The sequence below is a fragment of the Gossypium hirsutum genome, chromosome A07, assembly GCF_007990345.1.
Source record: "Gossypium hirsutum isolate 1008001.06 chromosome A07, Gossypium_hirsutum_v2.1, whole genome shotgun sequence".
Classification (NCBI taxonomy): Eukaryota; Viridiplantae; Streptophyta; class Magnoliopsida; order Malvales; family Malvaceae; genus Gossypium; species Gossypium hirsutum.
Window position 1 is genome coordinate 1,236,537 of NC_053430.1, and position 71,325 is coordinate 1,307,861.

At 29.7% G+C, this 71,325-nt stretch overlaps 8 protein-coding genes across 10 annotated transcripts; 4 read left to right on the forward strand and 4 right to left on the reverse strand.

Annotated features, from left to right (window-relative positions):
• Positions 1-12,185: 12,185 nt before the first annotated feature.
• On the reverse strand, positions 12,186-15,100 carry LOC121231938 (uncharacterized). Its single transcript, XM_041117084.1, has 7 exons — positions 14,790-15,100; positions 14,577-14,687; positions 13,577-13,645; positions 13,304-13,435; positions 12,915-12,992; positions 12,703-12,825; positions 12,186-12,626 (listed from the first exon to the last, which is right to left on the reverse strand). The coding sequence occupies exons 1-7, from the start codon at positions 15,000-15,002 to the stop codon at positions 12,447-12,449; spliced, it is 906 nt and encodes a 301-aa protein (XP_040973018.1). The 5' UTR covers positions 15,003-15,100; the 3' UTR covers positions 12,186-12,446.
• Positions 15,101-16,775: 1,675 nt separating this feature from the next.
• Positions 16,776-20,050, forward strand: LOC121231939 (uncharacterized). 2 transcript variants are annotated; one of them, XM_041117085.1, is made up of 5 exons: positions 16,776-17,712; positions 17,879-17,931; positions 18,939-19,102; positions 19,173-19,324; positions 19,414-20,050. In XM_041117085.1, exons 1-5 carry the CDS (start codon positions 16,932-16,934, stop codon positions 19,839-19,841), a joined length of 1,578 nt encoding a protein of 525 aa, XP_040973019.1. In that variant the 5' UTR covers positions 16,776-16,931; the 3' UTR covers positions 19,842-20,050. The 2 variants fall into 2 exon arrangements, with proteins under 2 accessions (XP_040973019.1, XP_040973020.1); XM_041117086.1 differs by having other exon boundaries at positions 19,182-19,324.
• Positions 20,051-28,635: 8,585 nt separating this feature from the next.
• LOC121231940 (protein NDL1) lies at positions 28,636-32,881 on the forward strand. Its single transcript, XM_041117087.1, has 11 exons — positions 28,636-28,963; positions 30,245-30,344; positions 30,427-30,524; positions 30,655-30,743; positions 30,896-30,956; positions 31,039-31,125; positions 31,210-31,287; positions 31,394-31,450; positions 31,543-31,598; positions 31,693-31,828; positions 32,309-32,881. Exons 1-11 carry the CDS (start codon positions 28,904-28,906, stop codon positions 32,528-32,530), a joined length of 1,044 nt encoding a protein of 347 aa, XP_040973021.1. The 5' UTR covers positions 28,636-28,903; the 3' UTR covers positions 32,531-32,881.
• A 3,758-nt stretch (positions 32,882-36,639) lies between these two features.
• Positions 36,640-38,604, forward strand: LOC121231941 (1-aminocyclopropane-1-carboxylate oxidase 1). The gene is made up of 3 exons (XM_041117088.1): positions 36,640-36,799; positions 36,954-37,177; positions 37,859-38,604. The coding sequence occupies exons 1-3, from the start codon at positions 36,698-36,700 to the stop codon at positions 38,445-38,447; spliced, it is 915 nt and encodes a 304-aa protein (XP_040973022.1). The 5' UTR covers positions 36,640-36,697; the 3' UTR covers positions 38,448-38,604.
• A 5,373-nt stretch (positions 38,605-43,977) lies between these two features.
• LOC107932274 (tetraspanin-2) lies at positions 43,978-47,151 on the forward strand. The gene is made up of 2 exons (XM_016864244.2): positions 43,978-44,706; positions 46,706-47,151. Exons 1-2 carry the CDS (start codon positions 44,209-44,211, stop codon positions 47,006-47,008), a joined length of 801 nt encoding a protein of 266 aa, XP_016719733.2. The 5' UTR covers positions 43,978-44,208; the 3' UTR covers positions 47,009-47,151.
• A 2,986-nt stretch (positions 47,152-50,137) lies between these two features.
• LOC121231942 (glutamate-rich WD repeat-containing protein 1) lies at positions 50,138-54,062 on the reverse strand. The gene is made up of 12 exons (XM_041117089.1): positions 53,909-54,062; positions 53,634-53,800; positions 52,862-52,940; positions 52,540-52,719; positions 52,345-52,443; positions 52,089-52,254; positions 51,889-51,995; positions 51,662-51,801; positions 51,164-51,236; positions 50,857-50,972; positions 50,560-50,677; positions 50,138-50,482 (listed from the first exon to the last, which is right to left on the reverse strand). The coding sequence occupies exons 1-12, from the start codon at positions 53,954-53,956 to the stop codon at positions 50,351-50,353; spliced, it is 1,425 nt and encodes a 474-aa protein (XP_040973023.1). The 5' UTR covers positions 53,957-54,062; the 3' UTR covers positions 50,138-50,350.
• Positions 54,063-55,530: 1,468 nt separating this feature from the next.
• Positions 55,531-60,502, reverse strand: LOC121231943 (uncharacterized). Of its 2 annotated transcripts, XM_041117090.1 has the most exons (12): positions 60,299-60,502; positions 60,154-60,207; positions 59,998-60,049; positions 59,816-59,889; positions 59,597-59,727; positions 58,856-58,949; positions 58,621-58,712; positions 58,323-58,439; positions 58,121-58,231; positions 56,775-56,894; positions 55,957-56,024; positions 55,531-55,724 (listed from the first exon to the last, which is right to left on the reverse strand). In XM_041117090.1, exons 1-12 carry the CDS (start codon positions 60,321-60,323, stop codon positions 55,721-55,723), a joined length of 942 nt encoding a protein of 313 aa, XP_040973024.1. In that variant the 5' UTR covers positions 60,324-60,502; the 3' UTR covers positions 55,531-55,720. The 2 variants fall into 2 exon arrangements, 1 of the variants encoding a protein (XP_040973024.1); XR_005930183.1 differs by lacking the exons at positions 55,531-55,724; positions 55,957-56,024 and adding an exon at positions 57,140-57,253 and having other exon boundaries at positions 60,299-60,498.
• Positions 60,503-60,791: 289 nt separating this feature from the next.
• LOC121231944 (uncharacterized) lies at positions 60,792-62,327 on the reverse strand. Its single transcript, XM_041117091.1, has 2 exons — positions 61,956-62,327; positions 60,792-61,317 (listed from the first exon to the last, which is right to left on the reverse strand). Exons 1-2 carry the CDS (start codon positions 62,068-62,070, stop codon positions 60,974-60,976), a joined length of 459 nt encoding a protein of 152 aa, XP_040973025.1. The 5' UTR covers positions 62,071-62,327; the 3' UTR covers positions 60,792-60,973.
• Between the last annotated feature and the right edge of the window lie 8,998 nt (positions 62,328-71,325).

Genomic DNA, 71,325 nt, shown 5'->3' on the forward strand with positions numbered 1-71,325 from the left:
GTAATGTAAGCAAAATCAAAGGTCACCTTTTACAGATAGTATATTTATCTTTTGAGTGACAACTGTTAGTTTCTGTCATCTTGTCAAATCTTTCTCTATCTCCAATCTCCATGAGATCCCATTGCCAAATATGGTGGTTGATATAGGAGAAAAGGGGTTGTTATTTTAGCCTTTAATTCTCAATATCCTTTTTGTTGGAATCTAGGTTATCATTGTGATAGCCGTTCGGTTTGGTTGAGTTTTTTAAAATAATTTGTACCGTTTATTATAATTTGATTCGGGTTTTAGTTTTTATATTATTTTTTAAATTGTTTAGATTTTATTTTAATAAAATGAACTTTATTTTATAATTTTTTAATATTTTTTTAAAAAAATTCATAAATATTTTTAAATAATATTTTTTTAAGAATTTTTAAATTATTTTAAATATACAATATTTATTTTTATATCTCAAAAATTAAAATTAATTATATATTAAATGAAAATATAATTTGGTTCAATTTCGGATAGCCACGATTTTTAAATTTATATTCCATAAACCATCCAAATACCTTAGTTCTGATCGTTTTTCGATTTTTTTTTGCTCAGCCTTAAGTATTGGTGGACGTATCATTTTTATTCTATGTGAGATTAGTTTCAAACAGAGACAATTTAAATAAGATTAATATGAGTTTTAAAAATTTTTACTTTTTCTTGTTTTATATCAATTTTAGATTTGGGTAATTTTAAATTTACGCCATTCGAGTTTTTAAGGCCATTAGAAATTTGATTCATTAGGAATTATAATTTCGGAAATTGAATTTGGAGAATTCAAACTGTTGACTTTTTACAATTAAATTTAAAAAAATAACTCACATTAATAAATTTTGGTTTTTAGATAAAAATTCACACACCACTCAAGCCTACAATGTGAATAGAGAATGAACTAAACACTGTTTTAAAATAAGCTTATGTTATATCTATCTTTTATCATACTAAAGTAATTAATATAATGATTTATAAAAAAATAATTTGTGATTGAATTTCTCTATAAAGTCCCCACTTCCCCCAACCTATGACAAATCAAATCCCTGTTTACAAAAACAAAAGAAAACCTAATAATATTATTACATATTACAACACACAATTATATGTTAGAAATAATCTAAGAGTAGTTAAGTTGCAATGACCTGACAAAGATCCCAATTTACTCAAAGATTAAGATTCTGATTTTGCAAACAAAATTGGGACAAAACAGAAGCTCCAAGAAGATCTTATGGGTCCCCCCCCAATCATATTATTAGGTTTTTTTCCCGAGCAACAAAATTTATTATTACACACTAACTCCTTAATGTGTATAATCATTAATCTAATCTTAGGGGTTTAATTTAATTAATTAAAAACAATCATGGGGGCTTTTAGGGTGTTTTAATCATTTAAATGACAATGATACACTAATAATGAATCATTAGATCATGAAACAGTGATTTTGCTAATTAAAGTCAACTAGTTTATTATTCTGACCTTTGGCTTTGTCCTTCCCTAAAGTACATAAAAAAAAATGGATTGGATTGTAATTGCAACCTAATTAACTTTTAAATGACTGTCAACACTGAACCAACCGATTAAATCAAAAGAGGATTAAATCAGTACAAAAGCCAGTTAAATATTGTTTGAAATGAATTTAATTTTGTAACGATTAAACTGACAGTTTAATCGATTGAATCCGAAATTGATTTTATGATTAGTTCAATCATCAATCTAATTCTTATAACATTAGATAACTAAACTAATGGTGTAAACAACAAACAACTTTTGTTAAAATATAAGTTAGATTTACAAAGCATCTCGAGTTCTATCCTAAACAGTTCCTTTTCTTAAAAAAAAACATTACAAGTATATGTAGGTATATGCCTTCATATAAGAGTTAAGATATTTGTCAAGATTATGTTGGTTTTTTTTTGGGGGGGGGGGTGGGGGGGTTTGAAAAAAAAACACGGAGTTTTAACGAACTAACGTTGAGAATAACAATAAACAACAATCCTCATAACAAAAATCAAAGAGAAAAAACATGTCTTTTTTCCTTCTTTGTATATAAGATCATCGACGTGAGGTTCAAGATCATGGTGCCGGAATCCAACATCATGAGATTCGCATTAAATAGATTGTCTATATAATTATATATATACATATATTTGTATATAGATTACAAAATTAGATGAACATATGAAAAGGAGTGGTAGATGGCGACTGTTCTACGACTTCGGGTTCTATGAGAGGGACAAGTATCAAGCCATGGTCTTTACAAGATCATGGGAATTTCAACTTTCTTTTTATATTATAATACTTTATTAACAAGTGATTCGTTAAAACGATAAGATATATTACATTCTTATTGGAAGAATATAAGTTCAAACTTTGGAAATAGGATTGTTGACAAGGATAATCACGAACCTTAAACATGAACTATAAAATGGACATAAAAAATATATTGAAAAAATTGTTTATACAATATTAAAATGAGGATATGATAACAATGTTTGAATCTGTGCCAAAAGAATGTTTGACAAAAATTTTAATTATCGCTTCGAATAAGTTAAGATTGGATAATAATAAAATTAAACATTTTCTTTTGGGTATAATGGAATTAATATGGTCGGTCTTATTTTATTTATCTATATATAATAGTTTAATTGAGTTATTATTACCCATCAATGGGGTCTCAATTTTATTGTAAAATTATGAAAAGCTTATTTCTTTTACAAAATAACAAATATTATTTTGAGTATATATATGTTCTTTTTATATATTGATTAAAAAAATACATATACATGATGGGAATCATGACATTTAAACCTAAAACAATGCAACGTTTTACAAACTCAACCGTACTATTCCGATCAATTTCATGTTCAATTTTTATATAAATTTATTATATAAACTTTTTGACCCATATCGTTGGTACGACATAATCTAATATTATATTATGTTGATAAATTCTATTCAAAATTTTTTTAATAATAAATGGTAAATATAATTAAAAAGTGACATATTAAAAATTAAAATAAAATTTCATCAATTAATAAGTGTTTGGTTGTAATATTAAAACATATTATTAAAAAAAATAATGACAAATATCAAAATAATTAATCTCCATAAAATATAGTCACAGAGTAAAAGCCTGGGCTCCCTTTAATAAATCATCAAATTTATTTCTAACCCCTCTTAAAATATATTACTTTAAATTAATCTTTAATAATTAAATTTAAGTCATTTAAACATTAAATTTGAACTTTTAACCCTTACGATTTTTTTAATTATATCTCAACCATGGATACAAAATTCTTGATTTTGGTTAATGGAACAATTAAATCATATACTTTAGGGCCCTCTTTTTAATGTATTGGGGTCATCTAAACTAGTTTCAACAGTATCAAACAGATAAGATTATAAGTACAAACGTTATCACTAATTAATTTAATATAACAGTAATGTCCGTGTGTTAGGTACTTCCCAATTATATCAAACACTCACATACATGCATATACACATACATAAACATATATGTAGCTAAAAGTATCTACAAAGTCAAGATAATATCAAATTAGTTTTTTTTTACTATTAAATGAATTAATTTTATTCACAGTTTAAGAAATAATATGTAAATTACTTTTTTTTTCATTTATAGTTAAACTTTAAACAAAATATTTCATTTTTATAATCATAAAAGGATTTTAAAATATAATTTTTTACAATTTAACCCTCTTTGATTCTTTTTAATAGTATAGTGACTAAATCAGTACCTATTTAATAATAGATAAACTAATTTGATTCAGTCGCTATAATAAAAGAACCTGACACTAATTACCTAATTTTGTTATACTTAATCTAATAAGCAACAAATATGGAAGCACCCCAAAAGTTGAGATTTCATAAAAATAATTTTACGTGCTATACACGAATACAGTGGGAAATCTAGGGGTTGGCAGGGGCCCCGGCCCCCCTAAAATATAAAATTGCTATTTAGGCCTTTGAGATTTTTTAAATATTTTAAATTAGTAAATGTAAAATTATACTTTGTCCTCCCCTAAAATTATAAAAATTTAATTTAATCCTTTAAAGTTTATAAATATATAAGATATAAAAAATTAAAATTTCATCATGCCCTTCCTAAAAAATTGTTTTGACTTCGCCCTGCACGAACATATTATATCAAAAGAGAATTATCCAAATAAAATACTATTATTTTTTCTTTCGAGGAGAATTTAAACTCAGATGAGTTTTATAAGTAAAAATCCCGAAAGTTAAATACTAATAATAAATTTTTAAGATGAAAACCGAAGTATCTGTGTCAACATCATGCGATTAATAAAGGACACGGTTTTTTGTCACCTCATGTGCTTTGAATTTGGACTAGAAAGTGAAAATGGATATAACCATAACCATGTTCTTCATATATATATATCATATTTGATGTTGTTGTTTCACCAGAAACCCTGGCAGGCAAATATTTGTCCCTCGATCCATTGCTACCGCCGACTTTCAGTTCAAATGTCCGAAATCACTCTCTTCGTACCATTGAAATAAAGCGTGTTATGTTAGGGTTAATTTCCACCCAACATCCTTAAATTATGGCCCAAATTTTAAATTGACCCCATTTCAAAACATTTTGTTGAGACATCTTACATTTTATTTAAACCGGTATATTGTCTTTTTAATATATTAGATCCAAGTTATTCACACGATAGGTATACAGTTTACAATTTGATACACGTGTTTTAAAGATGTTCCACGTTTTATCTGAATTAACATTTAATGCCTAAATTGACAATTAGGATGAAAAAAAAGACTTAATTGATAAATTACTCTGATACTTTAAGGATTCTATCAGAATGTTTTAAAATTTATGTACCGATGTTTTATCCCGATATGTTATTACCATTTTTTTCTTTCACATTTGGCCTTTGAAATTTTAGCCAATATGCAAATGTGGTATTTGTACATGGATATGTATCAATGAACCCCAAAGCCTTAACCCCATTTAATTTACGCACTAACATGGTCACAATGAATAAATAAATACCTCGATTCATCATAAAATTGGACATCATAAAATTTACACACTAATCATATGAGGAGGCATGACATTTATTTATTCGTTGTTGCCAAGTCAACATATAAATTATACGGTGTTAAGGCTTTGGAGTACATAAATACACAACAGCACAATATACATATCAAATTGGACATTCTCTTCATATAAATACCACATTGCACATTAAATAAAAATTTAAGAGTAAAATATGATATTAACCCTTTTCTTTTTGGTAAGGCTATAGGAGCAAAAAAGATCATAAGACCATACAACTGGAGTTATCTCAATGAGGTAAGCCTATGATTATAGATAATAAAGGCTATATATATATATTTGCATCCCTGTTGGCAAGCATGAATCTTCTTGGAAGATATATGGAAATGCCCATGAAAGACATGCCATCCTGCTAAGATCATGTCCATAGATAAAGAATTAATTATATAGAATATTGGGTGGTTCATATAACTAAATTATGCTACTAACTCTAAGAGAGAAAATTTTCAACAAATACTTTTTAATTTATTTTTGGAACCAATGTATTTTTATATATGTCGTTATACGTTTTATACAATTTAAATTTTTTGAAGTTTATAGTCGCCTCTCATAACGATGGGTCTTCAAAGTTTGAATCCAAATTATTTTTCTGAAAATATAATATACTTTACCACTACACTGAATACTTATTAGTATTTACTTTCTCTCTTTGTTTTCTTTATTAAAATGTTATCTTTCTTAAATTTTCATTGGTCTAAATATGGATTTTCATGCTTACTTAATATGCTTTTATATAGAAATTTTAAGGGTGTTTGTAAGAACACGTTAATGTTTTTTGAAACTTGCATATCATTGTCTTATTAATCACTATACGATATATATTTCCATGCATGTTGATTGATATGATCAAAATTATGATAAACTTAGCCCTACAGGGAAGATGTTCTTTGACTTTTGTTTTTTTTAAGAAAAAATTAATTAATTGTGATCAAGCATAAAAATAAATGTGTGATCCACCGACGTCCCACAAAGAATTTTGGGTTTTGACCACTAATAATTATAATCATGATTAAGATCAAAGACTATTCAAAATCATTCTTCATTATTTGTGCTTTGCAATTTTTTTTTCTTTTTATATCATCAATTCCATCTTTTAAAACACACTTATTGTAAAATCTATTTTTTTTAAACTAAGTAGTAAAATTCTATTATTAGCCCTTATACTGTGTGTAAGTTATTGATTTGATCTCTATATATTAATTTGGTCAATTTTAATTCATATATTTTTTGAATTTTAAAATTTCAGTCCAATAACTCTAAAATCTATTAACTAACAGGATTTATCTTTTTGTGAGTATTATATGAAAATGGTAAGCTGACATGCAAGGGCATAGCCAATACGCATTTCTAATGGCTCTTAGTTCAATTTTTGCTGCTCTCAAAAGATAAAAATTCAACTTAAAACTATTCTTAATACAAAATTTTTAGCTCTGTCCCCTCCCAAAAAATTTTTCCCAACCCCCATACATAATTCTTGGCTTCACCTTTATTGACATAACATTACATATGTGATAATATGTTTACTACATAAAAAATTAAAATTAACATAATTTAACTTAATAGATTTGATGGCTATTGAATTATGTCAAGATTAGATTTTTAAATTTCGAAAAGTATAAAGACTAAAAATGATCAAATTAAAGGAACTAAATCCACAACTTTTACATAATACAAAGACTGATAGCAGAATTTTAGCATTTAGAATTGGAGAAGTATTATATTAATACTAAAAAGCTACCTATAGTTGTATGAATACCAAATTAAAACATACTTATTTTGGTATTTTATCATTAATAAATTTAAATGACTACAATCATAATAATTATCATATTAATAATTAGAATATATTTTTCAAACCTCCGTTTCAGTAATTTGGGTTCAATTCCAACCAATTCCATTCCCCACCTCCATTTATTAAAAAAAAAACTTCGTTGGCTTAAAATCACACTTATATGACTATTTCTTCCGTTTGTTAGGGTTAATTAATATAGTGATAAGCTTAAAATATATTAAAATCAACAAATTAGTGTTAAAATAAAATTAGTGTTAAAATAAAAAATTGTCACTATTTGAAAAATCCAACTCCATTTTCATTACAATATATACTAATAAATGGATGTTTAATTTCTTTTAAACAAACAGATAGCAAATAATTAATTGCAACACATGAGCCAAGAATAGCCTTTTCATGAAATCATGAAACAATTTTCTATTACTCACCTCCTCCTCCATGTGCTTTCTCTTCCCACTCTTTTAATTGATCATCTGTTAATTCCATTATTGTTGGAATCAAATCATATATATATACAAAAACAATTCTATTATTTTTGGTGTTCCCTAAATTGTGATCCTTAAATAGCCAACGAGGGTCATAGGGACATAATTTTGCCATTATTGTATAGTTTTTGTGTTGCTGTTGCTTCAAATTGTTGCACATTTCACTTTATTCTTTATTGGTTTATCAAAACTCTTTGGATCGATTGTTTATCTTATGCTTTGAAAACAATGTACAATTGAAACTAATTAATGATCCAGCTAGACCTTTGCCAACCAAGCCATGTAGGCAGCAGCTTCGAAATTGATCGCAATCACAATCATCTATGTTGTGTACATTATAACTTGCATTGGAACTCTTGAATTTGGGATATATATATTGTTGTTTAGAGAGTAGATGATGACCTCGTAACTTGATGAAACATATATACACATGCTTTTGCCAACTTGGGATCTTTATTAGTAAATTTATGGAAACAGCTAGCTAGCTTTAGAAGAAAAGGTATGCAAATTATAACAAGAAGTTGATTGGGTGTGTTGAAGTCAAAAGAAGTAAGAGGTAGAGGATGTTGTTTCACAAGGTGGTGAAGTGTTGAGGGTTGATCTCTCAAGGTTAAGAATGAGTATTTATAGGTGGGGTTGATATTAACCACTTAAAGAGCATAATAGTCTTTTAAATAAGTAATGATGTGATTGACATAAATTTGATAGGACTTCATGTGTGATCCATGCAAAGAATAACTCAACATCTGATCTTTACGAGGTAAGTTAAGAGATTTTCATGTGTTGTGTATGTAATTGTCTACAAAATTAATAGTTAACGAGTTGTTAACCACCAGCGAGGTTTCGGTTATAATAGCCTCCGAGCCAAACATAAGATTAAACGGAGTTTCCCTAGTGCCAATATGAGAAGTTGTTCTTATGGCCTTGAGTATACCAAGGAGTCCTTTTATCCATGCTCCCCTTGGTGTCATCCACTTTATTTTTAAGTGCTACCAAAATATTCTTAGTCATCGTTTTTGTTTGCCTGGTGTCTTGATAGAACTTTGAGCAGGGGATATAGGAAGGGTTATCACAAAAGTCTTCGAATTTCCTTCAGAATTATGTCCCATTGTCAGTAATCAGCAAGCAAGGAAGGTCATATATGCACACGATCATTTTCCTATAACGGTGGCTAAGCCCTCTATTTCCATTCATTTCATGACGTATTAAGTAGCAATCAGAATATATTATTTTAAGCCAATGCAACTGGAAACGAGCTTAATATATTTATACGTCTAATAGAAAAGGCAATCACCTTAAATAAGTTTCAGAATATTTAATTAAACCTATCACTTAAATTAAAAATTAATGGTCCAATCAGTTTAACCAATACCATAAAATTAAAAAAAATTAAACTGATGCAATATCAGTTTAACTGGTTGAATTAGATAATAAACCAATTAAAAAATTAGTTGAACTAGATTTAAGTTAATTTAAATATTTAATTTTACTGTTATAATGTATAAAATGAAATTTTTTTATTTTTAATTTTATAATAATTGAAAGATTTAACTAAAAATTGATAATTTGAGAACATTGCCTACGAATAATTACATGCAAAAGCTGGCTACCACCAATTGGCAAGTCAATAATATATAGAAAAGTTATTGATTGACTTTCAGAATAGCATTTCAAAGAAGTGATTTTAACATGGAATATTAACCAGCTGGGGTGTGCATGGCTTCTGTCATTACCAGACAAACTTAGAAGAAAAAAAAAACATAATTGACTCCCACATATATATATATATAGAATAAGCATGCATAAAATAAGATTACGAGACAAAGTCCAGGAATCCAGCAGCTATGCTTTTGAATTCCTTAACCAAAATTCGTGTCCTTCTTCAACACCATGTAATTCCCTTACCTACTACCCAAATCGATCCCATTCATGTCTACCATATCCAAGCAACATTTTTTATTTTATACACATCTTGATTGGATCAAAAATTTATTAAAATATCAATTTAAAAAAAGATATTAAAGCAATTAATCTAAAAATCTATATGAATCAATTAGACTGATAAACTGATAACCTGATCAATTTAACTACAATCTTACTCGTTTCTTTACAATGTATTCATATATACATGTTTAATATAGTTTTGCTTGATTGGCCTACATTCTAAATGAGAAAAATATATGCTATAAAAACAGAGATTGTAAAAAGTTTAAAACACCCGATAAACATAGAGATCACAAAAAGTTCAAAATACCTTTGAGCCCTAAAACAAAACCCGCTTCTAAGCTACCCAGTGTTTAAATATATGGAATACTTGTCCCATTAACCCAATATTTTACGACACTCTTCCTCGCTCCTTATAAAACCATTACCTAATGATAAATTTAATTTTTAATGTTGATTCATTTTGTCATTTTAGTTCTAATTAATTTTTTGGGGGGGATATTTTAACACTCAACCTTCAAATTTTAGTTAAATTATTTTTTGTTGGACGAAAAAGCTTATTGAACTATTAAAATTTTAATGTCATTAATGTAATAACTAGCATAGGAATCCGTATGTACTTTATAAAAAAATTCATTAAAAATATTTTATTTTTTAAAATTATCTATACTAACAAAAAAGTGCATATAGATTATCATGCAAGGTGCCACATTTGCCGTTAAAATTTTAATAATTCATTCAATTTTGCCATCCAGTAAAATTAATTAAAACTAAAATGATAAAAATATAAGCACATTAAAAACTATATCCATCATTATATCACTAAATTTTGAATCAATATCTAACAACTCCAAAATAATAATCATCATGAGGAAAAGTTCAAAGCCAACAAATTAAAGACAAACTCCATAAATCTTTGACCTTTTGTCTAGAAATCAAAATCCATAATGTCTTTAGTGCCCTAATTTAGTCAAAGCATCAAAATGTTGACAATAAAATAAAAATGCTTCAATGTTTTTGCATATTTTTGTGGTGCCAAAAATAACATTTCTTTTTTAAATCTTTGAGATTTTTCCTTTGATATTATCATGCATATTCATCAATTTGACAGTATTTTAATTTTGAGTAAATTAATTTAATAAATCTCAGCCTGCATATTCCCTTAATTTTTATTGCTAAATCTCTTCAAGATTTCATATCAAAATCTTAAATCACAGTAATTAGATTCTTAACCCTAATTTTATATTCTAGTTTCCTAACAGCTTTGCATATTTAGATTTATCTTTTGATATACTTTTTTAAAAAAAATGGTTTTTTGACTTCTATTTCTTCCTAATTAACAATAATCTCGATATTTTGTTAATTTTATATTGTGATCTCTAACATGGCTTAAATTGTAAACATGTAGATAAAATTATAAATATATGTGTACTTATCACATGAATAGATGGGATCTAGTGTACTAAAAAAGAGAAATAAATTCTTAAATTTTATTGACATTATCTATTCTTTTTAACACATTATATCCGAGTTATTCATATGATAAATATACATATATTCAAAATTTAATCTAAATATTTTAAATATGTTTGACATTAAATTCAAACTACTAGACTATTGGAATGACATGATATGCTTTGAGGATTGGCTACGAAAATTTTGGGAGTAAGTTAAAATATAGATGAGAATTTGAGGATGTTTAGTGGCCTTCATGTTTATAATCCAATCATACAATTTTGATGACTTTGCATTATATTAATAACTTTTGGGGTCAATTGAGCTTCATGCAATGTGAAATGGTTTTTGTTAAAATATTTTAATTGACATTAAATTTTGGATTTATCCTAAATATTCTTACCGTTATAAAAGAATATTTCGTTAAGTTTATTAATCCAACCATTATTACTTACGTGTTAATTGTTCAAAAAAAAATGTTCTAAATTGTTTTTTACAAAAAATTAAAATATTTTATGAGGATATAAATAAATAAATTTATATTATATATTATACTAGAAGGTCAAGAGGGTTGCTTAGAAAAACAAAATGGTCCAAAAGAACGAGTAATATTGAAACGAAGTCGTTTTGCACTTATTTAAAATTTCAAAAGAAAAGAATAAACAAATAATACCCCATATTATGGGCTTTTATCCAATTTTCCAATTGGGCTTCGTTATGAAATTGGCTCATAATTATATTATATTTTTTCATGGTCACCCAAGTTTTAGAGTACTTTCATTTTAGTTAATCAAAATAAAATTTTTACAATTTGACCACTCAACAATCTTTGTAATTTAAGGTTGCTTTCATTTTAGTGACAAGGATTAATAGTAAATTTTGACCGATTTCCATTTACGCATATAGATGTAGTAATGTAATGCATGCTCGGTCACTTGCTGAATCCATTTATAATATGGGGTTAAAAGAGAAAGTATCGTGAAGATCCAGAAATTTCTGTAGTAAAAATTAGATTATATTTGTTTTATTTAAAAAATTAGTAAATTAAACTGTATATAACTGACAAAAATAACTAGATTGTAACATGTGGCATAATAAGTGTATCTCATATTGATGTACAATGATAAATTTTTAACAATAGATATTAATGAAATTTTTAACAGAATGACAAATTTGCTCTTTAATCAAATATGCAGAGATTAATTTACCCTTTTTTGAGTGAAAAGGGCAAACTAAAATGACTCATAGTATAAAGACCTTCATGATAATCGGGGGTTAAGGTAAGTAACCTGGCTAAGAGTGAACAAAGAACCTATGAATTCCGTGGTGGTGGTGTCCATCAGTTAACGGCAACGTAATCAAGTTGATCGAAGCACAAAAGAATTCCAACAGATTGTGTATTTATAATCAGCAAAAAAATAAGTTTTGCTACTTGGTGACACTAGTTAAACATAGAGTTCTAATGGATGAAATGAAATCATCAAAACTTCCCAAAATACAGGGAAAGACACTCGTAAACCTTCCTCGACCTCGACTTTCTACTAATCAAATTCTTCCGAACATATTAATGCAATGGAAGAAAACACGAAAACAGAACCTGCTAACAACTCGTGTTCCTTGAACTCACGATTTCGGTGGTGTCTTAAAGTTCTGTCTTACCGGACTTTGATTGAGCAGCTTTAAATCCTTTCCACCATTTTTGTACCCTAAAAGACACCTTAGTTGCATGTCTCTTCAATGTTTCACCTGCATCTTTTACACCTTTGATGATGTTCTGTTTCCAATCGGATTGTTTACTTTCTTTGTCTCTCAACACTTTTCCCTGCAGAAAAAAAAAAGAACCGAAATAAGAATCACATTGAAACTTCAAATCCGTTTCGGGGTTTTTCGATAAGTACCAAATTCGATGGAAATTGGTCCTCGTCTTCATCTTCATCATCGTCAGCATCTTCACCGAAATTCTTCATGTTCATTAGCTCCTCCCTTGAATACATTTGCATGTTGGGTGCTCCTGGCATACCCTGAATAGTAATAAAGATAAACGATTAAAATGAGATCAAATATTAACATAGTATGAACAGCATGCTACTTAGCCATGAATCTTTCGTACCTCCATGGATCGTAACATCTTTTCCATTTCAGCCTCTTTAGTTGGTTTTGGTACAAAAGGTTCTCCCGGAGTCCTATCCTGCACAAATCATCAACAACAAAGCAGCTTCATCAGTTTAGCTTGTCATCCAACATTATAACAACGAGCTCGTTTAAATAACCATCATGATGTACGAGAAGTCGGGCTGCTTCATTCAAAGCATATTACCAAGAAAGCAAACAAATGAAAGGACGCAGTAGACAGAAAGAATTAGATTCATACGACCCAAATTAGACAAATGGACTAAAGCGACAATCCTATTCTTTTCGTACTAAACCGAAAGAACAGAAGGAAGTAAATAAAATCAATCCAAGGATTACAGATATGGAATCATGAAAGCATTGGGATACCTTTGGTAATGGGGGAGGCTTGGTTTTGCATGCCTTAGTTAAGTCTTTACATAGATAATTTTTCAATGACTCAACATCGGGTTTCGACGTGTATATATATTCAGCAACATCAGTATCAGAATACCCCATAACCTGAAAAGAAGCATAAGCAGCCATGCTTAACAACAGTCTCGTAACACAAATGTTAAACGAAAAACCAACAAGTTCACGATCCAAAGCTAAAACTTTTTATTACAAAAGAACAATTCATTTTATGTTAATTAATAATCTAACCTCTTGACAAGTTCTCTCAATTGTCTTACACTCTGTATTGCAAATCCCTTCAGCATCTTGTTCCACTAGCTGCAAATAGATGAAAATTTCATGAGTTAGCATAATAAGATTAATGGTCAAAAATATCAGTCTGCGGTAGAAGTACCATGGAGGCACTTGCATTAAGAGTTAGATTACATTCTATCCCCTCTATTCAAAAAATGGGCAAATGAATCCTACCATTAGAAATTGGTCTCTATATGTCAAAACGAAGTACACATGGCACACCACGTGTAATTTTCTAATTATTCTGTTAGCCAAACCAATTTTTAGCAATAAAAATGATGTAATTTTTAACATAAAGGACTAGTTTGCTATTTGATCTAATGTACAAAGATTAACCTGCCCTTTTTTAGTAAAAAGACAAAATGCAATTTGACTTCTAGTACAGAGGCCTCTAAGATACTTTTACCGCCAGTCAGCTATACTGAAGCTCGGCTCCATTCAAAGAAGTCTGTAAAGTATTATCCGTCAGTCAGCTGACCCTCACTCATCCAAATTTATCCCTACAGGTTTTGACTCTCAATTTTACCATAACCCACCCACCATGAACATAGAGGGATTTGAAACTATAAGGTTATAAGGCATTGATAGATAAGGACGGTATTTCGCAGACTTCTATCGATAGAATCAGCAATCCTCAACAAGTCACTATACTTATAATCATTTAACAGATTTTCCATCAAAATTTGCCATCAATACATCCATGTAATCATAAGCAAATTCATTATGCACCCAATAAGCATACCTAATAATAACTAAAATTTTAACAAATATGAACCCTAGGATTAATTGAAATGATACACCTATTTTCCATTAATGGGAATAAATATCTAAATCCAATATGCATTTGATAATAAATTAAGTGCATTTGGATTCAAATTTTTTTTAATTACATATCCTATCAAACAAAGCACAAAAAACTTATAAAAAAATCAAGAACAATTATAATTCAATTTACCTCTAATTTATCCCCTTGTTCAACTATATCAATCTTCAAAATCCAATCAGCTTCTTCTTTCTTCAAATTGCAAACATTCTCCGCAATCTCAATGATTTGATATTCTGAGATCTAAAACCCCACCAAACCCCCCCAAAAAAAGAAAATCAAAACAGAATTCCATGAAAGTAAAATTTAAAGAAAAACCAAAGAAAACCCAGATTATAAAAATACCTTCTTGGGAGAGATCTGGGTTTGTTTCGATTGAACTTGTTGAACCAACTGTGATGCTATCTTCTCACAAACTTGACATTTAATATGAGGAACGTCTTCTTTTCGAGGAATCGCCACTGGTTTCTTGGCATAAACAGAGACAGGCAATGATATTGTTAATAAAAAGAAGAAAATTGGGATTAAAAGAACTGAATTTTGCTCGGTTTTTCCCATTGCTCTGTCTCTTTAGATTGTAATAATAATAATAACGAAATAATCCTTGGAAGAGTTCTTATAAAAAGATCTCTTTTTTATGGAAAATGATCGAAGAAGACTCGAAGTCCACTTCAAAGTGTTTAAAAAAATAATAATAAGGGTAAATTCTCTTAGTTGGTCACCTAACGTTTAAAATACTTTCATTTTGGTTACCTAAAATAAAATCCTTACAACTTCGTCAATTAACTTTTAGTGCACTTTCATTTTAACCCCCAACCATTAAATCTATAATGAAAATTAACTTGCACAAGCAACATCGTGTTCACACTTCTATTTTGGTCATCCAACTCCTAATTCATTTTGGTCACTAAAAAAAGGACTAAAATGAAGTCACCCTAATAGTTGGGTGACCAATTAGGTAGTTTAATCTAACAATAATTGATAATAATATTATATGATAAAAGAACTGATACGTGTTTCGATGAATTTGATTGGTTGAATTGAGGGTTTAAAGGATGGGGTCCACTTTTTTGGACCAATAGAATTTGAGAAAACACGTAGTCTCTTTTTTTGTGTGTGTGTTTTAATTAATGGAAAACTTGGCTGACTTATATTTTTCTGGTTTACCAAAGCCGTACTTATTACGTTGAGTGTTTTTTTCTTTCAAAATAATTATTTTAGGTTGAGATTATTTATTTTGAGTTGAAGTTATTTAAATTTTTTTATTTTCATATTATTTTGAGTTATTTATTTAAATTATTTCATGTTTGAATTATTTAAGGTTTGTATAGTTTTAGATTATGGTCATTTTGAGTTTAGGTTATTGAACTTGTTGATATACTGTACAATAGAAGAGATAAGAACAGAAAGAAGAGTATGAGGTAATGTTAAGGAAGCCGGTTCACCAAAAAAGACAAAAAGTTGGAAATGGACAAGAGGACAAGCTCATATTGGAGTAGGCAATGGCTTGAGGGGTGATTAGGAGATAAAATGTTTCAATCTTTTCTCTATGCAATAAGAGGGTATTTACAGTGGACGAGAAGTGCGGATGTAGTGGTCCCAAATAATACGAGGTTGGTATTTTCTAGTGGAGCCCAATCATCGCTAGAGGCATGTTCACGCTTAGAGAAGTGTTTGCACCTAAAAAGTAGGTGTCTGATGAGGTAACCTGTTGAGTGGGTGGCCTTATCATTAGAATGGACGAACAAGGCCATCATTGAGGAGTAAGCAATACGAGTTCTTACCTAAGAGCACGTGGAGGGTTAGGTGGAGAGAGCAGGCGGTCTAGCTTGAAAAGATGTCCGATTAAGGGAGACCTAATGACAAGGAGTAAAAGTTGATTATTATAGCTCGTTGTGTTGACACGTGTCCAAGTATTGGGGGTATAACAAACCTTTTTTTATGATTAAATCGTATCAAGTTGGATTTATATTCAGATTAGTCAGATTAAATTTTGCATACACAAAAGATTTTGGCTGTAAAAGTACTATCGAGACCCTTGTACTAATAGAGTAATTGCATTTTGCCCATTTTACTAAAAAAGTGAGTAAATTAATAGTTTTTTACTAAAAAAAGCGAATTGATTCTTTTATTAAAAATTCAACCATTTTTATTGCTAAAAATTTATCCTAATAAGTTAGATTACGAACCAATGGCTCAACTAGTTCAACCACCAACTAGATTATGAAAAGCTTGAAATTAACTCACTTATTTTTGCTTACGTGGCAGACTTATGAAAGAACTGTATGAACCCGAGACAATGAAACTGGATGGTATCTGAAAGCCCAAAACCGAAACCCCGGTCCGGTCCGGTCCCCTCTAAAACCCTAAATTGACATTCTCTTCACTAAAAGCTTTTAGGACAATTAGGGTTTAGCTCTTCAAACCTTTATTCACAACATCGTAACCTCTAAATTCCACAATTTTTAGTTATTTTTAGCTGATGCCATGGCTTTATCTATGAAAGCTTCAACGAATTCCCCAAAACCCACTTTTCTAATTGGTGAAAACTACCATCTTTCTCTAAAACAATCCATGGAAGACCTTTTAGCTGAAACCCACAAAAAAACCCCAAACTTCTCTGGTTTCATTGCTAAATTCCACAGTTTAATGCAAGCAAAAGTCGACCCACCACTGGAATCAATCTGGGTATACACTGCTTTGTCGTTTCGAAGCCGTAATTTCGAAAAAGGAGATCCTTTGAATCGATTATCAACCATAAATGATCTCTTTCAGCTAGTTTCTTCTTGTTCAAGTCCCTGCAATTCTTCCAAAAGCATAGCATTGCTTGCACCAATTGTTTTCGAGGTTTATAAATTAGTTGTGGAAGTACTAGGAAAGGACTCAAGGAAAGTGAATAAAAGGATTAAGTCTCTTGTTGAAGTGATCGTTGGGTATATAAGCATGTGTTGTTGTAAGGGTTTTAGTGAGGAAAGTGAAAACATTGATATGGATTTGGTGATTCCAGTTGAGGATTTAGTTTCTATTTGGATAGATAGAAATGTAAATTTACAATCTTTTTTGCCATTAGTGAGTAATGAGATTTGTGGAATGATTAATGAAAGAGGGTCTAATGTGAAATACTTGGCTGGTGTGGTTATGGTGGAAGCATTTTTGTTGAAACTTTGCTTGGATTCGAGGATTGGGATTGAAGGGATTGTGTTAGAAAAAGAGTTAAAAAGTTGGGCTGTCGCTTCAATTTCCAGCTTTCACAACTTTTATTTCTTTGGTTAGTGCTGTACATTATTTATTTGTGCCATGTTTGTTCAACGTTGACTAAATCATAAGCTTATATATATAGTTTAGTATATATATGTATGTATGTATGTATGTATATTTTCTCTTGAGCAATATTTGCTATACTTACTATCTAATTATCACTTTATGCTGATCAGAAATGCTTATGAGGATGTTGCTGCAGCCAGCTTTGCCAGTGACTGCCTTGGTGGTTAGTTTGCAGCGTTTGATTATTTTAAATTCGATATATCTCTTCCTCCTGTTTTACTATGTTTTTTGTGCTTTACGTCAAACTGCTCGTTGATGATGCTTATGGGAGTTGAGTTCGTATGGGTTGTAAATGGCGTGGTTCTATAGTAAATTGTGTGTTTGTCTGTCCATACAAATGTCTAAACTATTGAAATTCTTATGCTGCATTATTGGTTCTGCCACTTTGGATCGTGGTTTCCAGTTATTCTCTTTCGGTTTTTCATGTTTTGGTGGACATACACAGGATCCCAGTCTTTTCGTGATTTCTAAGCATTGGTCACTTCCATGTTGAAGTGAATAGCAATTTTCCTTTTTATAGGCAAGATAGTAAACAGGGGGGCGTTACAAGGGAGCAAAGGGAATGAAGTATTAGTGGCTCAATAATTGAGCTCAGTCCAAGTCTTCATACTCGTTTTCCTCTTTGTAGCTCCAGTGCAAGATGTGCTTTAACTTGTATCTGGCTTCTATTCTATTATAAACAGTTGATTCCTTCAATGATGTTTTATTATGTCATGCTTAGAGTATTAAGGGTAGAAGTACTATGAAGGCCCTTGTACTATGAGCCAAATTGCATTTTGCCCCATTTACTGAGAAAATGGCAAGTTAGTCAAATTGGTCTTTTTGTTAAAAAATTCATCCATTTTTACTGTTAAAATTTGTTCCTTGTATGTCAGCTCGAGATACACGTGGCATACTATATGTAACTGTCTGACTATTCTGTCAGTGATGCCTGTTTTTAACAATACAATGGATGAAATTTTTAATAGAAAGGATTAGTTTGCTCTTTAATTTAATGTACTGGGACTAATTTGCTATTTTTTTTAGTAAAGAGGGCAAAATGCAATCTGATTCTTAGTACAAGGGCCTCCATGGTCCATTTGCCAATATTAAGCTTTTCGTAGGTCAAATGCTAAATTAGCATTGATTTATTGATGGTTATTTGAACTGAAGAGACGCTCCGTGGTGCAGGGACCCGAGGATGGAAATCTGCTGAAAAATATTCTGTATGATGCTGTTATTTTGGTAGAGTACACTTTCCTCAAGTCTGAGACAGTTCACCTATCAAATGAGCACGTAAAAAGTATTGCCATGACAAGATTGGTTGTCACACTTGAGGCCATCGAGTTATTCAGGTATGAATAGATGTTATATAATTCATAAACTAAAGTTGGTTTTGTATTCATCTTCGATCCACTTTGTCAGAAAAAACAGGGATCAAAAAAGAGCTACTTGTTATACAAGTGCCTTTGCCAATTCCCATTTTCATTCTCAAATAACCAAATGGATCTCGACCCTGATCAGCTCGGATGAGAAAGCCGGAGGAATAAGTGGATCCTCACCTAAAGCTCTCATAAGTAAGTAACCACTCTATAGTCCTTTCTTAGTATATCAAGTAGCTGTCTGTATCTTTTAAGTTTTATGTTACTAAACTGCCATTGTGCAGAGCGGCTATTGCAGCTTGAGAAACAAGGGATAAAGCTATTCAGCGATAGCATATTGAAATACCATGCGAAATTACTTGTCAGCAATTCCAAGGAAATTGATGAGCAATCGGTAACAAAGGTAGAGGAGAAGAAACTCGAGGATGATGAACCTTTGTTTTCCTTTGATGACAGAGAAGATGAAAAAAATGAAACTATGACAGCAGCATATGTGGCTGCCGCCCGATCGATGAGGCTGATAAATGATAAATCGAGGGAAAAAAGAAAAGGAAGTGAGGGTGAAGAAAAGGAAAAGATCAAGTATTTTAAGTATGATCTTTCAAGCAAATCTAAAGCAGCTAAAGAGAAGGTCTCAGTTTCAGGCTCGGACTCGGGTGCCTCTGATGATGATATGAGCAGTGACAGTGAAGTTGATAACCCTCTCGTGTAGGATGATGGGTCTCATGTGAATGCCGAGATGAACGGGGACGACAAAAAGGAAATTAATTTGATCATAGTTTGTTGAAAGGAACATAAATCTAAAGAGCAGATCATATTTAAAGCACTAAGCTTGGATTACTGTTGCTGTTAGGAAAAAAAATTTGGCTTGCAAAATAGTTTTCTAAAGTATGGTTTTTTAATAGATATTAATTCATTGCAGTGATGGGGTAATCGTCATTTGAAGCTCGTTAGTAATAGTTTTTTTTTAAAAAAACTTAGCACATGAATAAAAACTTTTGAATAGCTTATTAACTTAAATAAAAACTTTCATATGGTTTATTGATCATATTATAATTTTTATTTTTTTATTTTTTTTAATGATTAGTTAAAGTCACTAACAGTATTAAAACATTTCATTGAGATTTTATTTTTAGTTTAAATTATGAGGTTGAGTTGAATTCATTTATAGACTGATGTGGGATTTTTTTTTTTTTTTTGATATAAAAGGGTGAATCTACAAAAGATCAAAGCATCACCATTCTGTGTAGACTAACACCATGGAGATCATGATGAAGTCGAAGTATCCCATTCGGAGTCTGTAAAACTGCGTGCATTACCTAGTGGTTTCGAAAATGCGAATGTTGCCTTCTCTATAAACATGGAGAACTTTGACCCACCAATCTCAACCAACCACCCTCTTGATGGCCTTCATGAGTGCACTGTCTGTCCATTTCAACAACTTGGCTCGCTCCTGACTACCATGCTTGTTTGAGTCCCTCACAAGCTCCCAACAGGTACTTAGCAAAATCCATGACCCAAGTACCAACCATTAATAACACCCCCTTCTCGCTCCATTGGTATTGATCCTGAGCCATCCTGCTTCCGGTCGTTTCCAGCAAATCAAGGCCTCCTCATTGGCCAGGCGCATTGCTTGTGATAAATTCTGGCTTATTAATGATACTTTATGAGTGTTGATTGAGTATTATTGTCAATATAGAAGGACGTGGGTTCGAGTGAGCTGAAGCACATTATCCTCCTCTTGATAGGTTGGGAGGAGCTATGAGTATTTCTAAATATTGTGTAAAAAATAGCATATATAATCAAAATCTATAATTAAATTATTAAACGAAAATACTTTGCGAGGGTCCAACATCAGCCCGAACATTACCAACATTTCATATTATACCTCTACCAACCTCATCCTAAACGTTGGTAATCCCCTTCCACAATGAACAATAATGAGATTGACTTCAATTCTTTTCTTAATAATAACTTAATGAAAAATACTTCTTTTAATAATAAACACAATGAGTAATCTTCAGTTAAAACTAAAAAAATCGACTAAATCAACTTAATTGATTAAGACAGTTTAGATAGTTTTTTTTTGTTATGAGTTTAATTTTTTTAATTATTTCTATTAATTATAAATTTTCAAAATTTCAAATCGATTCGGAAAAAAATCTATTATTCCTTAAAATAAATTGAATAGTAATGTAATGTGTAGTATATATATCAGGTGTGGATTTAAGCATCAATAAATAAGTAAATAAAATTGTCAAAATTAATGAAGAAAATGGTAATGTAATGTGGGCATTTACTCATGGTAATTGATGGAATTGCCAAATAATTTTATATTTGACCCATAAATGGTAATTCCCTTCCCTAAGCCACCCATGTGAAAAATAAAATAAGGACGACTTTGCTGTCTGCTTGACCTTTCCAGTTGGCGTTTTCCAATAAGTCAATTTTGAAATACTTCCTTTTGTTTTTGAGAAAATATATTTTAAATAAATAAATATAATTTCCATAAATTTATATTAGATTGTAACGATCCGAATTTTACCGTTACCGAAAAAGTGTATTTTTAGGTCTCCGTTTCTGAAAAACGGATTCGTAAATATTTTTAATAAATATTTACGAAGTAAAATGAGTGGTTAATTAGAGTTTAATTAAGTGAATTTAATTTAATTAAGAGTAATTAAGAAAAAAGACTAAATTGAATAAGGGATAAAAGTTGAATTATAGAATAAAAGAAAATAAAAAGGACTAAAAGGGTAATTATACAAAAAGTATAAATTGAGGCGGTTTATCGTGAAGAAAATCTAAGATTTTTTTTTATGTTTAGTATATTATTATATTATTATATTATTATATAATAAAGATATTTTATGTTTTAATTATATTATATTATATTATATTATATTATATTATATAAACTAAAGAAGCAAATGAAAGGAAATAGAAACAGAATGAAACGAAACAGAGAGGGGGAAAAAGAAAGAAAGAAAGGGAGAGAAGAGAAAATTCAGGGTTTGAAGCTTTAAGCTTTAATAGGTAAGTCAATCAAGCCCTTTTTACTTAATTTTGATGTTAGAAGTTTTAGAACAAAGTTTTGATGAAATTAAGTTGATATTTTAAAAGTTATTAGATTTCTAGATATTGTCCATGTTAAATAAAATGATGAATTAAGGGCTAAATTGATAGAAATTCAAGTTAGAAATGATATAAGGATTGAATTGTAAAGTGATTCATAAGTTTTATGCTTTAAGGACTAAATTGTAAGAATTTTGAAATTATGGTTTTATGATGAAAAATAGATAATTATGTCTAATTTTGGTTAAAAAATTGAGTAGAAATAAAGTATGAATTAAGATAGAAAAGTAAGTGAATTTAGTTAGGATTAAATTGAAATTAAAGTAAATCAATATTTTGTACTTAAGACTATTTTGGACAGCAGCAGTAGTCTAAGTTTGAAAAATCACCAAAAATTGTAGAAATTGAATTAGAGAATGAATAAAATATGGAATTAAAGCTTATTGAGTCTAGTTTCTTATAGAAGAAACGGTATAAGCAATTGAGTTGTAAATTATGAGATATAATGAATTTTGTGAGATAAGGTCAGAATGAATTCGGGTTTCCCTGTTCTGACTTTGGAAAATCACAAAAAATTGAATAAAAATAATTAGAGGTTTAAAGTTATATGTTTATAATTCCTAATGAGTCTATTTTCAGGAGAAATCAACGGGAATATTATCTGAGTTCTGCACTGTGAGATAATTAATTTTCAATGAAGAAAGGACGAAACTGTCAGACAGCAGAATAGGGGTGAATTTAAAGAATAAACTGTACTTAATGGCTAAATAAAAAATTCTGGAAATTTTATTGTTAGAAGATTTGTGAGTCTAGTTTCAGGAAAAATTAGCGGATCTTAATTTAGAATTCTGTAACTCAATATATGAATTAGTAATGTATTAATGATTATGAATTGTATTAATTTCGTAGTCAATGTGGCACCGGAAATCTCGGCTAAGAAAGGACAAGACAAAGTCAACTGGAGTTAGCTCGAAAATTTCGGTTTGTATTTCTATAATCCGAACTTAGTCATTATTTATTATATTTATATACATATGGCAATTGTTAGTGATTGAATTATGATGTTTTACAATTGAAATAGATTGATTTTAGTATGCGATGAATTTATTGAATTTATATTGATTGAAATTATTTTGATTGAAATTATATTGATTGAATTATATAATATATATATGACTTATGTAGAAATTTGAATATTGAATGAATGTTATATTGAAAAATATATTGATTGGAAATATGAGGAAATTGATATAAATATATGAGATTGTGATATTTGAATATTTGGTATTGAAAAGTGAATTGAATTGTATTGAATTATGAATTAATGTGCATAATTGAAATATATTTGTTGAATTGAATGAAATTGTATGAATTGTGAAAATGGGTAAATATGTGTAATTATCGGAATGAGATATTGATGAAAGAACTATTAAATTGAGAAAGTGAATGAAATACCCTATTAACTAGTCGGGCTGAGTCGGATATAATTGGCATGCCATAGGATCTGGAAGTGTACGAGATTTGCCGGCTTTATCGATCAGGCACTTTATGTGTCGTATTTCAGGCACCTCGTGTGTTGTATCAGGCACATCGTGTGTCGTTTTAGACACTTTATTTGTCGTATACTGATCAGGTACTATGTACCGTTTTAGGCACAATGTGCCGTACTGGTGTGTTTGGGTTGGAATTCGTGTATCCGTCAAAGTCCGGGTTTATTAATAGGGGTAAATAAGTGAAAGATAAATTGAATAAATTTGATTGATCAAGCTATTGAAATGAAACGAGAAATTGAATTGAGAATTGAAATTTTAGATATGAAATTGAAAATATGAACCAAAGGTTCATGAAATGATTGAAGTTCGAATTGATGATATATGATGACACTTGATGAATTGAAATGTGATTTGAGATATATGAATCGTATGTATATACTGAAAGCTATCAGGGATAGTAAGTTGATATGATATAAATAAAATTGACAGTTATTGAAATGAATTAAAATGGAATATGATTGATAAGTGTATAGTTGAATATAATTTAATGATATTGAATTGTGAGTAAATTAAGGAAAGCTATACCGAGTAGTAAGTGAAAGAATGGAGTAAATAATAATGGATTTAGTTAAGAATTGAACAATTATGTTATTGTGTTTTATTATATGATTTGTATAAAATTTATATGGTAAGTAGTTGAAATTTATCTATGAATAAATAATTGAATAATTGTAATTGTTATTATGATCTTAAGTATTTGTTATATTATTAATTGTTCAGATTATAGAAATACCACTGAGTATACCATACTCAGCGTACGGTTTGTTTCCGTGCTCAGGTTAAGTAAAGATAGTACGTTGAATCAGTATTCTAGGACGATCCCGAATTCATTAAGGTAAAGTATGTTGAGTATTGATAATGGCATGTACCCAGGATGTTTAATGAGAGTCATTTAGGTTGTAAAAGTATTGATGAAATAAGTAAATTATGGTTGGCAACGGTATATAGTATGAATTTTGAAATTTACTAAAAATTTGTAGTGATTCTAAATTAGTTCCGAATTGAATTTACTGTTCATATTGGATCGCAAGAGCCCATTAAAGGGACTACATCTTAAAACTAGGATGTGTGTGAATATTTATTTTAATTAATGACCGGAATTGGACTGTATTGACTGGTAATGTCTCGTAACCTTGTTCCCGTGACGGTATAGGGTTAGGGGACGTTACATAGATTATGGCATAAATTATAAAAAATTGATATGAAAATAAAAAAATGATTAAAATAGTAAAGTTGAGAACATAAAGATCATGATGATTTGGGTTTAAATTTTATAATTCTTATTATATATATTTTTAGGTTTATCAAAATATAAAAAAACATAAATATCCTTACAATATAATAAATTTTAATAATTTCACAATTGAATAGGCTATATCAATTCTGTCAAAAGCTTTATATTCCCACATTATTTTGTATGATTATTTTGTATATAAATGGTAATATGAAGCACTTATTTTTATTACGTAAGTTAATTAAAAAGTAAACAACATAAATGTTTAATTTTTTTTTAAAAAGGAAAAAAAAATTAAAGATTGGGCATATAGTAAATTTTGATTTGAAAAATATATAAAAAAAGAAGAACTTAAATTTGGACCAATTTGATAATAAAATGTTGAAATGTGACAATTTTTTTTTAATTTTTATAAATCAACATTTTATATTGTGGTTATAAAAAAATGTGATGAAATATTATTTAAAACAACAAAAGTGGTGGACCCCAAATTTCATTAATAAAAATTATGATGAACAAAATCTTTTGTAGACATTTGTAATTTGTTTATTTTCAGAACTGGCAATTATTATGTTGGTTCTCTATTTATATTATTTATTCAAAAAAGTGTTATCGTTAATTAAATAAAAAATATAAACAAATTTAGAATATTATCACATATTTGTATAATTAAACGGGTTAGTATGCACTAGACCTGATCATGGTTAAATCAGGTTGTCGTTATAAAATTCTAGGCTTGGATATGATTTAAAAAATAGACTTAAAATTTTTTTCAAACCCAGTTCAGATAAAAAATGCTAAATTCAAGTTAGGCTTGGCCCACTCGTATTAATTTTTATATAAAAATATTAAAAAAATCTTTTATACTTAAATAACATTATGATAGTTGCAACTTAACAAACAAATGCTTCTAAAATAATAGCAAAAGTAATAGTAAAACAAGAGTTATCCAATATCCAAACAACATTAACAAAATAGTAGCAAAACAACATCAAAATGACAGCAAACAGTGGAAAAAATTATTTAGGCAAATTTGACCCAGACCAAAAAATCTTACTAAAGCTCGATCTGTTTGGAAAACGGGTCTTTTTTATTTGTCCAAACCTTTTTTTGAGCCTATATTTTTGCTTAAACCCACCCAATTTTCGAGTGAGTCTTCGAGTCTAGGTAAGTGACCCAACCTATGATCAATTATAGTATACATGCACCCATGGTAGAAGCATACTTACATCACATACTCACATTACACAGAAGAAATTGTCTATATAAAGGCCTACCATTACTCCTCCAAAAGTTCAAACTTGGATGAGTTCTACGTGTGAACAACTATTACCCACCAAGTCAATCAAGGGTGTTGAATTTTTCTAATGAATATAAGTAAAATATATGTGATATATTATCTATGTATTTATCTACATCCTCTCTATAAAAACTCCATTTGTTTGTCAATATTTTGTTTGTTATAGAGAGACGATTGTTATAAACCTATAATAGTATACTCTTATAATGAGAAAATTGTTGTAAACCTAACATATAATTCATTTTGGAGAATTTCCATAAAATAAAATAAAAAGTGAGAATTATGTTCCAAAAAGAAAAAAAATGAGAATCAAATCAATAAAATTAAACGATGTTCCAAATTTATAGTAAAATATTTAATTAGGAAACTTAATATAATTTTTTTAGGGGAAGCGAAATTGAATTATAAATTTTTGAGATATCAAAATATAATTTTATAATTTAGGAATTTATAATTTCACTATTTTTGAAAGAGCTAAAATAATTTTATTTCTATTTTGGGGCCCAAATTATAATTTTATCATATATAAAATTATAAATTTAATATTTTATGAGGGGTTGAAATCTCAATTTTTTATTTTTTTGGGGGCAATGCCCTTTCCTACCACTAAAATTCACTCTGAGAACGTTATCTAGATACATTCCAATTATCAGTTTTGGACCACGCTCTATTACAGTTAATTCAAGTGATAATTTCTCAAATGTATATTTTATTACACTTATAATTGTATTTAAAAGTGTATTTGAAGCTGCCAACAATCTCTCGATTTAGTGACAATAACATTTGAATTGTGTCATAGAAAAAATTTATAACTTTTAAAAACCTTATAATTTTAAATACAAAAATAATTGTACAAAATGTGTAATTATAATTACAGTAAATAATAATTAAATTATGGATCTAATTATCATTGATAAAGACACATTAATTTAAATAAATCAATTTTGAGTTAGATGAACGGCAAAGCAAAATAAAAATAAAAAAAGAAACTGTAACTTCTAAGGCCAATTTATGTATATGAAAATAAAAAATAAAAAATTAAAAATGGACCCACCGAAAAAAAGCATCCAATGACAGAGGTACATATTTCAAATACGGCGCCAATATCTCTTTTATCACATGTGAAAATACTATGGACCCACTAAAAAAGCAGCCAATGAAACATGTACACGTTTCTGCAGCGCCAATCATTTCATTTTAGTTAAAAAACAAATGATAATCATTAACCCCATTTTTTCTCTAAATATTCCTCCCAAAAAAGAATGGTTAAATTTTGGTTTTGGTCCTTTTGTTATTATTAACATTGAGATTTAATTTATGTATTTCAATTTGACATAATTTGATCTCTTTGCATTTCTAATATTGTCATTTAGTCTAAATAGTTACCACTATTAATTATTTGGGTTAAATTACTGAACTTTTCTTACAAATACTCATTTTAATATAGAAATTTGGTTAAATTATTGTTGATATAAGTGCTAAAAAGAGAGGAAACAGTAAGGAGAAGGTGGTGGTGCAAGGAAGATCGATTCACCTAAATAGCCGAAGGAATGAGGTAAGTGAGGAGGATAAGGTAGCAAAGGAGGTTGAGTGCTAGGGAGTGCTTAAGGTTGTTGAAAGGCTAAAGGATCGATCCCTCGTTCATCGCTTTATAGGGTGTTTATAGGGAATGTCTTGTGCTCAATGAGGCCATATTATCGACAAATTCGAGACATGATAATTGTGCAATTAGCTAGGAGGCAAGACCACTGTACATGGGTGGTCCTCATGCATGGTATTGTTTTAACATTCCATTAATTGAAGTAGTATAAAATTGTTATGCTCAGTGGTTCCCTCATTAAATATGAGTGTATTCCCGCTAAAAACAAATGCCTCGGTAGCTGGTCACTAGTAGAGGACAGTCTAAGCACTTAGATGGAGAATATGCCAAGTGTTGTAGGCCAAGAGGTAAGTGGAGAGCGAGTGTCTTTTAGGTGTCTTCTCGTAGTGTCACATGTCGCACCGAATAAGGGTATAGCAATTATGCTTCTAATTATTACACTTTTCGAATTTTTAAAATCTAGTCAATCTACTTTTATTTTCATGAATTTAGTATAATCGATTAACTGTTTGAAATTAAAATACCGAGATTAACCGTTTCAAATTAAAATATAGAGATTAAATCTTAAATTTAAGTATAAATAAAAGACCAAAACATAAATTAACACAAATAGAAAATACCAAAAGCTAATCACCAACAAACGAATCCATGTTTAGTTATATAGAACCTTTCGTTTTGTTGAAACGGTGTCGTTTATTAGTTGCTGTTGCGGTTGATATAAACTTAACCAAGGGTTAAGATTTTAACCAGAAGTAAGGTTAAAAGAAGTAAATCCGTTTGGTTCAGTTAAAGCGTCGGTGGAGCCTTCATCAATGGCTATAAAAAATAATTCAAAAGAAGAAGAAGAAGAATCGCTTGATTTATAAGCCATTAAATCGAAGCAATAAGGCTTTATATTTCTCTTGAGAAAAAGGAAAGAAAAGAAAAAAAAAGCTGTTATTGTTTGAAGAAAAAGAAGTTTTTTTCTTTTGTTCTTTCTTTGTTTGAACATAACAGAGAAAGAGCCACAGCCATGGTTGAATCAAACGATTCCATTCCTCTTGATGCTGAAAAGATCTATCTCGGTGGAAAGGTTCTTACCCTTCTTCTTTTTTTTTACCCATTTCCCATTTTGCATTGTTGAATTTTTTTGGGGTTTTTAAAAGATTTTTTGAAATATTGAAAATGGTGGAATTTTGGGTTGAATTGAATTTCATTAGGTAATATTGAGAATTTAACGAAATGGGTTTTTACTAGATCTATGTTTTCCTTATTTGGTCATCTTTTTTTTTATTTTTTATTACATATTTTCATTTGTTGAATTGGGTTTTAAGGGAAAAGGAGTAAAGATTCCATTCCCCTCCCTTCCCCCATTTTTTCTTCAAATGGGAGGTAATTTTGGGTTAATTTGAACTTGATTTGAAATTTTCCACAATACCAAGGATTTAACGAAATGGGGTTTCACTAAATCTTCATTATTTGGTCAAATTTGTTTGTATTTTACACATTGGGTAAGCTGGGGCAGTTTCCATATCTGCTCTTGTTATATATATATAGAGCAATCATTTTTTTTTGGTTTCTTCACAAATCACAACCTTCTTTGTCTTTTTTACATTTGTTATGGTAATGGGGTTATCCTCTTTTGTATCAAAATTCTTGTTTTCTTAACTTTAGTAATTCATTTGCAGTTTTATGTATAAATTTTTACTTTACTTTTTTTTTAATTGGTTAAAGATTCTTTCCTTCTTAGTTGCTTATGATGACAAAATAGGTTGGATAATGGATTCTTTTAACTATTGATTCATATGGGATTATTCAACTTGTGTTATGCAGTTCATTTGAAGATACCTTTTTCATTGTTTCACTATATATATATTAAAATTGCCTAGCTGTAAATTTACTTTTTTTTCCTTACATCAACCTAATGTCAATGTCTTCTTTTAATATTTGAGAGATTCCAGCATCCCATGCTTTCCTTTTAGACTATTGTCTCCTTTTTTGAAGAATTGCAATGATTAATATCAAGAACCACTCATTTGATTCATCTGTCTTTTCTTTCTTTTTAAAAATTCTTTTACAAAGTTATGTTTAAGTTGTAGTTTGATGAAAGGGATGAGAGTGCACATGGGATGTGCTTTTTTGATGAATAATTTTTATTTTTAGATATAATTGAAGTGTTTCTTTTCTGTTTCTTCCTTTTTTTAGGGTCACATGAAACTAATGATTTGTCTTATATAACTGAAACCTCAAAAAAATAAACTACCGACTTAGAAAAACATTATGGTACTCGAAAGTTTCGAATGCATCTATTCTATTATTGATTGGAATTCTTAACTCTATCTCTTATGTGGATTTATATTCAATCTTACATCAGGAACATCATGTACGCACGCGCTGTGGTTCTGTGTCTGTTATAGTTTATGGGGATCAAGACAAGCCTGCACTAATTACATATCCGGATTTGGCGTTGAATTGTAAGTATAATTCTGCTTGGTCGGTGTTTATCTCCAATTCTGCTGTCTAACAATTGCATTGTATGGTTCGTATATTTTTCAGATATTTCTTGTTTCCAAGGATTGTTCTTTTGTCCAGAAGCGGCCTCTTTGCTGCTGCACAACTTCTGCATTTATCATATTAGTCCTCCCGGACATGAGGTCTGTAAATTTGTTGTCATATTCATATTTGCCTTTTACACACTATTATATCTCCTTGCAAGGAAATCAATTATTAGATTTCATTATTCACATAGTCTCCTTTCTGGCACTTTCACAAGAGTTCTTGCAGTTGGGAGCTGCTCAAATTTGTCCAAGCACTTCTTCGTATTCTGCTGATGACTTGGCCGATCAGATCCTCGAGGTTCTCAACTTTTTCAGGTAATCTTTTTTTTGGTTTTCTAAATACAACCCTTTTTTTTTACTCGATGCTGCCATCTCACTTATGGTAGTATCTTAGTAGAGAGCTATCAGATTTGGTTGGTGTTAATGTTTTAGTCGAAAAGGGGTTTAATACTTGAGAATCTGTTCAGGCTAGGTGCAGTGATGTGCATGGGAGTAACGGCGGGTGCTTACATTCTTACTCTATTTGCTGTAGGTTTCTGTATGAATTCTTTTGAGTATTATATTTAAATCTTTTGATGAGGGTTCATTGACAAAGATTTTTGCATTGCAGATAAAATACAGAGAACGTGTTCTTGGTTTGATACTTGTATCCCCGCTTTGCAAAGCACCTTCTTGGACTGAATGGTTTTATAACAAGGTTCGTTACTAACATTGTCGGTTATAATTAACATCCTTTGTTATACGTTTATATCGTATTAACTAAAATGATTATAATCTCTAGGTGATGTCAAACTTGTTATATTTTTACGGAATGTGTGGACTGCTTAAAGAAATTTTGCTTCAACGATACTTTAGTAAGGTATCCAAGCTTTCCTTCCTAGTAGACTATCGTTTTAAGTTTCTTTTTTGTTATATTCTAACTTCTCAAGTACACTGAATGACGAGATTTCTGTAAATTGTAACAGGAAGTTCGTGGTAATGCAGAAGTTCCTGAATCAGATATTGTTCAAGCATGCCGAAGAGTAAGTGCTTTTGCATTTCTTTTTCATTTTGCTTTTGATTCCTTTTTTTTCTTTGGATTCACTCTATTTCTACGGCATGTTTGTTTTCTCAGTTACTGGATGAGAGATACGGGTCAAACGTGATGCGATTTCTTCAAGCCATTAATAGGTACGATACAAAATAACATGACTTCTTTCCTATTGTCACTTTTTGCATGTTATTCGGCTTTATTACATGAAAACTTTGTATCCCCGATTTGCAGAAGACCTGATCTTACCAGTGGGTTGAAAAGACTAAGATGCCGTACCTTAATATTCGTTGGGGATAGCTCACCTTTTCATTCCGAGGCCCTCTATTTGACATCCAAGTTGGATAGAAGATTTAGTGCCTTAGTCGAGGTAAGTACAAACTATGTATTATAGTGTTTTAGTTCGTTACTACATTGTCGAATGATGCAAAATGGTTTTAGTATCAAAAAAATCCGTTAGAGATAGGGATTTGGTGGTAAAAGTACTATGAAGGCCCCTGTACTAGGAGTTGTATAGCATTTTGCCCTATCTATTCAAAATATGAGTAAATTAGTCCTTATAGATTAGATCAAAGAGCAAATTGGTCCTTTTGTTAAAAAATTCATTCATTTTTACTATTAAAAATTGGTCCTTATACGTCAACATAAGATACACATGGCATGTTACGTGTCATTGTCTAGTTATTTCGTTAGCCGCACCAGTTTTTATTAATACAAATAGATGAAATGCTCTTTGATCTAACATAGGGACAAAATGCAATTTAACTACTACAAGGACTTCAATGGTACTTTTACCAGGATTTGGCCTTTCGGGATTTCAGGGCATAATAATGCAAATGCTTACTTGCAGGTCCAGGCTTGTGGATCAATGGTGACTGAAGAACAGCCACATGCGATGCTAATACCGATGGAATACTTCTTCATGCGGTACGGTTTGTATAGGCCTTGTCCTTTAAGTGACAGTCCAAGGAGCCCGTTAAGTCCGTCTTGCATCTCACCGGAGCTACTCTCACCAGAAAGCATGGGTTTGAAGCTAAAACCGATAAAAACCCGAGTTTCACTCGAAGTTTGACAAGTTGGGGGACTAAAAAAAACGATGGAAAAATTCCTTTTGTTTTTAAGATTTTACTTTTTTTTTTCGGTTCATTTTTGTCTTTTGGAAAAAGGAAAATCATGTGTAAGGATAGAAGAAACACAGTTTGGGTAAGTGGGAGGTGGTGGAGAGGATGATGTAGATAAAGAAGCAAGAATATAGGGATTATTATTGTTATTATTAAAATTATTATATAATAATGGGTAAAAAACATGGAATCATTCTTTTGTAGTCAGTCATAAAGAGGAGTCAATTGAACTTTGTATGTAAATTCTAAGGAGATTTGGGATTTTTATTTATGATGAATGATGAGCAACCAATAATTACATATATATATAATATATATATAATATATATTTTGATTGTTTGCCATATTTTACTCTATTTCTTCTTCATTTTTGGTATATGAAATTTTTTTATAGTATTGGATCAAAAAATCTAACTTAAATTTATTTTTAAACTTTAAATTATTTTAATTACAAAATTATATCGATTAGGTTTGTTTATTACTAAAATTATCAATTTAATTATTTAATGAATGTCAAATAATTTTAAAATGAATATCGTTTGGTTTTTGAAAATATTTTTATTTTCATTTGTAGAAAATAATTTTATTTTTTCAAAATTGAAAAACACATTTGATAAATAAATTTAATATTTGAATAACTATAGGAAAAAAAGAGAGAATATTTTTATATTTATATGAGTTTAAAATAGTGCAATTCATTTAAAGTTACAAACTATTATTTTCATCATTTTCAATTCTGCAAAGTATTTTTAGTGAAAATGATGAAAACATTTTTTATTGTTTTCTAATTTTTATATATTTTTATTTTTTAAAAATCATTTTTAAAATTTTCAACCAAATACATTCTTGTCAACAATTTTCATTTTCCAAGAAAACGAAAGCGATCTATGTTTTTTGAAGCCAAATGAAACGTTAGTTGATGTTTACAAAAGCTTTATCGTTCATTCTTTTTTTCTTCTTTCTATTTTTTGTTTTATTTTTTTTACTTTTAAAAGTTATACAAAAACATTATTTTTAAAAAAAAATTGTTTTAAATTTAGCTACATAAGATTTGGCGTGTTATTTAATTGTTTTAATAATGAAAGGACCTAATTGATATAACATTAATAGTTTAGAGATATAATTAAAAATGTTTTACAATTTAGGAACCAATTAAAAATAAGGGTTATAGTTTAAGATGTTTATTGCAATTAAAAATGTTTTCATGTATAAGTTTTAAAATTTTTTATATATTTAGAATTTAGTCCTTTTATTTTTATTTTCAAGAATGTAATTCTTTTAAAATTTAAAAATCAAGTTCAATTGTCAATATAATTAAAATTCTTCTATTAAATTTATTAGTATAATATTTTGAAATTAAAAAAAAACCATCACTTAATAGTTTATAAAAAAAATAATTTAATAAACTTAAATTTAAGAGAATAATTTTAAGAGTATTAACCATTGAAGTTTGTAATTTAAGAATTAATTTTTTATGAATGTGACATTGAGATATATTGAAATGTTGAAATTGAAAATTGAGATAGGAACTAACTTGAATAAAGTGGAAAAGCAGAGGGACTAAAATGTAATTTTCCTATTTTATGGTCTAAATGTTATTTTTCTATACTTAATTTATTTTTAGAGACAAAATGATGGGATTTCAATGATGGGATTGAAATCCCATATCTGGTTAGGTGGAAAGTTTGTGAAAATTTATAGAAATAAAGTTGAAATATGGTGAAATTTGATTGGATGATGGAATAAATAGACTAAAATGAAGAAAAAGGGAGAAATTTTAGAATTTTCTACACAATGGAAGATGGAAAGGTAGCAGCAAAAAAAAAAGAAAAGAAAAAGAAGAAGAAGAAAGATTAGTACTGTAAATATACAAAGAAAATGTCACGACTCAAGAATGAAATTGTAGAGAAAGTTAATGGCAAAATAGTTATTTCATAAATAAGATAATTATGAAAAAATTATCATGGTTGTTGGCAATATATAGGCAGTTGATGAGATTGAAAAATAAAATGAAATGCCAGTGATTTGATTAAAATGATTAAAGTTAGAATTTTTTTTTTGAGAAGATTAAAGTTAGATTTTTAAATTCTCTTTAATTTTGGGAATTTTGTTTGGGTTTTCTTTTTATTGTTTTGAAAAGTAATGAAATAAATTGAGTTTTTTGGGTAGAAAATTAAGATAAAAAAAAAGATTTCGTGCAATCGGTTAGTGGATTAATAGAATTTTTAATAGTAGTAACTAATTCGAGTAATTATTTTAATTAGAGTAACTAAATTGTTAAAAAAATTTAGAGTGACAAAAAAAATAGTGTTATTTTAGGGTGACTTGCGATGAAGTTTACCCAAAAAATAAGCATCTAAAATTAAGGAAAAAATTTATATTATATTATTTATAAGTGTTATAAAGATTGTTACACACTTTATAAACCTTTATATATACATGTGTTATAATTTTATATTATTTTAAACTCTTCATAATTTTTAAATTTAGTACATGTACTTTTATTTATATGAATATAGTCCCTCTATTTATCATATTTCAAAATTTATGTTCAACTGTTAGTACTTTTAAAATTATTTTATTAAATAATTTAACAAAAATTAATAATGTTACCAATTTAACTTAAATTTTAAAATGTGAAAATTACATTGACTATATTAGAGTACAACAATGAATGGTAGATTTAATGACTAACTATTTATTTATTTAAATTCTTTTTATAATAAATAAATTAATTAATATATTCTAAATTCAGATATTATCTTGTGTATATAATAATTTCTGTAACTGCCCATTAAATTCCCAATGTTAACTATGATTATGAACCATATCATAAGAATGGTGGGTTTATAATAATTTTGGCACTGCAACAAACTCTTGAAATAATCAACGAATAGCCTCATAATCCACTAATGCCCGTAAATCACGTAAAGACAAATGCAAAATGATGAAATTCTGTCAGAAAAAGAAAATAAAAACTCAGAAAGCGCCCATTGTTAAAATTCCTTCCTTGATTTTTGTTCCCCCCGTTTCTCTTAGGTTGTTTTCAGGGAAAAAAAATATTTTATAGTTATATTCGGGATTTGAGATTATTCTTAAATAAAAAAATAATATATTTAAATTTATGTTTTTTTAATAAAATTCAGACTTAATCGAAAATCATAATGAAATTTAAACCTTAAACACTATTCATGATACATAATTAACTTCATCATTATAAAAATCTGTAGTATATAAAAATCTGTCTCTCGAATTAAGGGGGTATATTTGTTTGAAACCAATGAAAGTTCCCACCCCTGGTTTTGTTGAATGCAAGAAACTGGCGATTGGGCAGTTTACATTTCCAACAAATTGAAATATAATAATGAAATAATTATTCTGAGTCAGTGAGTATCTTAGAAACCCAATCAGGAAAAACTCTTTTTCTTTTGCCCTTTTTGTTTCTTAAGAAAATGAAAGAAAATCATGATTCCCTTCACAAACACAGCATTGCATGTATTGATTGTAATTTAATTAAATTTACACTGACTCCCATGTTGTTTAATGAATTGAACTTGGACTTAATTAATCTTCCTCTTTTCAATCAACCCAAAATAGTATTTCTCGACTTAATTTCGGATTTGGATGATCTTAAATTGGGTAAGTTATATTAATATTTATTTAATTAAACTTTTTTCATATAAAAAAATTATATAATAGTTATTTAATTATTTAGTTATAATTTTTTGACACTCAATTATCTTGAAATTTTTGGTGTTTTTATTGTTATAGTGAGCTAGCAAGTGATAAAAAAAAATTAAATAGTTGGGTGATTAAAATGAATTATTTTTCTCATTATAAATTCGGGTTTTAAAGCTCTGATTTATTATCATAACGGGTTTTAATTTTGTGTTTGAATTGAAGTTTAACAAGTCAAATATTTAAGTTGGAGTTAAAATTAACTAGTCTATCTAATGTCAATTTTACCTAAAATTAGTGGAAAAAAATGAGATTTGAAAATTCTTTTAGAAAGGGAAAATGAGTTGAAGATTATATAATCTAGGTCCACACAAGCAATGTATTGATGGCCTATAAATAGTGTTCCAAGTTCACCATTTTTATTGCAATTGGGATTAGATATGGCAATTCCAGTGATAGATCTTGCTGAGCTCCATGGTGACAAAAGGAGCAAAACAATGACTTCTCTTCATGAAGCTTGTGAGAAATGGGGCTTCTTTCAGGTTAACAAATTACCCTCTCTTTTTTCCTCTTTGTTAGTGAATTAGAAAATAATTATATAACTTTATTTTCGATGATGGATTGTAATCTTATTCACTGACAATCCATCAAATATGAATTTCTATTTCTGGTGCTAAAACGGGTTTTTTTTTTCAGGTTGATAACCATGGAGTTGATAAGAAGTTAATGGAGAAGGTGAAAGAGATGGTGAATGATTACTATGATGAGAATTTGAAAGAAAAGTTTTATGAATCGGAGATGACTAAAAGTTTGAACAAGAATGAGAAAATCTCCGACATGGATTGGGAAAGTACTTTCTTCATTTGCCACCATCCAAATTCTAACATCAATCAAATCCCAAACATAACTAAGCAACTATGGTGAGTCAATTCAATCCTTGTTATGATTTTTCCTTGTTTTTTAAAGTTTCTGTGTTTGAAACTTATTTTTGAGACTATAAAAATTTTTATCTTAAAGGAAATATAATATTATAAATTTTTGAAGGCTAAAATATAATTTTATCACCAACTTATATATGTGGATGTGCTTGGAAGTATGTGCTTCAAATAATATCGTAACTGAATTCAAGTAATTCAGTGTAAGTGTCGAATATTGTTTCAAACATATACTCATATTTGATACTTAGATTGAGTCCAAATAACTGAATTCAAGTAATATTAATGTTGTTGGAATTAGATTGAATTCAAAGCATATTTGTTATAAAATCTTTTTACTCATATCGTGGACATGCATATATACTAAAATTTAATTTTAGGCTTGCGCCTTTCAATTTAATGTTGACTAACAAAATATAATGAATGAAAGTTATGTATAGTGATAAGATATATTCTATTTTTAAGAGAGAATATGATTTTAAATATTAAAAATAATATTATTGGGAGGAACATCTACTAACTCTGAACTTAGACCATAAAAAAATAATTAAATAACCTGCATATTCTACACTATTTTAATGAGTTTGGGTTCCAAGTTGAATTAATGACCCAACAAAATTAAAGTTAGGGTTCCAATTGATCTGATCGAGTTTTGGGGCTTTACAGTGAAACAATGGAGGAATACATAGCACAACTGATTAAACTAGCTGAAACCCTATCGGAGCTGATATGCGAAAATCTAGGACTAGACCACAACCACATAAAGCAAACATTCTCCGGCACCAAAGGCCCCTCCATCGGCACCAAAGTGGCTATATACCCACAATGTCCTAACCCAGACCTCGTCCGTGGTCTCCGAGAGCACACCGATGCCGGTGGCATAATCTTACTTCTCCAAGACGACCAAGTCCCTGGCCTCGAATTCCTCAAGGACGGTCAATGGTTTAGAATCCCACCGTCGAAAAACAACACCATATTCATCAACACCGGCGACCAAATCGAAGTGATTAGCAATGGGAAGTACAAGAGTGTGTTGCATCGTGTAATGGCTGAGAAACAAGGGAATAGGCTTTCCATTGCTACGTTTTATAACCCTGGTAGTGATGCTGTGATTTCGCCGGCACCGGAATTGTTGTACCCGGGAAATTACCAGTTTGGGGATTATTTGAAACTATATTCGACTACTAAGTTTTTGGAGAAAGGACCAAGGTTTGAATCGATGAAGATGACGATGGTTAATGGTCACCATGGTTGAAAAAAGCAGTGATTTGCATGGCCTCAAAGTGGGCTTTTTTTTCTAAAATACAGTTTTCTATATGTTTTTATGAGTTATGTTGCTTTGTTTCCTATCTAAAAATATTAGTAATTGTATTCTCTTTTTTTTTATTATTAATGAAAACAGTTTTTCTTAATATCTTTAAATTTCTGGATAAAAACATTAAATTCGAGAAATCTCTTTCAATAGAAAAAAGTTATACTTAAAATTAAGATAAATCTATACATAAATTTTAATTTAATGCATCATACACATTAAATTTTAATTTTAATTCTAACATATATTTTATATTGATAATTATATTAATAATTTATAAAAATTAAATTAAATAAATAATTCCCATATAAAATTACACCAAAATATAAACATCGGGCTCTTAATTTTTTAATATTAATAAGTATTATATGTCAGCTAACGAAAACGTCCGCTAGTAATAATATAAGCAGAAAACCTTACCTTAGAAATGTGATTATTAACATATATTTTAAAAACAAATTTAGAAAATGATAGACGGTCCAAATTAGATATTTACAAATATAAAAAAATACATAAAATTTAAATTTATATTGTCGATTGAGTCTTAGTTCGATTGGTATGAGTATTGTTACTAATGTAAGACGACATGGGTTTAAGTACATTAAAGTACATTATCCTTTTATTTATAGGTTGAGGAAGAGATATGGATAATAATTCTAAAGATTGTGTCAAATAATCTATAATGAGCTCATATTTTCAAAGAGATTCAACCTGGACAACTATATCATATATGATGTTAGTACAATTTGAGTCTGAATTCTAACTATAAAAACCTCAAGTTGGCGGCATGCATGTGATGTATTTATCCGACATGAAACATGGGTGTTGGGCTCCGAGTTTGAACTTTTTTGCTTAATGCTAAGACAAGAGATTTGAAGTGTAAAGTTGAAGGATGGCCATAACATTGGTTCATGCATATGCCCCAATTCTCTATTGCCATGCATAACTTGATATGATTAGTAAAGTTCAAGGAAGTAATTAAGATTCAAAAAGCAAGGCATCAACTTTCTTAAAATAATAAAAAGAAAAAGAAATATTTTTTTTATTAACTTAAAAGTTCTATAATTTTTGAAAGAGTAAATTATAAATTTTTATTTTATATTTTAGGGATTAATATTGAATTATATATTTTTTGAAATGATTAAAGTGTAATTTTATTAACTTATTTTTTTGAAAGAATGGTAAATATAAATTTTATATTAAGGGAAGGGGGTGAAGGCCCTGTATGACTCGTAACTCGTCTTTGATCAGGTGAAATTAGCAAGAATCAGAAAAAATTTGTCAATTGGAGAAGTTGATTAGCTTTGAGTTTAAGTCAAACTAGGTCGGACCAATTCAAGTTTACAAGTTTAGGCCATTTCCATGTTCATATGATTTAGGGTTCGGGTCATTTAATTTTTTTTATTCATGTTTAACATTTAAGTTTAAGTCATTTTCAGATTCTGTTTATTTCAAGTTTGTATCATTCTAAATTGGGATAAATATCAAAAGTATATATGAACTTTGATTTTGTGTAATTTTATACATGAAATTTTAATTTGATTTAATTTTCACAAACCAATAACAACATTATCGAATTAGTACCATTTTACATTGATATATTACATACATAAACAATTATATTAATCCAATATGAAGATAAATATATGTATTCATTTATTTAAACGTGTACAATTGAATCAAAATTAAAATTTTATATATACGTATGAACCACAATTCAAGTACCAAATCAAAGGTTATGTATCGAACTACAAGCTCATATATAATTTTGATATTTATCCCTTTTAAAGTCATCTTTTTTTAATATGGTTTGGTGTATTCATATTATTGACTTTTTATGATCAAGGGCGAAGCCAGAAAATTTTTTTAGGGGGGGCCGGATGAAATTTTAATTTTTTATAGTTTATATTTTTATAATTTGTAAAGGATTAAATTGAATTTTTATAATTTTAGGGGGGGCAAAGTAAAATTTTACATTTACTAATTTAAAAATTTTTAAAAATTTCAGAGGCCTAAAATGAAATTTTCTATTTTAGGGGGGCCGGGGCCCATGCCAACCCCCTGGCTACGCCCCTGTTTATGATCATTTAGATTTGAGGAGTAAAGTTCAAGGATCCGCGAGATTGTTCATGCATAACTTAATTTGAATGGTAAAGTTCAAGGACCAACTTTAATATTTTAAAATCTAAGCATCAACTTTCTAAGTAATTTACATTATAAGTCATTTAATTTAGCATTAATTTTCATATAAATTACAAATTTTTAATTTCATCAAACTACATCACTAAACTTTTATTATCAATAAATTAGGTAACTTACACCAACTCCATTAAGTAATTCTATTGAACAAAGTTTTTATCCATGACTCAGCATGATATCTCAAAGTTTCTTTATAGTTTTAAAAAGGCTCAATTGAATGATAAGCCTTCAAACTATACCCTTTTTTTGAGTTACTTAAAAATTTTTTTGGTTGAATCAAATACCTAAATTATAATTCTGTAATCATTATGGGTTATAACCGTTATCTTCATTTTTCATTATCTGATTAGATGAAGTGTGTTTTTTTTTAAACGGAGATAACAATTAGGCTCATAATAATTACGGAATTATAGTTTAAGTATTTAGTTCAACTAAAAAAATCTATTGAAATACTTAAAAAAAGAGAGAGTATAGTTTGAAGACTTATCATTCAATTAAGCCTTTGAAGTAATTTTTACATTAAAATTATTCAATGAAATTAATATGAGAGACTTAACATGTTTTGTTTTTTTTTATACAAAGAGATTTACTTTGTCAATAATAAGCTTCAATGATATAATTTGATTACATTAAATATTCGTGACTCGTATGAAAATTGATGCTAAGTTTGGTGACTTAAAATTAAATTACCCTAACTTTCTTAAAAAATCAATTTAATCAGGAAAATAATTTATGCTTAATTTTCAGTTAAAACTATTTTTTTTTATTTCTGTACAACCCATACCCTTATAAAAAAAAATCATTCTGGGAGGAAAAAAGGAAATAATAAATGGAAAATCAAACTTGGGTTTTGTAAGAGTTGCTAAAAATTTGCATCCAATGGGTCAAACTTCATTTGTAAAGGAAGTACAACAGGCCCACTAGAAAGGGGAATTAAAAAAGACTTAGAAAATTTACTCAAACTTATTCACGAGTTAGGTTATGTATATGATGTATGAGGTTTGGTTTGCATATGGATTTTTTTAATTTTAGATTTCCTCGCTTAGTTTGAACCAAATTTAAATTAAATAAGTTTCAAATATATTATTATGTAAAAAAATCAATATAAAAAATATATTTTTATATTTTTAATATTTTTAAATAGTAATATAAGTTATTTTAGTTGGTTAGGCTGGGCTTGATCCCATCCTTAATTTTTTTAAAAAAAATTAATTACGACCCATTTTGACTCGATCTATGGATAAATTTAAAAATAATTATTTTAATAAAGTGAATTAATCTTTATATAGTAGTGTATATTAATTGGACAATTCCGATTAATTTTTTGAGTTGAATTAATTTAAATTAGTTGAATTTAAATTTAAGAATTTTAGGTATTTTAGATTCAAATTTGTTTGTGGGTGTTTTCTAGTCACATCATTTTAGGTGTTGATTAGTATCATCATTTTAAATTAACTTGAGTTTGAATTGAAATTAAAAAGAAGAGATTTTGAAGTTTGTGAGGGTCAAGAGGGACAGAAGACACTGTTGTCTTTACCAAAACAGAATGGCCTGGCCTATTCTGGTCTGGCCTTTTAACTCAAACCTCAAATTTAACTTCACTGAGCTGCTGGGAACATGATTCAGGTTTGACTTCTACCGCCTTTTTACTGTTTTAAGAAACTGAAAGATCAAAGCAAACTGCAAAAGATGAAACATCACATAATTGCCGGCAAAAGATCATGTTGGTACCGTACTAACATTATACTTTGATTCTTTTGCTCTTTCTTTTTGGGTATTATCATATTATGTTAATGTTAGTAATGATCAAGATTAAGCTCTTTTGATACAAGTAGCCCGACCCAATTTAAAGTTAACGAAGGAGATGGACTTAGTTTAACATTTAGGTTTAGGACTCAAGATTTAATCATAAAGAAATTTCGATAAGAAGAGTTGAAACTTTAAAACGATAAATTTTGGAATTCAATACGAAGTGAGGATGAATTAGAAAGATCTAATTTTGTTCGTAACTTAAAATCTCAATCCATGAGGATAAGCTCAATCCATGAGGATAAGCCCATGTTAAAAATATTAACAAGCTTAGGCGTTACACTTTAATGACTCCAATCAAACCTATATGCATAGCCATGTTATAATCAGTCGGCTTGTGATGCATTTTTAGAAGGGATACATGTATTTCTAAGTTTATATGTCACGTCCTTTATTTTTTCTTTCTAATAAAAAAAATATGTGAGTACTAGGGTATCTTGAAATCAATTTTGTCAAACTTTTCGGATCTTTCTAATTATGCATGATAATTTAATTTGGTTGGATTTTTTATTTTTTCATATTAATTTTAAGTTTTTAGACTTATAATAAAAACGAGTTTTGGATATTAATCAATAAAGTTTCAAATTATTTTTTATAAATGTTATAAAAAAAATTTAAGTAAATAATACTTAATCGATACTCTTATATAATAATTCTTTTTAAATAATAAATTTTATATAGATTTTTAAAATTATTTTAACTATTTAAAATATAAAATATTTATGTTTTACATCATAAAAAATATCACTAATTATAAATAAAATAGAATTTAGTTTAATTTCAATAATTTTTATTTTTTAAAATTTATATTCTATAAACCATACAAATATCTCAATTTGAATTATTTTTTGGTTTCTAATTTTTAGCATAAGTATAGAAGAGAAAAAAATGGAATGGGAGGGGTGTGAGCCTAAATGTCCTTATTGAAAACTAAAGTGCTAACGAGCAAGAAAAGACCCCTTACTATAGTAAGGGGCCCTTTCTTGCAGGATGCCGGGTGCGCAGGAACGCCCAACCTATACCTCAGACCCCTTACTATAGTAAGGGGCCTTTTCTTCCAAGATGCCGGGTGCACAAGAACGCCCAACCTATACCTCAGACCCCTTACTATAGTAAGGGGCCATTTCTTGCAGGATGCCGGGTGCGCAGGAACGCCCAACCTATACAAGAGATTTCCGCCTTCATTTGGTCGTGCTGCTATGATGTAACGTGCAGTCGTCCCGAGGCCCTACTTGGTTAATGGTCCAAATTGTACTTTTAACCCTTTTAAACCTTAATAATTCAATTCAAATTTTTTAACTCTTTCGTTATATATATATTTTTGTTTTCTTACCTCAAAATTATATGTATATATAATTTAAGCCTTTTTGTTTTCGTTATATATATACATGTTTCTCAAACAAAATCTTACATGACATGATTGATGGTGATTTGGTGTTGTTGTTTTTTTTTACTCTTTTAAATCCTACCATAGATTTAGATCTACGTGATCATTAAAAAATCTAAACTTTCATCTTAAACTTTTTAATTTTATCTCGATGTCCAAACAAAAATTTCTTACTTCTCCCCGAAAACTACTTATATGAACAAACAAATATAAATTATTATAATCAAAGCATAAAGACAGCATAAAAACCCGATCTTCAAACACCATTTCCATCTTCTTCATCTCTTTCCTTTAATCACGAAAAAGACCATGGGAGTTTCCAATAACATAACAGCAGTTCTCAACATAGTTGCTCTCCTCTGTTCCATCCCCATCATCGCCGCCGGCATATGGTTAGACCAAAAGCCCGACAACGCCTGTGTCCACCTCATCCGGTGGCCGGTCATCCTCCTCGGCTTCCTCATCCTCCTTGTCTCTCTCGCCGGCTTCGTCGGCGCTTACCGTTACAAAGAAACCCTCCTTGCTTTCTACCTCTGTTGCATGGCCATCCTCATTGCCCTCCTCCTAATTTTGCTTATCTTCGCTTTCGTCGTCACCAGGCCGGACGGCAGCTATGACGTGCCCGGAAAAGGTTATAAAGAGTACAGGCTCGATGGGTACTCGGCTTGGCTTCGAGAACATGTGGTTGATAACAAGAGTTGGAGAAAAATCAAGGCTTGTTTGGCTGATACCGGTGTTTGTCCTAAGCTTACTCAAAAATTTATTACCGCCGATCAGTTCTTTGCTGCTCATATCTCTCCTCTTCAGGCAAGTTCATGCTCTGTTTTCTTACAAACATACACCTTTGATTTATTCATATTAAGATTTCATAAATGATTAAGACTCGTGTTTCCCGTTAGAAGTTATAATGTATTACACATTACACATTACACATCATATGTAATTATTTAATTATTTAATTAATTAAATTAATTTTTAAAATAAAAATTAATAATATTTTTAATAAATATGACTAATTTACTTTTTTATATATGATATATTAAAATTAATTTATTATTTTTAAATAAAAATAAAATATAATTCGATTGTTAATATATTTACCGAATATATGATGAAATACCAGTACCTTCTAGAGATATTAATGGGATATGGTATAGAAAAGACATTATCATGTTCATTTTCTATATTTGTCTGACAACTAGAGGAACTTTTTATTTTTGTTTTCAGACAGAGTAACAAACTGGTGTTTTAGATGTTTACATTAATCAGTGTTAGAATATTGGATTAAAAAGAACATGGCATTTTCTTACTGGTTTAGTTCCAAGAAACATCTGGATAAATATCCAATTTATTTGTCACACTATAGATTGAAAATGATATCAAGTTTCAACAATAAACATCCAAGTTAAAATTCAGAAATTTTAAGGAATTATATTTAATGCTTTCTATCATGTTTTTACGTGATGCAATGATCCATTAAATTTTCATAAGAGATTTGTGTTTTCATTTTCCCCTTCTTTAACTTGTGCTTTTCAAAAAAAAAAATAAAAATAGTATAATGAGTTATTTTAACCTTTAATTTTATAAAAAAAATTATTTAAATTTTTTATTTAATTTTTCATTTTTTAAGCACTTAAAATTTTGTATTATTTATTAAATTATCTTAAAATAAATGAAAAAAAGTTAACGTTTATTACCTTATTGATGTGGTAATTCACGTGTATGTTACGTTAACAATTAATTAATTTTTTTAAAAAATTAAAAATATTTTTTATAATTTTTTAACTTTATTTTCATATTTTTTGGGGATGAGTTGATAAATAACGCAAGTTCAATAGTTAAAAAAATGAAAAATTAAATCAAGTGTTAAAATAAATTTTTTTTATAAAATTGAAGTACGAAATAAATAATATATATTTTTATATTGATGGTTTAATATTAGATGATAATTGAATATTAATTTTTAGGGGAAGTTGCTAGTATAATAAGGATATATTAGGACAAGACTTTGATGCCTTAAAGTTGGGCCAAATTTCACATTAAATAATATAAACTTTAGGACCCACAATTATGGTGTTTTGATGTTTAATTTAGGGTAGATAACAATACCACGATTCATTGGGACCCCATGGATTGATCAAATTGATCCACACAAGATTTGTTAGCACTAACTTTTTTGCATATCTATTTTTCAAAGAGAGGGAATTGTCTACATTTAAACTCTAGATTTGAGATTAGGGTGAAGTTAAAAAATTATTTAAGAAAGAGTTAAAATGTAATTTTATTATTTGGAAATCAAGGTTATTGTCTACTTATTTACCTTTGCCCTTGCAAGTAATACCTATTATTTCGAACTTAGGACTCATGACCAATACATCAAACACTGAGTTCTGATATATCAATAACTAATTGACAACTTTTTGTTATGTTAATCATAGCTTAAATCACGGCCCTTTTTTTTCATAATGCATCTAGAAAGGATTGGGATTAAAGAAAAAACATGGTGTGTGGGGTGTGGGGCTTCAAATTCCATTTTGTGGGTTGGAAAAGTTAGTGCCAATGGAAGTAGTACCTAAGGGATGAATTATTAGCCTGAAATCATGGAATTTTTGACTTAATAAAAAGGTGTCCATTTTTAATTAAGGTAATCCACTTTGTCTGGTAATAACTTTTGTCTCTTTAATCAACAAAGTTTTAGATTTAAATTCATTTTTATCGACGTATCATCGTCTGATTTACTGATGGTGTGTAAATTTAATATCCTCAGTTCATCAAATATTAATTTTCTTTTTTTACTGTTTGACAGTCAGGATGTTGTAAGCCACCCACGATCTGTGGCTATACTTTTGTGAACCCAACACAGTGGACGAACCCAACGAACCCAGCCGGCGACCCTGACTGTTACGTATGGAGTAATGACCAGACCCAGCTCTGCTACAACTGTAACTCATGCAGGGCTGGTTTGTTAGGGAACCTAAGGACCGAATGGAGGAAAGTCAACATTATTCTAATTGTGGCGGTGGTGCTGTTGATTTTGGTCTATGTTATTGCTTGCAGTGCCTTCAGAAATGTCCAATCGGAGGAACTCTTTAACCGCCGGAAACATTGACAATGGTTTCTTCATCGGAAATTGCCTCTTTTTCTGCTAGCTTTTGGGGTTTCTTTTATGTTTTTTTGTTGGATGTGTTTGTGTTGGTGTTGTAGATGTAATGAATATTATCGTAATTATTAGTACGTGGATTTGTTATTTTCTGTTTGGATTTCAATATTTTACTTGATTAATTCTGATTTGAATTTGGATTATTAAAAAGTTAACAGTGAAAATTTTCTGACTCGAATTTCGAGAATTATTTGAATAAATAATTAAAAATAATTTAAATAAGTAATTAGAAAAGACTTGAACTCGATAGTCAAACACAAATGGTAAAATTTGAAGTAGTTCAAACTTAAAATCAGTAACGTATCTTAAGATTAAGTTTTGAGAGGGCCTAATAAAATTTTCAAAAAAGTTAAGGAGTGTAATGAAATTTTTTTAAAAAAAAATTGGGGACTAATTAATTTTTTTGTGAGATTAATAAGAATTTTTAAAAAAAATTTAAGACAGCTTAAAATTTTCTAAAAACTTTGAAGGAAAAATAAAATATTTCGAAAATTTTGAGGACCTAATAAATATTTTTTTTAAAAGTTTCAAGGAAAAAATCAAAATTTCTCAAAATTTTAGGCTACTATAACTGTCCAACTCTACCAGAAATGATCAGCTTGAAACCCTAATTGGAAAAACTAAATTGACTCTAAACTAAAATGACTAGAACCTTAAATTATCAAAACTTTTCATAATTTTTAAAACCTAAATTAAATCCTGACCCAAAATCAACTTGCACTTAGAATAACATGAACAATTAATTACTCGAACTCAAGTGTCAAACTCGAAATGACTGAACCTAAAATGATTTGAACAAGTAATTTACAACAACTCTAACTTAAGTTTAATCCCAAAATAAATTATTGTAACTAAATATAATGTAAAAAAGTAACTCAAAATAACTCGAAGTTGAAAGAATATTACTTAATAAACTAAACAAAATTATTTAAAACACAATCAACTTAAACCCAAAATTATCCAAATTAGAAATAAAGAAAATATTGAAATCCGAATTCATCAGTCCCAAATAAACTCCAACAGGACAGATCTGTGTTTTTTTTTTTTTATCTAGAAAAATGTATGAAAGGGCCACCCTGTGTAATGAAAACGAGAATCGAATCTCAAATTATGAGCTTTATTTTATTTTATTTTCATTCACGAGCATAAGATTCTCTCTTTATTATAAAAAAAAAAAGAAAAAAAAACCCATAAAATAAAGGTTCTTTATATCCGAAAAGTGTGTAGAAATAAACAAAAGTGGTCGTTGAACTGTTTGACTATGTTTTGGGAGAATGGAGCAACCCTACTAGCATTGGCATGCACAACCTCCCACTCACGTAATTAATTTACTTAATAAAATAAAATTTTAAAAATTGCACCGACTAAGAGAATAAATACCGCTGTTTAATACATAAGTCTTATGCGTTACCGATAAAGAATAATATATTTTCATAAAAAAATCAGAGATTATGATATAAGATTTAAGATTAATATAGAGTTTCGGGTTTAATATTTATGTTTAAGTTTATATTGAATTTCAAAATAAAGATTAATTAATATTATCTATAAGTTTTTCGCTATTTTTTTCACTGATGATAAAGTATTGTATTGTTATATGAATAACTAATTGGAAGAAGCGAAAGTGGACTTCGTTTTTCACAGGTATTTAAATCAAGTTCGAATCCTGAAGTTGATATTGTTAGGATGGCTTTACTGAATACTACCACCGGCCTCGACTAGGACAAAGCTCTTATCGTCAAAATGAATGAGTACACCTATTTTATTCGCTAAGAATGCTCATAACTTTGATGTGCACATTATACTTTTAATTTCATGTGTATGTATGTTAGAATATTCGTTGTGAGTGAATCTCATTGAATTGAGTGCAGGTGGAATGCTTGGAGTATTCTCCTATCAAGGGCGAAGGCAAGGATAAATCGGGGCTATGACCCCCTAAAATGAAAAATTTTAGATTTAGCTCTTTCTAAATTTATAAAATTTAAGGTTAGTACATGATAAAATTATAGTTTGGTCCCCAAAATGATAATTTTTTTATTTAATCTTAAAATTATAAAGATATATATTGACACAATGGTAAAATCTTATTTTAAGTCTCAGAAAAATATATAAATTAATCTTCACCCCCTAGAAAAAATTTATGACTTTGCCCTTGTCCAATTTTTAGAGGAGAAGGTAAGAATTGGAGTAATTACTCTAGTAATTGTAACCAATTACACTTAAATCAACTATCATGTTTTTCTAATAAAATTTGACTTATTAAATAATTACATTAAATATTATTTATTATAAATTAATCATATTAATTTTAATTAAATTACATACTATTTAATATTATTTATTTATACTTGGCTAATGACTAATCAACAATGGCAAAAAGCATTTATTTGCTGTTAAAGAAAAAATAACCCAACAAATATGAAAAATTAAGACTAATTAAATAAAATTACATATATAGTATTTATTTCTTGTTAATAATAATTGTATTGTCAAATACACTTAATTTTTATTTTTTCTCAAATATTATTGATAGTTTATATTTATTAATATTTTTTAAGATTCAAAATCATGTAATTGTGTAATTACAATTTACTACCTAACATAACATAAAAAATTACAATATATTTAAACTCAACCAAACACATATAAAGAATATAATTACACCACATAATATCCAAACACACTTTTAATATATTAAGATCCAACCTGACATAATTTCCTTGTTTTCGCTACAATCCAAATCAAAATTTTACAAACGTTAATTTTTATAATAAGCATACATTTTTTATTAATTTAATTCTTATTATTTTAATTTAAAATATAATTATTCACATGTATTACATAGACATTGTTAATATTATATACCACATCAATAAATAATATAAAAATATAAAAATTATAAAAGATATTAAAAGAACTGTTCAATAATTTAATAATTTTAAAAGGTCGATTAAATTTATCTCTAATTCTTTTCAAAAGTTGAAAGGCCTTAAAAACCATATTAACAAATGGCTAAATTTATTATTGTCTTCATAAAATTACTGTTCATTTATCACGGTGAGGGGATTTATAGGTGAATTGGTAGAAAATTTCAATTGTCTACATTCACACAAATGCTTTAAGGTTCCAAATTTGAGTACCTTCGTAACAAATAACACATTGACATCACCATGCAAAAATAATAATTAAAAAAAAAAAAACCTCCATATTCCATACATGAATTCCTATGAGCTTTGCATTAGCTGTTGATTCATTTGTTACCAGCAAGGAGCCAAAAAGACACTATTCTTTTCAAGAGCCATTGGAGGGGAGAGTGCTCTGTATATTTGAAGGCATTAAGATGTTGAAACCATCCGCGGCAGTTGACACAATCATTCCAGGAATCTGAGCATGCCAATGAAGTTCTTTCAAGTCCTTTTGTCCCTGTTCATGGGGGGAATTGTGTTAAAAGGGAATCCTGAAAACGTATTCAATTTTCAATACTCTTGATTTTTAAGTACCTGATGAACAAAAAGAAGTTGCGGAGGTAAATCTTGCGGGGCATTTACGAGCTCCTTTGTTTGAGCTTTGAATTCCGCTTCTTCTTCTTCGTCTTTTTCGAGAGAAAGATCCCATATTCTATAAACCGAAGCAAAACAAAAGTAAGTGAATAAGTACAAATGTCCAAGATCCTAATCTGGGAATCATGTACGTTAACTTTGTTAGCCTTGATATTAAGGGTGATATTGGTTCGCTTCGGTTCTCAGTGTTTCCTGCTCAACCATATTTTGATATTCTAGTGCTTTACATGTACTTACGTTAACTGATTATCAGATGATGAAACTGCCAACGTGGAGGCTTCGTGTGGACTCCACTCGATTGATGTTACTGGGTATTTATGGTACTTAAAATGAGCTACCACTGTATTTCCATCCTGCAAACACAAATTATAAATCAGTACCATCCTGGCCTCAACATAGAACAGAATCGGATGCCAAATGCTAATGAATGCGGAATCCGAAACAAGATGTATCACATTTAAGATGAACATAAATTAAGTCAACAACGGGATTTCCTATTTCATGGATTTAAGTATCATCGTGTCATAGGTAATAATAGGCATACCTTGAGCAACCTAAAATCATGGATTGAAAACGTGCCATCATCACTTCCCGATGCTAACATACAACTAGCTTGCCTAAATAAAGATCCAAGTATGCAAAGATGTCAGAAATTTGTCGATAGAAAGAAGGGTCAAAGCATAACAGAGGCCCTTGTATTATGAGTCAAATTACATTTTGCCCCCCCACTAAAAAATTGAGCAAATTAGTCAAATTACATGGACCAGTTTTTAATAGTAGAAATTGATGAAATTTTTAACAAAAAGACCAAATTGCTCTTTGGTCAAATATACAGAGACAAATTTGTCCCATTTTTTGAGTCAAAGGGGCAAAATGTAATCCAACTCTCAATACAAGAGCCTCCATGGTACTTTTATCTAGAAAGAAGACTGTTGAAATATCATGACCAAAGAGGATTCACTGATGCACAAACATCAAAAGTTTGAACATCGAAGAGATGTGTTGAAATAAAGAGCAAGTAAATATATTAGGACTGAAATACCTATTCCATGAGATGACATTCACGTCTGCGTCATGTGCCTTAAAAGAAGCTGCCGGTGACTTTCCTATACGGATATCCCAAATTGCGATAGTCCCATCCACAGAGCACGACACAAATGCATGAGGTTCCGTTGGACTCCACTGCAAAAGTAACATAAGAATGGTGTTATTGAATTATGTTTTAACGATAAAGTATAGATTTAATTACATCACAACATGATTACTCACTTGGAGATCTTCGACACTAGCAGAATGTCCAATAAACGGAGTAGGATCAACATTCCAAGTTGAATCAGATGTAGGCTCCCACAGATGAATACAATTCTTGCAGTCCCCTGAAAATACAAAAAACAGCACCTTCACAATGAAAGCTTGATAATACCGAAAAGTAAAAAAGAGATTTTTCACAATTATTTCTCGATAATTACCGGTTGCAAGCCTTCCAACAACAACAGGACTCCAATCAATTGCGTAGCCTTCGTCTTTGTGGCCACGGAAGTTAACTAACGGAGCCTGGTTAAAAACCGAACTTCCCTGGATACCTTCCGTTTCTGATTCCGCTAAAGCATTCAGATGAGAACTGAAGTCCCATACCTGCAACAAGAAGTATCAAAACGTAATCCCAATCATTAAATTGCAAACAACAAGGAACAATATGAAATATTGTTGGATTATAAGTCCGACCTGAACATGACCACTATCAGCCCATGATGCACATATGTGAGGATTTTGTCCCATGGCACGTATACGGTTAACACATCCATGATGAGCAACCTTTCGCAACTGTTCCAAGGAAAAAAAGGGCACAATGTATAATAAGTCTAATAATAAACCCCAGAGATGATATATAACTAGAAATCGAAAGAAACTAGAATTTGCCTGCAAAACCGGTGCACCAGAAGCACCTTCTTCTTCATCCTCACTATCATCACTATTACTACTTTCACCATCCATATCAGGATCATCCTCGGAAGATTTCTTAGGAACTAGCTCACGCCTTTTTCCCGAAATGTTGCTTACTTTAAACACTCCAATAGAGTTCCAAGAAGCCTTCTCTGCCTGTGAAATCAAACAATTACATCAATATACACAAAAGAAGTCAAAAAGATAGACCATCTCTTCCTAATGGTTCAAATAAGACAAATGTTGTTCCTTTGGTCCCATCTACTAGCTAGCACTTAATAAGTAATGAAGTAAAAACCTGAGTCCCTGCAACAAAATACACCGAATGTGGAAAATCTTTCCGGTCTGAACCCAACGAATCACGTACGATATCAAAGCTGTCAAAAATGACCCAATTTCTAAATTAAAACAAATAGAAATACAAAGTACACAATTTTTTTCAAATACCCTTTGTACATTTTTTTTATAAACCTTATTAATTATTTAAACTTTTTCCAGTACTTTCTCAGGAAACAAACACCAAATAATGGTGGGTAATTAAAGAGTACCTCAAAGCTGCCAAAAAATGACCCAATTTCTAAATTAAAACACATAGAAAACACAAAGCAAGCACTTCTTCAAATACCGTTTGCAGAATATTTTATAAACCTTACTAATTTGTACAACTTCCCCTCTACTTTCTCAGCAAACAAACACCAAGTAATGGCGGGTAATTAAAGAGTACCACAAAACCGCCAAAAAAAGGACCCAATTTCTAATTTAAAACACATACAAAGTACAAAGTAAACATTTTTTTTCTAATACCCTTTGTATAATTTTTATTAAACCTTATTAATTTCAACAACTTCTCCGACTACTTTCTCAGCAAACAAACACCAAGTAATGGTGAGTAATTAAAAAGCACCTCAAAGCTGCCAAAAAAATGACCCAATTTCTAAATTCAAACACATAGAAAATACTTTTTCAAATACCCTTTGCTCATTTTTTTATGAACCTTATTAAATTGTTAACTTTTCCCACTACTTTCTCAGCAAACAAACACCAAGTAATGATGGCTAACTAAAGAGTACCTCAAACAAGGCCATCCAATATGAAAAGCGTGAAGTGAATTATAAGCTAAAGGATCACATTGAAGCTCTTCTCCTTCCTCCAATTCATCAACTCCTGGTTGCCAAACCCTTGGCTGAATTGTCGGCACTGACGAAGACGTTGATGCTCCATCGCCTTTTTTTGAACCCTTTTTAAGAAACCAATTACATAGCAATTTTAGTGAAAAAAGGAACAAACTTTAAAGATGAATAAATAAAAAAAAAAGATTAAGAGTGAGTTTTTTTTGCAATTGAACCTTATTCTTTCTCTTAGCCTTTTTAGGGTTTTTGATAGTGCGCGCCATTCTTTTGGAGGATAAATCAGAGTAGAAGAACAAATACTCTATAAGAAAACAAAGAGGGTTTTCAGGTGGCCGCTAGGGTTTAAGATTTTATACGCTTCAAATGGTTAGAATTTTTTTTAGGTTATTTTCTAAATATTTTTTAAGGTTAACATATGTTGTTAGTCCCTGTACTTTGACAAAATTAGAGATCTAATCCATTTACTTTAAAAAGTTAAAAATTCAATCCTTCTACTTTTTTAATTGAGAATAATATAATTTTTTCTCTGGAACTTAGCAATTAGATTCATTTTAATCCCTAAATTTGGAAAATGTAAAAGTTTGATGATGTGACACTATAACATCACTTAAAAATTAAAAAATATATTAATTTTTAAGTGATAACGCAGTACAATCTTAAAATGTCACTTACAGTGTTCTAATAATTGAACTGGTGATTGAACCAATCAGATCAATGGTTCCTGATTTAATCTGTTTGATCGGTTCAATTGCTATACCAACAATAATTAATTAAAAAAATATAATAAAAAATTTATTAAACCGACTCAACATTTTTGTTTGGACCAATATATCAATCGATTCTCAGTCCAACTGGTCCAGTTGACCAATCTAGTCTTATTCCAATAACACCAGCCACATCATCAAATCTGGACCAAATCCAAATTCAGGCACAAAAATAGATCTGATTGCCAAATTTAAGTACCAAAGTTGACCTAGTTACTAAGTTTAGAGGCAATAAATTATATTATCCCTTTTTAATTTAAAAATCCTAGTTCAATCATTATCATAAAATATGGTAAAAACATTTTAAACACTCGAAATATTTAATTTTTAGGTAATTTTTATATATTTCTTTTCATAATCACATGAAATTCTATATGTAAATTAAATATTTAATGTAATGACAAATGGCTTTCATAGAAATAAAGTTTTGATTTTAATTTTAAGTTTTTTAATTCCATTTCTATATAAATTTGAATAAAATTTACCCATGATTTAGATGAAAAATAATTAATAATAGGTGTTGGATCGTTAAAACATTAATCGTATAAAAATAAACGAAAATGTGTAAAATTACTTTAGTTTTATATCGGTGTAAGTGATTCCCTCCCTTAAATTAAATAAAAATGTTGTTTACATAAATATATTTGATCTAACTGCAAAAATGTGGACACATTTGTGAGTATGAACACGGATGTAAATTTGCACAAATTTCAGCATTTACAATAAAATTGCAAAAGATTAAAATATGCTTCAAGAATATTTATTTTCGTATATTTGAAATTTAATCTTTCTATTCTTTTTTAATAAATTTAATCACTTTGTTTTTCGAATTTAAAAATACAAGTTCAATTATTAACACCATTAAATTTTTTTTTCAAATTTAAGTTCATTACAACTTTATTTTTATTACATAACTACCAAGTAAGTATTCTTTTTATATCAAAATGGCACACTAACAAATTTAACAGAAAAATTTAGCCAGAGTTAACAATTAGACCTAAATTTTGAAAATTGACAAGTAGAGGAACTAAATTCCTACTCGGAGCATATTTTAACCAAGTGCAAATTACATATGAGCTCCTGAAGAATTGAATATTAACAGAAAATTTTACATGAATCTTTATACAGATATTTTGAGTATAAAATCCAATTTGATTTGCTAGTAGAGGAGTAAATCAACTAAAAGAAGAAGCAAAGAGTCTGCATAGGATCCAAATGATTCTAAATCGTAGCATAATGACATACATTTCTCAGCAGCTAACTTTATCTGCAAGATCATAAAACAGACAAATACATGTTAGCTGATAAATGCATAACAGATATCTTTTTCATCTTTGTTTAGGATTTATAGGCTTTGCAATTTCCCCCCTCAAAGAAATGCATGTAAACAAAGTATTCGATAATTTACACGATATTTCGGTAAAAAAAATGCAGAGATTGCAGGGTTTAGGGTAAATAGCATGAGATTCACCAACAAATACATGTACATATATTGGTACCTGTAAGTCCTTTTTCTTGTTAGGAGAACTAGTGTTGCAAAGCCTACCATGATTATGACTTTAACTACCTGATGTAAAGAAAAAGAAATTAGCAGAAATAATATCATTCGCTTGTTCTTATCAACAAGGTATTGAGAACAAAGAGATTACTGTAGAAGGATGTACATATATAAACATTCAGGATTCAAGTTTCAATGGGATTCTAGATACTAAGTGGATTTAGAATTGTTGAGGGGGTCGGCTCCTTCAGGAGAAGTTTTCAAAGTGTCATTTGCCAGGCAGCCAACCTGATCCCCCAACAACCGAAGGTATTGTCCCCGGGAGGAGGGTTTTGTTTCCCATGCTCTGCCGAGAGCCAGTATGTTGTGAGCTGCTGCCCTGAGTGCCTAGTTCACATAGCCAGGAATGCCTCGACCGTACGTGAACGTACAGCCACCCACCAAGGGCAAGCCGTGCTCACGGCACACTGGTTCTCAGCAGAGCACAGGAGACAACCCTCCTCCAGGGACAATACCTTTTGTTGTTGGGGGATCGGATCAGCTGCCTGACAGACAACACTTCGAAGACTTCTCCCAAAGAAGCCGATCCCCTCTCAACAAAAATTATCTTTCATTTCAGTTGACATCAATGGTGCAATGAAAACATAGTCATTTGAGCATGATTTACTTGCAAGGTTCTGGCTTCAATTCATATTAAACTCAAGGGGAAACTAACATGGTTTTGCATTATGACAACTTTGATAAGATTTCGAGGAATATATAACACCTTCTAGCAAAGGGTAAATGCTTGTTACTTAATAGTAAAGGAGAAAGTATAACCTGTCTAAAAGGTCCTATAGAGTCTTGAGGATCCTCTGAATTCTCAGACCGTGGTCTTAACTTTTCAGAATTGTTGCCATCTTCATTTACCTCAGTAGCAGTGGCAGCATCAACGTCAACCTGTACTTAACAGGCAAATAAAACAGTTTGGTTAGGATATTACAATCATCTACAAAAAAGATCCAGTGTTACCAAATTTGAACATATTTACATATGAATACATGTACTTTCCGCCTTTGCATTATGTCCACTAAAGACAGATGACAATCTACAATATATATATAGGGGGTATCTTGCATTATGTCCACTCAAGAGAGATGACAATCTACAACAATATGTATACATGGGGTATCTAGCAAACCTACCCTGTAACTATATGATCACAAGATCTCAGCTTCTTTGTTTCATCCAGCACACTCCCATTAGGTCCACTATTTCTTTGGCCCCTGTTGTTATGCTTAGGCAACATCTAGCTTCAACTAGAAATATCCAGAGACCAGAGCTACCAATGAAACAGTGGCCATCACTTTAAATAGCCATTGATTTCAGTTTATCATTTGAAGTAGAAAAAATTCTTCTACACCATCCTCTTTTTACTAATTTTCGGCTTGAATGTTTCTTTTCTATTTTATTTTATTTTATAAAATAGGGTTCCAAGATTGGTTGCCTTTTGAATGCTTGTCAAGCATTCTCTGTAGCTGATGCTCTCTTGACATCTTTGGAATAATTCTTCTCTTCATTCACATCACTTTCTTTCTGTTTAACTTCAATCTGTTGAGGGGGGTCGACTCCTTCGGGAAAAGTCTTCGAAGCATGTCTGCTGGGCACTCGATAGGACCCCCAACAACCGAAAGTATTGCCTCTCGGGGAGGGTTTTGTCTCCCCAACAAGTGACCTATATGCCATAGGTCAGGCGTTCGAACCCCACCAAAGGCAAGATGCTCACGTTGCTTTGGTGGGTGGCCGTACATCCACATACAATAGAGGCACTCCCAACTCTGTGAACCAAGCCCTCAGGGCAGCCACCCATGGCACGCTAGCTCTCGACAGAGCACAGGAGACAAAACCCTCCCCGGGGGACAATACATTCAATTGTTAGGGGTCCAATTGGCTACCCAATAGATGTCACATCGAAGACTTCGACCTCCTCAACAGAATTTATTCTTCATATCCAAAATTTTTGCTTCTATTTCTCAATACGTGGTGTAGTTGACTCCAACTGCTCAGTTCCTTTAGATGATGCAGACTGATATAGAGGTTTGAAAGAACCAATATAGTCTTTGACTTTTTCCTTAATACATTTTTTGTTTTTTCATATTCATTGTAGAGACCATTCCTAAAGTTACCTTTGGTGGTACCATTTTTTCTGTCTCAACATCATTAGGATGTGAATTTGCTATTCCAGTCTTCCTTGTCCGAGATATTGTTGGCGGTGGTTTAGCAGAAGGTTTCACATCCTGCCATGCCACAGATCAAGTTCAATAAATTTTAATCATATGCTAAGTTACAATAACAAATGGATAAATTTAAGAAACATGCTTAATATACCTGGTTTAGACTACCCTCAAATGCACTTATCATTTTCCTTATATTGCTATGGGCTTTCACAGCTGGTCCCTGCTTCTTGGAGGTATTAACCTTCTCTAGTTCTAGAGGAACTGTATCCTGGTAACATAATTCAGTTAGATGGACATTAAATGATTTTGTCACATGGACTTGGCCGAAATATTTCCTTTGTTTTCGCCTCTGTTATTCTACATATGCATACGAAATGAACATTAAGAAAACACAAGGTTTGTTAACCGAGAGAAAAAGAGTTTTACTGCAGTGATAAACAATCCTTAACTGTGTTCTTTTGCTTCTGAATAGGATAAATTCTATCGAATTTGGTATCTTCATCGGCTAGCAATCCACTTCGGGATAAACTTTGTAGCGGACCTTGAGAAAATGGAGTACTCAATATGTTAAGTAAAAGCTTTTGTACATGCAAGTTTCATGCACTGCTTGATTTATATTCTTTTCAATGTTCCCTAGCTTTTCTGGTAAATGGAAAATGAAAGTTGGCTGCGGCAAAATCGAACCTGAAACTTCACTGTAACCGATGGAAGCACGTTCAGGACTTCCATGACCACTATTGCAAAGCTCTTCATGTTTCTTCTTTAGTGCAGCTTCTCTCTGAAAATGTGATTAAATATAATTAAGTTGTGCTACGAAAGGAATACGTTTACCAGGGTTCCAAAATTCAAAGGGGATACCAAGGGCTTGCATTTATCATACATCATAATGCGGTTCATTGTTTGGGGTATAACCACATCTTATTGAAGTAATGGGAGAGTACTTAAATGACTCCATTGATTTATTGATAAAAGAAAGCCAATTGATTGGCTTTGATAAATAAGAGATGACTCCACTGAAATTGTTGGGGCCACATGATTATGAAGGTCCACAGATATACTTGTTTGAACGAAGGTGTAAGAAAATGTGTATAGGCCAAGATCGAGAACCATGTTCTTATTTGAGAGTGATAGGTGAGCTATAGGATCGAACTAACAAGAGTGTTAGATCAAATCTGATACCATATTTAAGTAATGGGAGACTACTAGAAAAACTCCATCCATTTATTGATGAAAACCTCTATTTATAGAGGTAAAGGTAGATGGTTACAGTTAAAATAGAAATTCAAACAGTTAATTTAAAATAAGATATAATAATTTAATTTAAAATTACGATAAGGATAATAATAAATTTATTTGAATGCAAATCAAGTATAAGTAACCATCCATTGCATCAAAATAAGAACGGCTAAAATAAAGGAACAATACCATTACTCGGATTCTCTGGCGCTCTTCTTCACTGAGGACAAACTGCAACTTCATATGTACGTGCCAACCTCCTTCGAGAGAAAATATGTTGTCCCAAACACCTTTCTCAACCACCAATTTGGTCTCAACTACTGCTCCATACCATCAATATTTCAATAAGCCTTACCGCTAAATTAAAATCCAATTTTCCAACGCATTTTAAAACGAATAAGGACTAACCTCTATGCGTAATCTCATTCCCATCGGCATCTTGAAGTGTTATAATCAAATTGTCATGAAGGGTTGTCAAGGGACTGTGCCACAGCAAGCATGTTGGATATTAAGAAAAAATCAGAAGTTAAAGAACATAGCTAAATCAAAACCAGAATTACAGAAGTCAAAACAGTGTTCAGAATCTCTACAACGAGAATTCTCCCTTGTCGCAAGTCTGGTACTCTGTTTTTCCCATGGAAACTGCATTATAAAGGATGAATTACCACAATTTTTTCCTTCTCACATTGTGTATATTTATAGCCATTCAAGATAAGAAAGTAGAACAACAGGTATTGATTGACTACCTTTTACTGATTGCGAAGATGGTGATGTTGATTGGAGACCCTTGAAATCCAGAACTGACATGAATCAAATGAGGAAGTCTCGAAAGAAAAGCATATGAACTTTAACTGCCATTTTACGAATTAAAGTTAGCATAGCATTTGGTACCTGAAACTTGGATGGTTCCCGGCATTTGCAAGAAAGCTATGCAGTACGACTAGAAAAGTAGAGATGATGATAAGAGATTAACCAGCGACTAAAAGACCAAAACTAAACAATATCATTTCAATATAATAATTTGGATGTAAAACTTCTAAGAACAGCTCAGTTGCATTTCCACCTGGTAGAGTTTATAAGAATGATAGATGAAAAAACATGTGGCTAGTCTTGTAGGAAAAGGTTATATACTGGACCCCACTAAGGCTAGGGATTGAGGGAACCAATCTCTTATCTTTTTGTCTCACCTAAGAGCCAATAGGTACAATTGCCTACTGGCCCAAACATCTGTTTATTTTTGTTGCCTTCCGTTATTGATAGGTGTGTGAATTTGTTACTAATCAAAGCAAAAATACACATTTCACTGCCAAACACATTGAGCATACTCAATTCTTTAGCTGTCAAGCCTATCGAGAAGACTCAATTAGTTCCGATGAATCAGATGTGAAGAATGTCTTAGTCTAGCTGCTGTCAAAATGTAATACAAGTTCTTGTAATTCAATTTCACAAGAGATGGGTACCAAAAACCAGAATCCCATCTTTGACATGTGATATTTCAATTCATCCTCAATAGTAATTTGTTCTTTGATAAAGCAAGAATTTGTCGAGTACAACAAGATGTGATAATCAAATTCTGGGAAGAGATTCTGTGCGAATAAACTGTTTGAGAACAGCCTTCTCTTTATTAATTCTTTTCTTTTCTTCAGGGTCACTAGGCTTGGCTTTTCTTTTCTCTTCCAACATCCACTTGAAAAGTTCACGCTGCTGATCTTCGGGAATGGGATCCAAAACCTTTGGGGGTTTTGCAACAATTGGAAGGATCGGAGGTTCCTCATGAACTAAAGCATCCGTCACTGCATCAGAAGACACATCTGCTTCAGTTTCACTCTTGCTGTGCTCCTCCTCCTTTTTAGCAGGTTTGTTATCAGCAATGCTTGAGTTCTTCCTTCTTGCCTGTGCAAATATATACGCTGCAACGGGGAGCAATAATGTCAGCTAATCCCGAAAGGTAACTTTGAAACGAAACAAATTGTATGTCCCATCATAGAATTCAAATGCATAAATAGAGGATTGAGCTAATTATAAACAAATGCAAGGCAAATTCATCTCAGAATTCTAATCCTCATGAATGACAACACAACTAAGAAATAATTATCTAAAATAATAACTTAAAAACAACACTAATGTTAGAACCAATGACTCGATGCTACTACGAACCAATCACCAATGCTAAAAGCTAATGCTCATCGATGTCATACTTGAACAACACGATCAATGACCGGAAAGTCTTGGTAATTTTTAAACCTCTCATAGGAAGTAAAAACTATATTATGCGCATATACTCATTTCAATGTGTTTAGCAACAAATCTTTCAGCTTCTAACTTATGTCATAACAACAGTCTTCGTTGCAAGTTTTCTCAACCCATTAGCGTAAACCTTCCAAAAAACATATACGAAACACAGTATATTTCAGCTAAACATTATATCAAACACATCCTAAACATGATTATATCAAAGGTAAAAACGAAAAAATATTACTAAAAAGAACATCAACCCATTGTTAAGAAACTAACATCAGATTAAAAGAAAAATACAAAAGCAAATTACCTCCAAGAGCGAGATTGGAAATCAAGAAAAATCGCCAAATGGGCTTGAAGCGGTTAACGCGGGATTCCTTAGAAGAGATAGGAAGGGTTTCATTTTGAGATTGAGATGGTTCCATTCTCCTTGAAGTAAATTAAAGGATTTTTCTTGTTTGTTTTATTTAACCCCCTTTGAATCTAATTTTTCAAACTTTGATTTGCACTTTAAGTTTCAACAATCCAAACTCTTTGTTTTTGGCTCCTAGACCTGGGGAATTGAACGTTAATCTATGATTATCAAAATAGTTGTTTTCTATGAGTTAATATATCATTTGGTACCTAAACTTGGCTATATTGTTCAATTTAGTACCCGTTATCATGTGACCCACTAAATGTCTGACACGTGCACTGGCCAGTGAATGCTTGACACATTTAATATAGTAAAAAAGACATTGGTGCTTAATCAAGACACAAAAAATTTTAAGTACCAAATTGAATATAAAAACTAATTTCATATACTTAATAGTATATTAATCGCTTTCTTTCATTTGAAAAAAATTTCTAGTTTGATTTTTCTTAAACCCAACTAATAGAATTTCTCAATTGTGTTAGTGATTTGGATCAAGGCATAATATTAATAATAATATGAAGATTAAATTAATGGATTCATATAATTAAAATATACAATATTAGAGTTTGTTATAGTCAAAAGTAAAACGAATTTGGATGAGGGATATTCGATGGTTAATGTTTGCATATGCTCTACATTTATTGTGAATAATAGTTAGAGTATCCAAAACTAAATATTATTTGAATCTCTAATATCCAAGTTCGCAACATGCAAATTAAATATATGAAATTACATTAACCTTAGTTAAGGCCGAAGCTAGAAATTATTTCTTTTTTAGGGGCGAAATTGAGTTATATATTTTTATGAGAGATATTTACAATTTCACCATTGTATTAGCTTGTATCTTTATCAACTTTGAAAGATTAAATCAAAATTTTATCATTGCAATTTAACCATTTACTAAATTACAATAAAATTTAAAGTAGCAAAGTGACATTTTCCCATTTTAGAGGGCCTTAGCCCTACTGACCCCCTTGACTTCACCTCTATCCATTTTCATCCCTAAATACAATATTGTGGTCACTAATTTAATTCTTAACCTATGATGCAAAGGCTATTTAATTATTACTACTACTTTTTACTCTTCCAACGTTTAAATTTTAGTCTATTTTAATTTAATTTTAAGATTTTAGCTTATCTAAATTTTTTTATTTAAAAATTAATGGCCAAATGATACAATTTTTAATGAATTTTTGTTAATTTTGAAAATATGACATTTTAATATTTAAATACCTTATTTATAAAATTAAAATCCAACTGTAAACACATTCAAATTAAGTAGAAATCGGATAGAAGTGTTATTGGTTAAACTTCAAGCAGGTAAAGGACTAAATTCAAAAGATTAAAGATAAAAGAATTAAATTTCAAAAGTTAAAAATTTATAGGGACTAAGGACGAGTTAGACCTTGATAGCTACTCTTGAACTTAAGTCCTAAATTGGGCCATTGCCACTCTAAAAGACCATTTATTCTTAAATGATCTCCTAAATTTTTGGTGGACTTAGGTCCAATGGCAAATGTGTCTTGTAACCAGAAAATTTGACCCTTGTCCACTTGCATTATGAGCCTCAACAACACCCCGCAGTTTCCCACCCAAGTTTTTATAATCCCAAAACACATTGAATTTTTTATCACTCGATTAAATATACCGGTTTTTATTAAGTCAAGTAATAAAAAAGTCTATATCCCTTAAGCAGGATCTCAAGTTCAAATCTTGTATATGGTAAAAATAATATTAAATATTTTACCACCCGTTTTGATGTCGGTTTTATTTGACTCCAGATTCAATCGTGACATCAACATAAAATATCTAACAATTAGTATAATTAGACCTTTTGATTGAATGGGTTAAACTGAGTTTAGATTTAATTAATTAAGGCAAGTCATATTAGGTTTGGGTTACATTTTGTTTGGATTGTTCAAGTTTGTTAGTAAGATTTTCGAGTTAAGTAATTCTAAATTCCAATTTTTACAAGTTATTTGTTTAATGTTATTCTAAATTTTAAGTCATTTTGAATTTAAATCATTTTATATTTATATTTATAAAATTTAAATTATTATTAATTTTTTTATGATAAAATCAGATTTAATTGAATTGAATTGAATTTTAATTCGGAATCAAATTTTAAAATTGATAAGTGATTGGAGAGTAATCTTTATCTGATGTACAAGTCCCCATGGAGATTATTATCAAATGTGTCAAACTCGTAAAATGATGATAACAAATAAAAGATAAGGAAGCTCTTATATGCATGACTTGGAATGATAAAGCAATGATAAAGCATGTCTGTTCTTTTTTTTTTTTTTTAAAATTCTTATCCTTCAAACAAAAACATCGTAAGTTGTCATTAAAAAACTAAGATTTTCTCATGAAATGTGGACCCAATTTCATTAATTATATACATATAACAGATACTATGTCTAGGCCAATTCTTTTCAGGGTTAGATTTAAATTATAAATTTTTGAGACAGTTAGAATGTAATTTTATTATTGTATTAATGTAAAATTTTATAATTTTTTGAAGGATTAGATTATGAAATTTTCATTCTAGAGTGGCTAGAATTGGATTTTAATTTTAAGAGGGAACAATTTACCATTTCACCATTAACTTAATCTCTTATTATTATTATTATTATTATTATCTTTGCCAGTCTGGACTACAATAATGGACCCATGCCACGAAGGTTGTTCATGGTGAGAAATAGATGGATGCAAGTTTCAACTTAGAACCCTATTTTTCGGGTTAAATTATGGTGTTCATCCCTATATTATATTCAACTTGAAAAATAAATCTTTTTATTTTAATTTAACATAGTTTGGTCTTCCTATTATTATTAATGTTATGCCTTAATCCAATGTGTGTATATATGTATATTTAAAAAATCCTAATTATGAGGTTGAGTTGGTATTTTTTCCCCTAAAATGACAAATTAGTGGAAAACAAGTACTTGGGGTTCCATAATTTCACAATTTACATAAAGAATTTCAAATTTCAAGTTTTGAGATTTGAGAATTTTTTTTTTTAAATCCACTTCTATCAAATAGGATTTTGCAACGGTGTTGATGGTTTGGACTAACGAATAACATTGGGTCAAATAATGTCAAATTAAAAATTAGGAATTAAATCTTAAATTGAGTATAGTTCAAGGATGAAAACCAAAATTTAACCAATTTTAAAACTTCCCCATTAGTTGGCCTACTCGAAAGCTGATTTAATTAAATTGCTGTGCCTGTGTGTACATGTTGACAGGATGAAGTGGCTTCTGTCTTTTTTCTTCTTTTTTTTTCTCAGTTATTATTAATTCTACTGGTAAAACACGGGGATGGTCTTCGCCTAAAAGTTTGAAAACCCTAAAAGCAATTTAGTACATGAATGGAGGTCGTTGAAATCGGAATATACAAGTGGATTGGATTAATTAGATCAAAAATCAGTTATAACATAAGTTTAGAGTAAGGAAAAAAACTTGTTAACTCATAAATTAATATTGACTGCAATAAAAATTAATTGAATCGGTAATTGAATAATATTTTTTTAATTTTTATAAAATTTTAATAATTTATTTAATTGAAACTAGATTGATAGTTAGATCAAAAATCGATTTAATCATCAGTTCGATTCTAAAAATAATAAAAATTGTATATTTATGTTTCTCAGAAGAATCTGATAGAAATTTGATTAAAAAGAACTCCAATATATATTAGTAAATTATTACCATATTTAAAGTCAATCAAAAATCTCATAGAGATTTGAGTTGAACCCAACTAGTTGTAATAATTTTAAATTTGCTTGTATGGGAAATGCTTGTCCATTTTTCTAATTATTACTTTAATTAATAGTTGAAATAAAGTGTTGAAATATCTCATTTTTTGAATTCAAAATCAATAAAATTCCAAATATGAATATTGAATACAAGATTTATTTTATTTTAATTATTTTTTATATATTTAAAAGATTATCTGGGGTAAATATTAGAGGACAAACAGAGGTTTTGGCCCTAAAAAAAAGTTGAATTTAATACTATTATAATTATAAATAAATATATAGTAAAAATATATTTTGTCCTCTAAAAATAAAAAAAAATCTTTAATTCATTCAAAAATAATAAAAATATAATCTTTCGAAAATTTATAATTAAATTTGTTGAATTCGCCCCTCACCCAATTTTCAATTTATTTTTTGTTATGGTCATTAATCATGAATGATGCTTTGAAGTTGGTTAAACTTTGAAACAAAGAATTTTCCTTACAAACAAACACTTTCACCCATTTACGCAACGTGTCCTGACATATGGAGAAGACATGGATAACTAATGTTCCATGTGGCACAATCCATAACTTAAAGGTAGATAGGCTTTAGTCTTATTTCGGCTCGATTAATTTATCTATAACATAAAGTTAATTCTTTAAGATTTTGTAATTTGTAAGTATGGTTATCTTAATAGGATTTGACTAATTGGATTGATTAGATTAAGAATTGATCAATGTATTGATCTAAAAAAACAAAAATTTAAACTGGTTCAATCATGAATTAATACAGATTTATTAAATTGACTTTTAATATTTTTTAATAATTTTTTAATCTAACCTACTAGACTGAACAAACTAATGAATCAATAATTTAATTAATTTAACCACTGTTCCAATAGGAGACACAAACGAACCAAGTACTTGGAACAAAATTGGTTACAAAATGCAACAAAATCGTCAAATAGAAGGCAAAAACTAGCTTTAGACTGTTTGATTTTTCTTTTTTGGGTGGAAGTCAACAACTAGCGGTAGTTGAACAAATGAAATTGCAAAGTAGTTTCAATGTCAAGTAAAGCTGTACCCATTATAACCATAACTAACCAAATTGTAAGAACAACATCTTCTGCTTTTATTTTTGCCCCCATAAACTAATTAAGACCAGTGTATGGACCAGACAGCTGGTCTGGTTGGGATCTTAAACAAGATATTTTTTTTAGTTTGGGACAGTCTAACACCATTCAAAGTCGAATTAAATAATTAAAAATTTTAAGTTATATGTAATTAGTCTCTATACTTTAATTTGATTAATTTTAATTTTTATATATTTCAATTTTAAGATTTCAGTCATCACCAAACGATAATTGTTAAATTTATTAAGTTCTGTTATTTCAAAAATCTAATATGGCAAACGTATTATTATATGTATAATGTCATATAAGTTTGTTATTTTCACATATTACTCCCTAAAGAGCCGGTTAATGGATTAATGAATGTCATTTAGGTCCAAACTAAAATTTTAAAATTCGAAAAGCATAAGGACTTAGAATGATCCAATTAAAAAATATAGATTAAATCTACAGCTATACGCATAGTACATAACTAATAATTGAATTTAACCAAATGAATTTAATTGTTACTATTTAGATTAGAAATAAAATTGATCGATTCAAAAAATTATATACCAATTAAAATTGAGCAAATCAAAATATAAAGACTAAATTTATAACTTTCATAAAATATAGAGACTAATAACAGAATTCGACCAAAGAAATAAACATTTGAAGAATGTAAATTAAGTGTTAGTTAAACCTTCATTACCAAACACAAATTATAATGGATTTGATGTCAAAAATCATGTCTTTGGTTGAGAGGATATAATCTTAATCTTGTCTATTAATTATTGCGTAAGTATTGGTTGTTTTTTGTACTCAAAAACTCTTCTCCATTTTGGCTTACTCCAATATCCCATCAACATATCAACCTCAAAATTAGTTGGATAACCGAAACCAATGACATACTTTTCAACCGGCTTCCTGTAAGAAAACGACAAGTCATCAACTTGCCATTGGATTTTTTTTGGATAAGTTCTAAAAAAAAAAATCGTTAGTAATTTGAAAAAAGGGTTAATATAACTTTAAGCCCTTAAAGTTTGCAATTAGGTCCTTTTTGGTACCTATATTTTTTTTATCTACTTTTGGTACCTAAACTTGGCAACTAAGCTTATTTAGTCATTTTGGTCCATGGACTTGACAAATGGAAAAGTTTAATGATGTGGCATTGTGCCACACCTTCAAACTTTGATAGAATTCAAATTCAAGGACTAAAATGGATCTAGTTGTTAAGTTCATGTATCAAAATGAACAAAAAAAATATAAGGACCTAATTGCGAAATTCGTGAGCTAAAAGTTATATAAACAAATAAAAAAGAAAGAAAGAATAACCATTTATCTCCATCTTTTGCTTCTTTATCTTTAATTTTAGTATAAGATAGTAATGAATTAGGGTTTAAATTATTATTATAGAATTGTGTCAGTTGGATTACAGGCAAAGTAACAAATGATTTATGCTCAAATCTTGATACCAATTTCGAGTTTAATCCTAAAATAATCTCCATCCCCTGTCCCTTATTAAAAAAGGGAAAAAAAGCTTAAGATTAAATACACTAAGGGTTCTTAAACTACTATCCAAATTTTAAATTAACTTCCAAGCTTCAAAATATTGTAATTGAATCTTTAAAGTATTATCACATCAATCAGATCTTTTTGTAAATCCAATCATCAACTTGGATATTAAATGTTAGTTCTAATTTGACATAAAGTATATTTAAAATACATGAATCAAAATTTAAACACGCCTAACTTAATTGCATGGCAAGAGTTTGACATGTTAAATAAATTAAATAACCCAACTAAATTTTAGGGTAAACTACAAGTTTAATCACTTATGTATGGTTTAAATTACATTTTGGTCATTGAATTTTAAAAAATTACTATATGATCACTAACATTATCGATTTGTTACGTTATAGTCATTAAGCCATTACCTGTCGTTAATGGTGTGGCGACAATCTAATATGACTATTAAAAATAATACCTTTCACTCATTTTTTTTATTTTTTTCTTTCTTTTTTTTATATTCTTATCCGGCCAACTCTAAAAGGCATCATCTTAATCTCCCCACTGTATGTTATATCAAACTTCCCCACCACCATTGTTTTATCTTGCATCAATTGAGGAGGACCGAGTTCTAATCGGTGAAAATTTAAAAGAGTCAAGTAGAATTAAAAAAGTCATTTGCTTTCATCTATTATAATTTGCACCATCAAAGCGAAAAGAAAAGTTCAGTGTTATAATAAACGTCGATAATGGCGGTAGAACAATCGCAAAGCAAAAAGAAAAGAAAAAAGAACACACAGATTTTACGTGGAAACCCTTTCGGGAAAAAACTACAGGTAGATGAGAAAAAATTCACCAATGTTGAAAAACGAATAATACAATAAGAGTTTCAACTACAGGGTTGAAAAACCCTTTTCTAATCAAAGTCAAATAGAATAATAATAGTTCTATATGGATTCAACTTGTGCTATATGGTCCGTTCGGCCCAAGGCCGTAGCCTGCCACAAAACCCCTTATTTTGCCTATAAGATTCGGGTCACACAATCTCTAACATTTAGATTGTTGGAATCTTGGTTCATAAACAAATTAAAGAGAATCTCCCAAGAAGAAGAGGAGATGAATAAAGAAGTTAATAAAAAAAACTAAGAGAAAATAAAAGTGAACTATGACTTCTCTTTTAACCATAAATTGCTAAAGGAATAGACAAGCTTGCAAAGACTATCTATAATAGTGACCAAATTAAAGCAACTACAATCACTCAACTAATAAACCACTATTATAACAACTATTTAACCGCATGCTTAATCTCTTAACACGCATAACTAGCTTGAGTAGTTTTGAGCAAGCTTTCAACGTTGCTTTTCACAATGAATAACTATCTCAAATTATTGGAGAATTTTGCACAATAATTATTTCAAATAGGAGTATAAGATCAATTTGTTGTTGTAAAACTATCATAATTCTAATAGTTAAAATAGACGATGAGGATTGAGGCACGAACCAGATCACTCTTTGAAGACAATATGCACCCTCTCAATGGTAATAATCGGTACAGATAAGTTTTATTGCCTGTCATCCCTCAAGATATAGTAAGCTCAATCATTCACCATATACAATGCAGACAACGCATAAGTTAAAAGGTAGAAGCTCCACTATAATTGCCACTTTCTTCACCCCTTTAAATGAACTCTCAAAAACTTAAGAAGGCTTAAAAGATTTTTTTTTTTGAAATGTATGATTTGAAGTGAGAATTAAATACCTATTTATAATAAAAGTTTGAAAGAAAATGACATAATGCATTTATAAAACTATTGAATACTTTTTTGTTAAATAAATAAATATTTAATATTTTAATCAAATTTCTAAGTGACCTAAAACTGTAAAACTTAAGCCTAAAGAATAATAATTGGTGATTAAAGAGACTTCCAAAACCTTCAACTCAAAAACACTCATATTCAAGGTAAAAAAAGAAAAAACATTTATATTGAAGCTGTCCAAAATTTTTTGCTTGCGTAGTCTTAATTAAAATAGTTATAACTTAAACTCTTAAACTCAAATTACACGTTTCAAAGTGCATTCCGAAGATAAGAGACAACTTTTAATCCATAATAAGACAAGTCAATTGAGAAATGCCCAAATCTCATCAAAAAAATATGTTGTGTTTGATGTTATTGATTTGAAAAGCAATAACTTTAGTGAATTTAATTTAATAAAATTTACCATCCTTGTTTGTATTAGTCTTGAAATCGAATGAGTTTACCCCTTGGGTTCGCATCAAGAATAGGTTGAAGAAGACTTTGAGAAGAAGAGAAATTACCACTATTAGAAGGACAAGGAGGAGAAGAAGAGAGAGAAAATGAGAAGAAAAAGAAGGGAAAAAAGTTCATGTGAAAAGGAAGAAAAGGGAGAATAATAAAAAAATTTATTGTTTACATCAACGTCAGATTACCCTCACATTGTTAACAGTAGGTAATGGCTTAGTGATCATCATGTAACAAATCAATAATATTAGTGACCATATAGTAATTATTTAAATTTCAATTAACAAAACATAATTTAAACTATACATAAGTGACTAAAAATGTTGTTTATCCAAAATCTTACTGATACTTTTGTGGCATAATGTCAAAGCCTTGAATGTTTACAACTTTCATCAATTTAGCCCTTTTTTTATAGCTAAATTTGGCTCTCAACTTTTTTAAAAAGAGTGGAATTTGATCATCAACCTTTCTAAAAGAATCAATTTTTTTTAATGAAAATACTGAATAAAACATTAAATTTTTAAACATTACAATTCACGGACAATCCACATTCAGTACATACTTTTTTAAAAAAAATCTTTATGAAACTTTCAATTTTTTTTAAAAAATTTTAAATTATTTATTGACATGACATATAAGACA

Bases quoted from the DNA above. Each gene is read 5' to 3' on its own strand.
- LOC121231938 (XM_041117084.1), bottom strand. From the start codon at position 15,002: ATGGGAAAAACCGAGCAAAATTCAGTTCTTTTAATCCCAATTTTCTTC. The intron at 13,436-13,576 runs GTTAGATTATTA...GCTTCTTTTCAG, and splicing joins TTGAGAGAACTTGTCAAGAG to GTTATGGGGTATTCTGATAC. The intron at 12,627-12,702 runs GTACTTATCGAA...TTTTTTCTGCAG, and splicing joins ACCAATTTCCATCGAATTTG to GGAAAAGTGTTGAGAGACAA.
- LOC121231939 (XM_041117085.1), top strand. From the start codon at position 16,932: ATGGCTTTATCTATGAAAGCTTCAACGAATTCCCCAAAACCCACTTTT. The intron at 17,932-18,938 runs GTTAGTTTGCAG...TCCGTGGTGCAG, and splicing joins TGCCAGTGACTGCCTTGGTG to GGACCCGAGGATGGAAATCT. The intron at 19,325-19,413 runs GTAAGTAACCAC...GCCATTGTGCAG, and splicing joins CTCACCTAAAGCTCTCATAA to AGCGGCTATTGCAGCTTGAG.
- LOC121231940 (XM_041117087.1), top strand. From the start codon at position 28,904: ATGGTTGAATCAAACGATTCCATTCCTCTTGATGCTGAAAAGATCTAT. The intron at 31,451-31,542 runs GTAAGTGCTTTT...TTGTTTTCTCAG, and splicing joins TTGTTCAAGCATGCCGAAGA to TTACTGGATGAGAGATACGG. The intron at 31,829-32,308 runs GTAAGTACAAAC...GCTTACTTGCAG, and splicing joins GATTTAGTGCCTTAGTCGAG to GTCCAGGCTTGTGGATCAAT.
- LOC121231941 (XM_041117088.1), top strand. From the start codon at position 36,698: ATGGCAATTCCAGTGATAGATCTTGCTGAGCTCCATGGTGACAAAAGG. The intron at 36,800-36,953 runs GTTAACAAATTA...TTTTTTTTTCAG, and splicing joins AGAAATGGGGCTTCTTTCAG to GTTGATAACCATGGAGTTGA. The intron at 37,178-37,858 runs GTGAGTCAATTC...GGGGCTTTACAG, and splicing joins AACATAACTAAGCAACTATG to TGAAACAATGGAGGAATACA.
- LOC107932274 (XM_016864244.2), top strand. From the start codon at position 44,209: ATGGGAGTTTCCAATAACATAACAGCAGTTCTCAACATAGTTGCTCTC. The intron at 44,707-46,705 runs GCAAGTTCATGC...ACTGTTTGACAG, and splicing joins CTCATATCTCTCCTCTTCAG to TCAGGATGTTGTAAGCCACC.
- LOC121231942 (XM_041117089.1), bottom strand. From the start codon at position 53,956: ATGGCGCGCACTATCAAAAACCCTAAAAAGGCTAAGAGAAAGAATAAG. The intron at 52,720-52,861 runs GTTTTTACTTCA...TTGATTTCACAG, and splicing joins ATTTTGTTGCAGGGACTCAG to GCAGAGAAGGCTTCTTGGAA. The intron at 51,802-51,888 runs GTGAGTAATCAT...TTACTTTTGCAG, and splicing joins CTAGTGTCGAAGATCTCCAA to TGGAGTCCAACGGAACCTCA.
- LOC121231943 (XM_041117090.1), bottom strand. From the start codon at position 60,323: ATGCCGGGAACCATCCAAGTTTCAG. The intron at 59,728-59,815 runs GTTAGTCCTTAT...GGTATGGAGCAG, and splicing joins GAATGAGATTACGCATAGAG to TAGTTGAGACCAAATTGGTG. The intron at 58,440-58,620 runs GTTAAGGATTGT...TTATGTTACCAG, and splicing joins TTCAGAAGCAAAAGAACACA to GATACAGTTCCTCTAGAACT.
- LOC121231944 (XM_041117091.1), bottom strand. From the start codon at position 62,070: ATGGAACCATCTCAATCTCAAAATGAAACCCTTCCTATCTCTTCTAAG. The intron at 61,318-61,955 runs GTAATTTGCTTT...TCCCCGTTGCAG, and splicing joins TTCCAATCTCGCTCTTGGAG to CGTATATATTTGCACAGGCA.